At 29.2% G+C, this 66565-nt stretch overlaps 4 protein-coding genes and 2 long non-coding RNA genes across 13 annotated transcripts; 3 read left to right on the top strand and 3 right to left on the bottom strand.

Annotated features, from left to right (window-relative positions):
• Nucleotides 1-9800: 9800 nt before the first annotated feature.
• On the bottom strand, nt 9801-10760 carry LOC112769422 (uncharacterized). The gene is made up of 2 exons (XR_003186522.2): nt 10490-10760; nt 9801-10017 (listed from the first exon to the last, which is right to left on the bottom strand). It is a non-coding gene; the product is annotated as an uncharacterized lncRNA (long non-coding RNA).
• A 2557-nt stretch (nt 10761-13317) lies between these two features.
• Nucleotides 13318-15567, bottom strand: LOC140181622 (transportin MOS14-like). Of its 2 annotated transcripts, none has more exons than XM_072225715.1 (5): nt 15088-15567; nt 14336-14383; nt 14065-14211; nt 13663-13794; nt 13318-13539 (listed from the first exon to the last, which is right to left on the bottom strand). In XM_072225715.1, the coding sequence occupies exons 3-5, from the start codon at nt 14122-14124 to the stop codon at nt 13492-13494; spliced, it is 240 nt and encodes a 79-aa protein (XP_072081816.1). In that variant the 5' UTR covers nt 14125-14211; nt 14336-14383; nt 15088-15567; the 3' UTR covers nt 13318-13491. The 2 variants fall into 2 exon arrangements, with proteins under 2 accessions (XP_072081816.1, XP_072081817.1); XM_072225716.1 differs by having other exon boundaries at nt 15114-15546.
• An 8617-nt stretch (nt 15568-24184) lies between these two features.
• Nucleotides 24185-25606, top strand: LOC112772908 (uncharacterized). Its single transcript, XM_025817920.3, has one exon. The coding sequence runs from the start codon at nt 24266-24268 to the stop codon at nt 24809-24811; it is 546 nt and encodes a 181-aa protein (XP_025673705.1). The 5' UTR covers nt 24185-24265; the 3' UTR covers nt 24812-25606.
• A 7081-nt stretch (nt 25607-32687) lies between these two features.
• On the top strand, nt 32688-33986 carry LOC140181621 (uncharacterized). Its single transcript, XR_011876596.1, has 2 exons — nt 32688-32880; nt 33700-33986. It is a non-coding gene; the product is annotated as an uncharacterized lncRNA (long non-coding RNA).
• A 3642-nt stretch (nt 33987-37628) lies between these two features.
• On the top strand, nt 37629-44826 carry LOC112772516 (PX domain-containing protein EREL1). Of its 7 annotated transcripts, none has more exons than XM_025817480.3 (10): nt 37629-38319; nt 39204-39314; nt 40275-40373; nt 41280-41366; nt 42196-42304; nt 42409-43217; nt 43291-43455; nt 43541-43783; nt 44071-44289; nt 44415-44826. In XM_025817480.3, exons 1-10 carry the CDS (start codon nt 38227-38229, stop codon nt 44640-44642), a joined length of 2163 nt encoding a protein of 720 aa, XP_025673265.1. In that variant the 5' UTR covers nt 37629-38226; the 3' UTR covers nt 44643-44826. The 7 variants fall into 7 exon arrangements, with proteins under 7 accessions (XP_025673265.1, XP_072081815.1, XP_029151093.1 ...); XM_072225714.1 differs by having other exon boundaries at nt 37700-38319; nt 40283-40373; XM_029295260.2 differs by having other exon boundaries at nt 37716-38633.
• Nucleotides 44827-45326: 500 nt separating this feature from the next.
• Nucleotides 45327-49646, bottom strand: LOC112772517 (adenine phosphoribosyltransferase 5). The gene is made up of 7 exons (XM_025817486.3): nt 49296-49646; nt 48906-49016; nt 48023-48115; nt 47045-47194; nt 46845-46903; nt 46394-46464; nt 45327-45518 (listed from the first exon to the last, which is right to left on the bottom strand). The coding sequence occupies exons 1-7, from the start codon at nt 49384-49386 to the stop codon at nt 45491-45493; spliced, it is 603 nt and encodes a 200-aa protein (XP_025673271.1). The 5' UTR covers nt 49387-49646; the 3' UTR covers nt 45327-45490.
• Nucleotides 49647-66565: the final 16919 nt, after the last annotated feature.

Here is a 66565-nt window from a genome sequence, read left to right as displayed (position 1 = left end):
GAAAGTAAAACGAAGTAGAAAAAAAAATTTTGATTTATAAATACCTAGAGATGTATAAAATGAATACAATGCTCTCACTTTTTTAAAGGGTCAACTACTAATATATATACTAGCATAAGAGAGAGAGTAAATAACAAACCACTAATTAACCAAATTAATACTCTGTTTCTAATAAAGATTTACAATCTTTATCTTTGTTATCCTTCACCTCCCCCTCAAACTGGAGTATGGTCGAAAAGCTACTCGCTATTTGACCCGTAATCTCTCAAAGGCAGCAGTTGATAATCGCTTGGTGAGGATGTTTACAATTTGTTCAATCCATGGGATATGTACAGCATGCAGGGAGTTGTCCCTCAATTTGTCTCGAATCAGCTGGACTTCAAGCTGAAAATGCTTGGTCTTGTCATGCAAGATTGGGTTGTGCATAAGCAGAACTAGCTAAGGTTATCACAGTAAATAGTGGGAGGAGTTGGAAGGGAAACATCTAACTCTTGAAGAAAGTTTTTAAGCCAGACTAACTCAGCTTCACAGGATGCCAAACTTTTGAATTCTGTCTCAGTAGAGCTCCTACTAACAGTAGATTGCTTCCTACAAGACCAGGACACTAAATTAGTGCCAAAATACACACAAAATCCAGATACTGCGATCCTCAATATCAGTAGCCCAATCCGAATCTAAGAAAGCATAGAGCCTTATATCATTGCATCTGTGAAATGTCAATCCAAACTCCTTTGTCCCTTGCAAGTATCTTAATATCCTCTTTGCTGTTTTCCAATGAAGAAGAAGGGGTGCATGCATAAACTGACTTAATTTGTTGACCGCAAAAGAGAGATCTGGACAGATGATGGTCAGATATTATAAGGAATCCACCACTGTCCGGAATAACTTAGGATCTTCAAAAGATTCAGCTCCTGAAGACAACAGTCGCAGAGAAAAAATCATTAGTGTTGGCATTGGAGATGCCTCTCCCATGCCAACTTTGGACAACAAATCTATTATGTATTTAGTTTGTGACAGATGCAAGATACTATTTTTAGTGTTTTGAATTTCAATACCCAAAAATTAACTTAATGATCTCAAATCCTTCAATAAAAATATTTGATCAAGTTGTTGAATCATAAGAACTAAAACGGCCAACACAAATTCTAAGAACACCAAGCCCAGAAATCATCACAACACATCAAAACCCAAAAACAGCAATTAATCACACCCAACACCTAAAGCATCAAACTAGTCAGCATAGAGCTTTCTTTCCTCTATCATAATTATATATATAAGAACTATATATGTGTGCAAAATTATATATTATTATAATATTAAACTTATCAAAATTTAAATTTTGCTTATTTAATATATAAGCTAAAATTTAGATTTAAGTTTACTTTACAAGTTCATAAACTCAGTTTAGTTGTTAACAAATTGGCTCACTTTCATCTCTATCCAAGAGCCACATGTAGTAGTTGAAGAAGAGTTAAGAGAAAAGGGTATCAATGAAGGTATTCACCAAAGGATACTTTAATAATTAGTTTATCAAGTAAAACCATATATGATTATTTTGGATAGTGTATGTTCCCAATTAATCATTTTGTTGTGTACGATATCATTAGTAAATATTCTACATGTTATCTCTTAATGGAATGATGAAATCAACGACCCTTTTAAGGACAGACAAAACCTTATACTTAGAAATTACTACTTTTTAAAGCTGTTCATAAATTAATAAGTATAGGTGTCAATAAATATTAATCATGCATGCCATAATAATTAATTGACACTCGCATTACAATATATATCATAAACTTTATTGTCATACATTCAATTCAAAGCATAAGGCGCTCCCTCTTCATTTTCAGAATGGGCTTCATGATCAGTTATGTAAAGATTTGTTTACAAGATATATATATATATATATATATATATATATATTTTGAAAAAAAAATTACAAAGATATCTCAATATTTGGATGCTTTTGATTCCACATATAAGGGCATCATGTTTGCAGCGTGGAAGATAATATCAAGTTGTGTTTGTAGATTAATTATAATATTTCTAGATATATATTACATCTCTATTATTACAATTTATAATCTTAAAACAAAGATCTTGTACCTTTAAAAAAATAAAATCACTCTTTATTATATATTATTATATAATAAATCTAATTTTATATATACGTAACATAAAATTAATCTGCCTAATATATAGAATGGGACAGGTTGTATTCCCGTTTAATAGTCATTTTTTAAATTTATTTGTGTGAAACAAAAAAGAAATAAGATTGTTGAACCACTTTCATTTTCTAGTATATATATAGAGTGGGATGGATGGTATTTCGTTATGATTTTGCAGTCACTGCCTCTAAAATATCATATCTTTCTATCTATTTTGCAGGGCTTCGTCAAGGCAATGCTCTTCTCCATGATTTCGCAGTCTTGGAATGCAAAATAGCTCTATTTTGCTAGCAAAAATTTTTTTTTTTGGCAAAAAAATCTCCAAGCTTATTTCGCAAAGAAATTATTCAGATAAAGATGTTTAAAATGTTTTTTTAAGATATTTTTTAATAATTAAAATTTAATACATATAATCAATTAAACTGTATTACTTTTATCAAAATTAGATTAGATAAATTAATTTGGCCAAAAAAATCGGTAAATCAAATATTGAATCGGTCTAAATTAATATTTTTTTTATATAAAATGACTACAATAACTCTATTATAAAAAATAAATAAAATACTCCAATTATATATATATATATATAGATAGATATATTTATTTATTTATTTAGTTAAATTTGAGAACCCTAAATCCTAATCTTATAACGGCACAGAAAGATGAGAAAGGTTATGATTTAGGATTTTCAAAATAATAATAATAATAATAAAAATATTTTTGTCATTTTTTATAATAGAAATATTGTAATTATTTTTTATAAAAATTATTAATTTAGACTAATTTAAGATGTAATTTACTAATTTTTTTGCTAAATCAATTTATCTAATCTAATTTTGATAGAAATAAAATAACACGGTTTAATAATATGTGTAATTGAATTTTAATTAATAAAAAAATATTAAAAAATATTTTAAGGATCTTTATTTAAATGGCTCCTATTTCACAAGTGGTGTGTGTAAAATTATTTTCTCTCTCTTGTTTATAAGTTGTGACTATAAATTTATTATGAGAAATTTTAGGAGGTCATCGTTTTTAAGTAATTTTAGTTATTATGTAATCAATATTAATATTGTATTATTTTTAATAAATAAATTTTATTAATTTATATATGTAAATTTTAAAAAAATATAAGTGTAAATTCTTAGTAAACATAAGAATAAATTATATGTTTTTTATATACACATACCTATAAATATGAATAAAATTATTGTTAGTTAAATATTAACATAATAAATATTATATTTATTGGTTATATAATATTATTTTTGTCTAAAATAGTAAATATAATTTTTTATTTATTTTAAAAAAATTCAAATTGCGGATATATTATTTTTGCCGCCGGTAGAAATAAGTAAAACATGCAATAAAAAATAATTAAATAAGCTCATGTATATATAGAGACGTCTAGTGTTCATGACATTTTAATACATATTAACAAAAGCAAATGCATTAATCAATCATCAATTAGGATTGATGGGAAATAAAGAAACTTTGATTTTGAGTTGATTTTTGTTGTGTGAAAGTAATATCAATCAATTAAGTATCCTAAGATCGGGACTGAATAAGTTTCTGTCAAAGGATGTGACCTCTCTGTAGATGACTCTATCCACTATTCCACTGCCATATCCATCCATGCATTGTTGTTTCTTGCAACGACACATGCGCTTCAAAAAAGAGTATACCATCAAATTAAATTAGTTTCTCTCCCAGCATTATGGTGCCAACAGTAATTTAGCTTTAATTCCCCAAAGAAATATAATTAGAAATTTTTGGGGAATAACATTTATTCAACAAAATCACACAAACATCAAACGAGGCATTAACGATTTGGTAATGAATAAGACATTTTTGTAACCGCATAACTTTTTTTTTTTTAACCACTTTTGTAACTCCATAACTTTTTCTTATTAAGTAATTAAACCTGCGTTTGTTCTTAACAAGAGAAGACACAAAGAATAGGATAGGATAAGATAGTGATGAACAGAGATACAAAATTTTGTATTATTGTATTTTGTTTGATGATAAATTATAATAAATTATAAAAATTCAATTTATTCTCATTTTTTTCATTCAAAAAATTTGAGATGAAAAATATAACAATAAAAAATATAATTATAAAAAATTAACAAGAATAATGAAAGAAAAAATAAAAAATAAGTTGTGTCTTTGTTAGTGTCTCTGTGTTCTTCCTGTCAAGATGGACACAAAATACACTAATTCAGTGTCTCTGAACACACTATCTCTCTCTATATCTCCTCTGCCAAACACAATTTTGTGTATCAGTGTCCTTGTCTCAGTGTCCTGTCTCTATAAACAAACGCAGCCTAAGAATCTATTTAAAAAATAGCAAAAGTTTTTTTTTTATTATGAAAAGTTATATTAAGCGTATTTGGTACTATTTTTAAAAAACGTTTTTAATTTTTTCAAGAAGTTAATTGAGAGTTTTTTAAGAAGTAAAAAAAATGACTTTTTCTTTTTCAAAAATTATTTTATCACTTTCATTAAAAGGAAAATTTTTTACTTCAAAATAAAAAAAATCCATTGTGCTATTTTCATTCTTAGCTTTGTGAAAACTGTTTCTTATTTTTGTTTGAAATATTGGCCATTTATCATTATTTTTACGCAATATTCTATCTGCTAGAAGTACTAGTCTTTCACCATTTTCACTTTCATCTGTTAGAAGTGCTGATTTTTTACCATTTTTTTTCAATAGGATCATTCCTTTATTTTACAATATCTCTCCACTTTTTTATGTATCTCTTCATGTACGGAATATTTGTTTAATTTTTTTATGTTCTCCCTCAATAAATTCATGAAATTGGCAAGTCCGAAAAAAAAAATTAAAACTGATTGAAATAAATAAAATATTATTATATTCATAAAAATATGTAAAGAAGAAATGGTGGTTGAAAATAGATCTAGAACACATTTTAACAAAGTTGGTTGGATAAATTTAAAAACAAAGTTCTTGAAAGAGACTAGTTTGAATGATGAGTATAAACAATTTAAAAACAAATGAAATTAGAATGTAAAATCAACATTCAATATTAAAAAGTATTTGTTATCATTGTTATTTTAATATCTATTTTTTTATGTAAAAAAATTATATTTTTTGAGTTATTTATTCAATCACTATAATTTTAAAATAAATACTTTTATAACTAAAAATTTAAACACAGAATAATTTATTCATAAATTGTTATTAATAAAAATTCTTATATTTTAAGTTTTTTTTAAATTTATTTAAGAAATTTATTCAAATTAAGTCTAATTTTTTTTGTATGATATCAAATGTAAATTTTTTCTATTAATTATGGTTAAAATTATGTTTCACTCCACTTTTCTATATTTGTGCATTCATGAGATAACTACCATTAATGCGATCATTTTTATAAAATGTTTTCTTTTCTTCCTTTCTTTTATTTTTGTAATTTTTTTCAAAAAAAAAAAAGTTTCTTTAAACGAAATTTTTACTCTCTTTCTATATTTGATTCTAATCTTCAATCAATTATAAATTATCAATCAATATATACACCTAATTAAATAGTATAATGTTTTTAACTATTAATACATAATAGTTAATCTTAAAAAATTATAGAAAGACAACGAGAAAAGAAAGTGGATAATGATTAAAATAGAATAATTTACTATAAAAAATTTGTTAGATGTTGTTGAATTTATCGGTGGATTTATAAAACAAATTCATCGATAATATATTTACCATTATATTTAGTGTCGGAATAAATACGATAGTATAAATTTTGTCGACAATTATTTATCGATGGATTTTTTCGTCCGCCATCAATTATCATTGAAAAATTTCCGTTTGTAATTTTTATCGTTGAATTTATCTCTCGGTAAATCTGATGGCAATATATTATTAATTAATAATTAAATTAATAACTACCGATAAATTTATCCGACAGTAAACTTAAATTTTAAATTTTTTAAAAATTAGTATAAAAATTCAATGTCTAATTTTAAATATTTAAATTCAATAATTTTTAAACTAATAAATCAGAAAATACAACACTAATTAACTCAAAAAATAATTAACTTAGATAATAATAATAAACTCAAAAAATTAACAACAATAAATAATAAGTCAAAAAATAATTAACTCAAACAACAAAAAAACTCAGAAAATAAACAATAATCAATAATAAGACAATAATTAACTCGAAAATTAACAAGTTAAGATTAATTCAGAGAATTAAATTAAACCTAAAGCCGCTCCCACTACTCTAGTATACAAATTAGGCATCAACGAACATCAACTTCCACATTACCAAACCAACATGCACTACAAAAAATTTGGGTAAAAACGGCGGTTTTTTTGAATAATTACGGCGGTTTGAACCGCCATTTGTAAAACTCCGGATTTTTTTAAAAAATTAAATAATTGGTTATTTAAAAAAAAAATTATTATTTTAATAGACAAAGTTTAAATTGATCTTTTATTATTATTATTATTATTATTATTATTATTATTATTATTATTATTATTACTATTATTATTATTAAAGTTTAAAAAAAAAAAAAGGAAGTGGCCGAAGCCATTTGGGAAAAAGGAAAAGAAACTTACTTATATGCATTTCAGCATATGTATATATACATATAACCAAAAGAAAGAAAAGAAACCGTGAGCTTCCCAAAACTTTCCGGCTTTGATTTCTTGTGATTCGTAACTCCAATAAAAAATCTAATCCGATAAAAGTGTTCGTATCTTCCTCCTCTACGTGTTGGCGTTATATTTGTCTGGTGGAAGTCGACGGTGACGTAGCTCCTCTACCCCTTGAGTTTGGTCAACTGGAGTTCTAGGAGGTACGGAGGATTCCGGACGTTTTTCCCTTCAGCAGCTCGGTCAGAAGGCTTCCCCGAAGCTTCGCATATTTTGATTTCGTACGAAGGTAGGGTTTTGGTAAAATTTTATCGGTTAATTTGATATTTGATAAGTGAATTGATGTCGTGATTACTTGTCGGTTGAATTTATATCGATGTTTGTGATAAGTTTGAGGTTTGGAGGGTTTAAGTGCAGCCAGGAATTGAGTTATTCTGATGATTGTGATTTCTGGATTACGGTAAGGATAATTTGAAAATGTTAAAAGTTGCCGGTTTGTTTTATTGGAAATGATTTGAAAAGAGTGTGGAAAATGGTTTGGATGGAACCCGAGAAGGGTGGCAGAGTCCGGATTTTAGGGGAGGTGCCGCCGAAATTTTGCTATAAACCTTAAGAATTGATTTAAAATTTATTTAGAAGAAAAAGATTGAATTTGAGAAATGGTATTATTTGATTTTTGATTTATTTAAAAAAAAAGAATTATTCAATATTTTTAAAATTATTTAAGAAAAATACTATGTTTAAGTTTGATTTGAAAATGAAAAGGGGCTGAAGCTTTGAATTTGACTCAAGAATTTTATTTGGAGGAGTTTTAGTGAACTTTAAAAGTAATTGAGTTTTGTCGAAGGATTCCGTTTGGCGACATCTTGAAAAATGTTAAAGAATTTGTGTTAAAAATAAAAAGGGGAATTAGTTTTGTTTTTTAAAAGAAAGAGAGAAGACAAACCGGCACGTGTGATTATGAAATAATTAAAAGGTCACAAGAGAGTGACGGAGAGTAAATAGTTATAGTGTCGTTGTGAAAAGTTAGGCCGTGGGCTTGATGTGTGTGTAATTGTACGAGAATTCCATGTATATGGAATGACTTCCAGGAGAAAGTGGCACATGCTTCAGCTGGAGAATCAGCGCCTGCAAGTACTTGCAGAGGTCATGTTCGGCATACTTCAGCTGGAGAATCAGCGCCTGCAAGAAGTAGAAACTTGCAGAGGTTATGCCGCTGGAATGCCTTATCTGACTTGCGAGTCGGATTGCGTCGGGCGCGGGTCGAAACCGACAAATGAGCTCATTACCTGCGATAGGACCAGACATGCATCATCCTTGTTGTGCATTTGCATTTTATTTGATATGGTGAAATTATCTGTGATTGCCTTCCTGTGTTTATGCATTCCTCACTGTTACTCTGAATTGTGGTAATTAGATGCTTCTCTGTAATTCTTGTATAGTTCATTGTGAATTACTTGAATTGTGGTAATCCTGACTAAACTAACTACCCTCGACCCTACTAAGAACCCCCCAGTTCTTACCCCTTCTCTTCCTCCCCTTCAGATGGAGACCGGAGTTATATTTTACGAGATGGACCCTCCCTATATATACGAGGATATTGTACAGCATAGGTTTTATGTAGTAGCTGCGGAGATTAGGACTCGTATGTACATTCTGCGTGATCATCCTTTCCATCACCCGATTGACACTCCACAGTTTAACCCCGACATGCCCTATGAGTTCCCACTGCAGTGGCTCCACCCAGATGCTCCCTTTCACCCGTTTCATGATGGGCCGATGCCTCACCAGCATCCCGATCAGCCTGCGGATCAGGCGGACCCTGAGCCTGAGCCCATGGAGGAGCATTTTCCAGAGCCTGTACCGGAGGAGGACATCCCAGTGGAGCAGATCTCAGTATCTTCATCCGAGCCATCTTCTGAGGAGCCACTTATCGCCTCTATTAGTGGACCGGCGAGTGCTGGTTAAACCAGTAGCACGAGTGCCAGCGCCCCTCCTGAGATTATAGAGATTTCTGATGATGAGGACGAGGACCCTGAGGAGTGTTCTGATGTGGTTGTGATCTCCTCTGACGATGATAGCTGAGGCCTGGGAGCTGCGGTTGTGCCTTTTGATAGTTTTTTTGTATTAGCCTAGCTTTTGTGTTAATCTCTCACTTTTGGTTAGACTCACTGAGAGAGTAGGGTGTACATAGTTGACTAGGCTAGTCCGGGCGCCAGCTTAGGGGTTTTCTGTACGAACCAGGGCCCGGAGTGTCGATTTGTACATAGTAATGTTTCTAAGGGTGGTATGCTAACTTATGATATATATATATATATACGATAGTACCTGTATGCGTATGTATGGTCTATGCTATGTGTTGTGAGTATATATAATGCTAGCTTGTGTATGTTTAATTAGCTGTTCTCGCGAATCTTTTTATATAAAGTAAAAGTCTTTTCAAAACTCAATAGTACGCTAACCTGATTACAGGCTTAATAATAAATAGTAAAAGTTTCAGGTGAACAAGTTGGTGACACTTGATTTCTAGTATGATCATGACTTACTGGGGATTGGGTCGTTACACCATTATTACCAAGTACGGCGGTTTCAAAAAAGCTGTAATTCAGAGCGCCATTTTGGTTATTACGGTGATTTTCTGCTGGGTTAAAATGGCGGTTTAAGGGTTAGTTAAAATGGCAGTTTAAACCGCCATTATTACCCTCACAGAATGGCATTTTAGTCGGTTAAAATTACCTTTTTGAACCGCCGTTTTTACCCTAATAGTGGCATTTCAGTCGGTTAAAACAGCATTTTTTGAACCGCCATTTTTACCCTTACAGAATGGCTTTTGGTTGGTTAAAATGTCATTTTTAAACCGCTGTTTTAACCCTAATAGTGACACTTTTTTTTATCGTTTAAAAATACAATTTTTTACCCTCGTTTTTATCGTGTTAAACAAATAATATTTATTATTAGAAATCATAATCCATAAACAAAATATTATATAACTCATAAACAAAGTATTAAACATAATATATGATTTTTTAGTATTGAAAATCAAAAGTAATAACTCTTATACAAAGTATCAAACATAACATAATTTTTCAACTATAAATGTCATAACATGTAACTCTTAATACATAAAATCTCCATCATATTTCATGCTGCTCTATTGCTTGCTCCAGAAGACCTACTTCCTAACTCTTTTGGCGATGAAATCTCACTCTCTTGATTCAATTCCTACAACAAAATATAATTTGAAAACATAATAAAAAAGAATAAAGTGCAGCAGGAATAAGTGATATAGAAATTTTCATCTTTGGAGCAACAGCAGCAATGTCTATTCCTTCAAATACATGAAGTGTAGCTTCAAAATTACTCTTCTGATATTCAAGGCTTCCTAGTAAAGCTCTAGCTTCCTATGAGAAAAGGGTCATTTACTTATTTAATTTCATCTTATAATGAAGAGACATCTCAATCAATAAAATCATCAAGAATATATTAAGAAAGGAAGCAAATTTTCTCAGCCACTTATCAGCACATAAGGAAAATGATAATAACAACTTTTATACAAGGAAAGGTATTTTGAAATCTTTGAAACTTTGAAAATTCTGCTAACACAACATTTCGTAAATCATAACCATCACACTGAAAAGAAAAACAGGCCTTCAATAATGTCATTACAACAATCATGCCATCACCAGTTAACTACCAAGCCCGAAATTTTACCTGTAAGTAATATGCATGCTCCCAAACATCTATGCCAAGCAATGGAACCAATCTTGGTCCCTTCGTAACCAGTGGGTCCTGCAAAACATAGGGATATGCATGGATAACAGCAGCTCAAAATAATGAGAAAGTGAAAAAAATTAAAAAGAAAAACGTGTGGAACTGTGACAAACATCTTTTCTAATATACACTTTTCACCATAGCAATCAGTAAGCAATATCAACATTTGCAGAATATGTAGTAAAAACCCAAGATTAACTCACACACGGCATTGAAGTGAGGCAAGGCACAAACTTACCCAATGAGAAAATTTGCATGATGCGGGGAGTATAGAATATATTAATTGTTATTAGAATATCAGAGAGTGAGGAAACTAGTAAATACCACTTAGCAAGCTGCTAATTGAATTCATGCCTCTTCCACCAGCTAAGTAATAATAATAATAATAATAATAAAAGTGGAAAGCCCCAATCTCTTTTATAATACTTTCATTTATCATTTCTTTTATAATAATAAAAAAAAGTAATAATCACCTGTTTCAAATCAGAAGTTTCAAAAGTGGGAAGCCCCAATCTCTCAAGAGCAACAAGAAAGTTCCTCACATTTTCAAAGTATTGATACACAGATAGTGCTTTCCCATCGGAAAGAACATCAACATCACTGGGGGCTTCAACCACCTAATAAACCAGTTCAAGTCCAACAATTAGTCGTGATAATCAACAAGAACAACGTGAAACCAGATGAGCATAGAATATGACTGATTCCATGGAAAACAGAATAGAATAAACATACCTTGGGTATGGCACCAGGTTGGATTTTGTTAAGAGCACTGCAATATCCTCTTACCATGATCAAGATCCCCTTTAATTTTCTGTTTTGGCTACATGATTTAAGATATATTATAGGAAGAACATAATGAGAACAGATTAGAAAAGCTAAAGGGTAGTTTAATAATTAAGATTATAGACATAATTTACCATACAACTAACATGACTAATTTGATCCATACAAGTGATTTTCTCCCATACAAGTAATTTTGCTAGATGCTGCTTCTCGGCAGTCATGGTGTTCACACTTCCGGTGGTTGGACTATCGTCCATCTACAAAAAAGAAATCCGCCAATTGCCAAAAGCAAAAAAGTAAAACACCACACCATAGTAGACTATCAAATACAATGAATTGATTAGTAAATTACGTTGTGCAAAAAAGGAGTGTCAACAAACAAGAATGTTGAAAAGGAGCATTAAGCAAGACAGAATAAATGCTGTGATAAAAGGTATGAAGAGAAAACTATAATTTCATTACGATATGGAAAGTATAAAACACACTTACCACGAAGAGGAAACTATAATTTCATTACAGATGTTTTCTAAATATGCAAGTGAACAGCACTGGTTAATTTGCTACTCAGATATAGTGAACAACACTGGTTAATTTGCTACTCAGATATCTTCCTTCCTACATTTCATTGCTCAACCAACAAAAAGCATATGAATATTTACGAAAAATAGAAAATTATTAGTATTTTCCCATGCTATCATATATACCATTTACAGATGCCTCAGAAAGAAACTCAGAATTCAAGCTTGATAATGCCGTAAGAACTAATGGATGGGTATTGAGAACAGATCCGGGAATCCTGAAACGAACAAAAATTTAAAGAGAAATAGTAAAGGCAATGGAAAAAAAATACATAAACCAAGATAATAAAGTTGTAATATTCAAATTAAATACATATCTCCCCTATATTCTTCATTAACTTTATAAACCCTTCCTGAAATTATACAGCATTTGTGGAATGCATCTATGCTTTCCATCAGTTTCACTTGACAAGTCTATTTCCTATAAGTTGAGATACTCATTCCATTCAACATTCTTTTGTTTAAAAGCCAATTGTCAATCATAGTTGTAAAAATCGGACCGGACCGGCTGGTTCGACCGGAAAACTGGTGAACCAGACCTTGTACCGGTCCGATTTAGTATATTGACCGCTTAAGAAAATGAACCGGTCAAAACCGACACGGACCAGAACCGAACTGGTCCAGTCAACGGTCAACCTGCGTGCCGATGACGTTTCTTTATATATATTGCAGTGTGTAAGAGTCGAACTTGGGTCTCCTGAAATACAGACCAAGTTGACAACCACTGCACTAACTCGTTTCTTTAGTATTCCTAATGCTTTTTATAATATATATTTCAATTTTTTATAACTAATATATATATATATATATATATATACACATGGAAATACTTAACTCAATATTTTTTAAATTAATTATTTTTTAATTGAAGTACAAATTAATTAATTTTAAAATAAAAAATAATAATGAATATAAAAATAAAATAAAAATTATTTATTCTGAGAAAAAAATTAATTTATATAATTATTTAATTATATAAAAATATTTAGACCTTGAAATTATTCTTTGGATATAATTCATAGATTGTTATTCTTATTGTGTCTAATTAAGATACTATATAGTAGTATGAACTAAATATATGTCTATTTTTGTATTAGTTATTTATAGAATTCGACTTAATTGTTCTTAAAATGTTAGTAAAAATATGTATTTTTCAAAATTTAATTTTAGGTTTTTGACTATTTTTATTTTTTATTTGCATAGTACCGAGTCAACTGGTTCAACCAGTGACCCACCGGTTGACCCAGTGACCCAGTGACTTGATCGGTTCGATTATCGATTCGGTTCTGACAACTATGCTGTCAATTATATATTTGTGAGTTTTAAAAAATCCAAATATATACATATAGATGAGAACACTATAGATCGCCTAAAAAAATGAACTAAATGCTTGACAGTAAAGCACACTCATTTGACAAGCTTCCTCCAATATGCTACACAATTCAGATGATTCATTTATACAAAACAGTTCTTGAATAATTAATCTTGATCAGAATAATATATTAATACATTCAATAAAAACAACTTAGCCGAACACTCCAATATGCAAAGAGGTAGAAAAAAATTAGTATCCATGCTTTAGGCGAAGCCACGAAGCAAACGCTTCAAGAACCTGAATGATAACCAAGAAAAAAAAATCACTATTGGAGCATTTATCAATAAAACTGAGTTTAAAATACCTCAGTCATGCCAACCACTTAGGGACACACAAAGAATACAGGAACTCATTGCCCACCTGCTCTTTAAGCTCAGAAATAGCCAAACAAGCTGTCAAAATATTTAGAGCAACCTCCATTTGAGAAGTAAGCCCTTTTTCAAATTGACGATGCCTTTCAGGTCGAGTTGCTATCTTATAGTTCAATACTTCCTGTTTATAAAGACAAAATACATTAAAGGTATGCATGCAGAACAACCAAAGAAACTGTTAATCAACTTGCAATAATTAAAAGACTTTATCACAACCATTTATATAAGAATCTACGAGTTGCATGACATTACTTGTCGAATAAAATACTATCCGACAAGGCAGCAACTTTGAAAATTATAACAACTTGTCACTTAGTAACTCAAACTTTAGGCATTTGTCTCATTAATAAAATGAAGAGATGACACATAATCACACATATCATATTATGACCTCTGGCAAAACTGTTAGTAACTCCAAGAATCCTGGTATATATTCCGGATGAGAATCCATCTCGTCCCTAAGCCATTTCACTATACCACCATCTCCCCAATCTTCAGCAGGCACATGCACAGCCAATGCAGTCACAGCAATGTTAATCTACACATTAAAAAGATATGAAGAATACATTTGGTTACCCTAAACTTCCATTTAAATATATTCAAATGATAATAAAAATAACTGTAAGAAAAGATAGAATGGTGCAAAGGACTTATAGATTAACCTGAGTTTTGACTTTTGGATGACCCTTGTGGAACTTTTTTAGCAAGTTCTGTGTTCAAAACAACAATGAAAATAAAGCCTTAGCAAATTCATTATTTATTGTACATACTAACGCATCTGAATGGTCATAGCTGGCAGACATCAAAAGATCAAATTATAATAGTGTCCTTATGTACTAATTTTGTATAATGTATTATATTATCTTTTATGTACTTTATTAGCTATGTAGAATTGATTTTCCATAAGATCCAATTACATTCTTGCAATTATATTAGTACATGCATATAGAAAGCAAATCAGGCAAATGTTTCAACTTTCAATTATTAAATCAAAGATCAAAACATAACATAAGATCTCCTACTTCAGCAAACAAAAATGCTCAGAAGCAATTATCCGCCTAATTTTATATTGAACAGATCTTCTATAATCACAAAATTTAATATTTTCAAAATATTTTTAAGCTAATAAGGCATTCTGGTTAGATTTTTGAGTAAAAAAATCTAAGAGCAATTATAGAAGATCTAACTGGAATTGTGATGATCCTATGCCTTCAGTAATAGTGATATTATATATCTAAGAGCAATTATACAGAGAGCTTAATCTAACATTAGAAAATTTTATCAAAAGCCTAGAAATCAAGGAAATTAGATTCTTAATTTGACAGTAAGCAAAAGCAAATAACAATTGATATTAAATTAGGAATTTAAAAACCCTAAATTTCAGAAAAAAAAAGTGAACAGAAGAAAGGAAGACCTAATGTGGCGTTGGAGGATCAGGACCTGGCGTGGTGGATTGACTTGGCCATGCTGGGATTGAAGACGGGAGTCTGGAGGTGGCGCTCGAGGAAGTTCTCGACGGTGAGAGCAAGGACGTAATCACAAAAGTGAAGAGATTTGTTGAAGCTCGCTAAAGCAGCAACGATGTTGCTTGCGGCGGCGAGGTGATAAACGAAGCAGCAAGGGAGATGAGCGGCGATGGCTAACCTTTAGATCGAAGCCAGAACAAGATCGTAGAAGCTCATTGAAGGCAGCGGCGAGGAGATGAACGATGGCGATGAACGGCGAGGAGATTATAGTCGAAGGAGAACGCTGCTGAGGAGATCCTTGGTGGAGAAAGTTGTCGTTGGAGCAGATCGCGCCGGAGTAGATCCCAGTGGTAGGTGTCGTTACCTTACAGAAACAGTGTATGTGGCAGCGCGTTAGTTCTTCAATTAGGGTTGGAATCAGATAGTGTGTGTGTATTTTTAAATCATGGCCCCAGATAAGGGCGGTTTTAAACCGCCATAATCATTGAAAACCGCCATAATCATTGAACTCATTACGACAATAACAGATTATGCCATTATATCCGAATATTATGGCAGATTTATAAAACTGCCATTTTATTAATGCCATTTTAAACTTTTTTTTTGTAGTGATGAATGTTAATTCTAAACAGAGGTAGATTAAAACTAAATAAATAATTATATAAGTCTCGTCAACATCTTATCAAAATACAATTCTTTTTACTCATGTTTTCACACTCAAACTATAGAAATATTACAAAAAAACTAAAATAAAATTACAATAGAGAACTCTAACTGTGATAAAACATAACTAAAATTAAGAACCAAGAACATCAAACAATAATTGGAAAACAATGGAGAACTGCCAAAAAATTTCAGCCAAGAATAAAAAACAAACTAAAGATCATAACAAAAATCAGGAACAAAAAAAATTAAGAACAAATCAGAACAAAAAATAATGAATTCAAAAATTAGAATTTTCAAAATTAAAATAAAATAATGAACCCAAAATAAATCATAAAATCGAAATCAGAATAAACAAAAAAAAAAGAGCAAAATCAGAACAAACCCTAAAGTTCAATAAAAATAGAATAAAATCAAAATAAAACAGGAACAGAGGCATACACCATAAATTAGGGTTTAGAAGTTAACTACTCTAAACTAACTAGTGAGTGAGTTACTCAAAAATAGTGGTAGCGCAGAGGTCTTTCTGGCGTAATGGCAGCACGGATAGCACAGTGGCGACAGTAGTGACCAACCGGCAAGTTCCATTAGGGTTTTTTTTAATAAATTGCAAAAAAAGAATAGGGAGAAGGAGGAGGACAACTTATTTTGAGGGAGGAAGGAGAGAGCTCCGGTGAGATAAGGAGAAACGACAGTAGCGACGGCGGGAATAGTGATAGGAGTGATGAAAACGACAGCGACAAAGCGGCTAACGCGACGCAAGGAATTCATGCGATCTTTGGAGGCTGTTGATAGCGTCGACGCTAACAAAGGGAGCTACAGAGAGAGAGAGAGAGAGAGAGAGAGAGAGAGAGAGAGAGAGAGAGAGAGAGAGAGAGAGAGAGAGAGAGAGAGAGAGAGAGAGAGAGAGAGAGAGAGAGAGAGAGAGAGAGGGGGGGGAAGGAGGTTTAGAAAGAGAGTGAGTCTTTCAAAATGAGGGTAGCGCGCGCATTTTAATTTAGGCAAATTTACCGTTAGTTTTATTGGCGGATAAATGCATTGCGCGTGCCAAAACACAGCGTTTCATTAATTGAGTTTTACCGTCGAATTTACTAGCGGATAAATTCGACGGTAATACATTGCGTGTGACCAAAATGCAATGTTCCATTAATTGAGCTTTACCATCGGATAAATCCGACAATAATGATCGCGCAAATTTTTCTTTTTTCCCTCCAAATATTACCAGCGAATTTAACGTCAGAAAATTGAATCTGGCGGTAACTTTTTTACCCGACAAATTTATTTCCAAATTTGCCGATAAATCCGCTGGTAAACCAACTGCCGCTAATGTCTAACGATAAATCCGACAATATTCAATGTTTTTCTTGTAGTGGCTAGTAGAGTTTAGACTCCATCCTAACCTCACTCACGAATTTATATTTCTTTTAAAATTCAACTCTATTTTACCTGAATTGAAATTTTTTTCACACTAACCCTACATGCGTTATAAAAATTCTCATCCGATCCCACCTGATCTTCCTCGCAACAAATTAATTTTTTCCAATCAAATGCATTAGTTAGTCATTCTATATTTCATAAATATACTAATAAAACAGAATCTACAAAATTAAATTTATATTAAAATTAAAAGCAATAAAATAATAATAAAATTTATATTAAAATTACAAAAAAATATATGTAAATTCAATCTCTATCAACTTTATTATATATATATATATATAAAATAATTTTTAACTACATGTTATAATATATCAGAAATGAGAATAAGTCAGTGAATTAAATTTAAACTCGTATATGACCTTACCCGTAACTCAATCCGCCATACTCTTAATCCGCTCCCTTAGGTTGTCAATCTTACTTGAATATATTAGATTAGATTAAATTAAATTAGATATTCACAAATAAGGTTATTATCGCCAGCCTTACATGACCGTATCTAAACTGCTAGTTTATATAGATATTTATTTATATTTTACCTAATAATAAAAGAGAAACTAAATTGATATTTTGAAAGAAAAAAAAAAAAAAGAACTATGCCTTGATATTATTTCCATCAATAATTAATTGCAAACCCGCTAATGGTCATGAAACAAGACAAAGCATAAGAAAACGAACAATTTTATCATTTGATTCCATTTACAATCTGGAACCCACTAAACACTGAACACTTGTCCTTTTATTCTTCTTGTTCTTCTTATCTATTTGGTTGCTTCATTCACAAGCTGTTAGTTTAATTTTGTTAATATATAGGTATTGAAATTAACTTAAGGATTTTACTTATAACTTTCAATCAATATCTTTCTTAAGGAACAACGAGAGACAAATTTGCATTTGAAAATCTTCTCTTGTGTTGATATTTTTGCCTCAAAGAAAGCAACTGCTTCAATTGACAAGAGGAAATGCTATAACCAATGACGAAAAAATGAAAAAGTGAAATAAAAATAACAAGAAAATCTATTTTTTATTACGTCCGAAATAATTTTGCATGAACGGTGTGTTAGGCTGTTAGTGTTAATTATGCTTTAATTAGTTAGTTGAAGAAGTTATCAGTTGGTTAGTTAGTTAGAGAAGGGATGAGCTAACTAAATTTCACTAAGAAATTTGTAACTTTTATGTTTAAAAAGGTAAGGGAGTTAGTGCGCATGAATTGAGTTTGTTAATGATTTTCCTAGAGGAGGCTTCTCTTCTTCAGTTCCTCTTCATTATTTCATATTAACTTTTTACTATAAAAGTTAATATTGTTATAAATAGAAAAAAAAATTTCAGAATATTTAGATTGAGTAGGATATCAAACCTAATTAATCAGTTAAATGTAACCTGTTTTACTAAATGTTTGAGATATAATTAAAGCAACAAATTCCTAGTGACACATTACAAAAATTTTTTTTGGTTAAAACAGCAATTTATTTTGGATAATTATGGCAGTTTGAACCACCATTATACTTAAGAATCACTTTTCTAAAAAAAGCCAAATTTTTAAGTGTCTTTTTGGATATTACGTTAGATTTTTAAAAATATGTATAATTCAAATCATTAAAATAACGACTTTCTTCAAATTTAAAATAGTAGTGAAAACCGTCGCTTTAACAAGATAAAATAGTAATTTTTGTATTATTATGAGAACTAGATCAAATCGGCCGATTTGACCAAACTAACTAAGAACCAGTGACTAAAGTGGTCCAATTTAGGATAAATATCGATTGGCATTAAATGTGTAAAAAAATCGAAAATTCGGTCAAACAATCGATTAATCGGTCAAGTGCATTCAATTTTTAGCGGTTAACTAATTTAAAATAATAAAATACAAAAAGATAATTTTTTAAAAAAAATTATATATTTTATATATAAATAAATTATTTTATTATATCTGATTTAACTTCGGTTGAACCTTTAAACTTTTAAATTTCTATTTCTATCGATTCAATCGTCGGTTTAGTTTTCAGAACTTTGGTTTATCGTTGTTTAAGAATCACCGTTTTTACATTGTTAATAAATGTTGTTTTCTTGTTGGTCATCCCTTGAACGCATTAGCAGTGAATTAGAACTAAAAATAAAAATCTAACTAAAATTGAACAAATTTCCACAAATTTATTGAGAAAATAAATTCAACTCAAAACCTAAAAATCACAAATCAAGTGACACAAAACTCTAAGTAGCACACAAAAAAAAGGTACGGAAAGAATTAACAAAAATTACGGAAGAAGAAGATAAAAAGAGCGTATCAGGAGGCATCACAGTAAATCTTGTATGAGAGTTCTGGAGAGAAGAGCAGAAGGAGAAGAAGTCTCTACATTCTGGATCATATAAAATACGAAAAGGATAGAGTATATTTTTTGTCTCTAACATTTGTAATTTTTTTTAAAAATATCCTTAATGTTTAATTGTATTCAATTTTGTTCCTAATATTTTTAATTTGCACCAAAATTATCCCTAAACGCTAACTCCATCTAAAATGTTAAGAATAAAATTAAAAGTATTATGAGATAATTCTAAAATAAATCAAAAACGTTAAGGACAAAATTGAATTAATAGAAAATATTAGGGAAAAAAATTAAATAAAATTAAATGTTAGGAGTATTTTTGAAAAAAAACATCAACGTTAAGGACAAAAAACTTATTTTATCCATACAAAAAAGAGAATTAATGCACAAAATAGGAAACTGAAAGAATATTAAGATATAGTAAAAAATTAACAAATCATGAATCAAAAGAAGATGAAGATAGAAGAAGAGGATCAGAATTTTGTATATAAATATACAAGTGAAAACGTAGTAGATGGAAAAAACATGTACATTAAGATAAGAAACTCACGCAACATAAAATGTAAAAAGCTCGATAAAAGAGAAGCTCACATCAATAATAGAGGAGAAGCTCGACAAAAGCTATTGGAGAAAAAGCTCACAACTCACGTACTCTGCTCTTATACTCTCGATTAGGGTTGGAAATGATGAGTCGAGCTGAGCTAAACTAGACCAAACTCAAGTTCGACTCACGAAAATTGAGCTTGGCTCACGGCTCAACTCATTAACAATCGAGCCTATTTCCTAATAAGCTCAAGTTTGGCTCACCGAAAGTTGAGTTGACTCGAGCTCACGAATTGACTTAAAAAACAGGAAGATAATCTATAATTTTATATCAATAAATTATAAACTATATATATTAAAAAATATTAATTTTATATATTGTGTATCTATTAATTATGAATTTTTTATTTATATTCTACATCAAAATCATATAAAAAATAATTATAAAATTTTAAATAAGAACATTAATATATGTAAAATTATACATTACTATTTTATATGTATATATATACGATTAAAAGCATAGTTGTAAGAACCGGACCAGATCGGCCGATTTGACCGAAAAATCGGTGAATCGGACTCCCAAACGATCCAGTCCAGTCTTTGAACTGCTTAAGGAATAGAACCGGTCAAAGTCGGTAAAAATCGTCCAAAACCAATAAAAACTGGTTCAACCGAACCATTCGAGAGAAAATTCTAAAACTAATAAAGATGTAGTTTGAATTGGGTCTTCTTTGTGCCTGCATGCTCTCCTTGCCACTGAATTATATTGTTCCTTATTATTTTAAATGCTAATTATTAATTATATAGTAAAAATATATAATAATTTTTTTAGATATTATTTTAATTTTATACTCACTTATATTTAAATTAATTATATTTTTTATTATTCATAATTATTAATATAAATATAAGTAGATATGTATAAATAAAAATATCAAATATTTTTATTAATTACAATATAATTTTTTTATGATTATATGATATTTATTAATATTATTTTTCAATAAATATATTTAGTATATAACAATATAATAAATATAAACTAATTAATTAGTTATTAAAATAAAAAAAATTATTTTAATATAAAAATAAAATTAAAAAATTTTTATTATGAAAAAATATTAAAATTTTATATACTTATTTAATAATAACTAAATTATAACTTGTTGATTATAATTTCTTCAAACTTGATTGTTTTTAAAATATATATATATTAAATTTTAATTTTAGATTTTAGATTTTAGATTATTTTATATTTTTTATTTACGTAGGACCGATTTTACCGGTTCAACCAGTAAATCATAGGTTGAATTAATGAATCAATAAACAAGTACTCTGATCGGTTTGATTATCGGTTCGGTTTTGACAACTATAATTAAAAGTATAAACTATAAACTAAATGTATATAAGATATGTGTATTAATATATATATATATATATATATAATCGAGCCAGCTGATGAGTTATCTTAACTCACTTCCAGACCTACTCTTAATTATTAAGTTTAAATTATTAGGTTATTTTCTTAATTAATTAAATTAGATGATGGCGGTTAAAACTGCCAAAATGGCTAAAATTACTATGACTACAAATATATTATGGCTACAACATATTAATCCACAAATATGAGATTAATTTTAATGATTGATAATATAAAATATTATTTAATTATATTTATTTTTAGATAATTATTTATATATAATTAATATAAAAATAATTATTTTATTAATTTAATATTTTATATATATAATTATTTTATATTTACAGTACATCAAAATTAAATTTTTCACAAATATTACGATAGTTCTATAAAATTGCCTTAATATTAATATTAATAATACCATTTTATGCAAATCTTTTTGGAGTGTGATATAGGATTACATTGTCTTACAAACGTTCAAGAGAACAGCGGGATATTTTTCTTGAGTTGTGATCGAGCGAAGAGTAGTGTGAGGGAATAATATCCAAGTGTGAAACCATTTGATAGTAAACTCTCAATCTTTTCGCATTCCCACGTATCGGTTGATTAGGGTAAAAAATGGAGCGTAACTTTTTATAGATAAATTATTTAATGTATATAAAATAATTAAGAATAAAATTGTTTGTGAAAATAACTATATATATCAATAAATTATACTTTAAATAGCATAATTTTTTTATATTTAACTAGATATCGTAGATTCGAATCTCATTTCTAACTTTAAAAAAAAAAACTATATATACCCTCCTTAATAATAATAATGATAATAATAATAATTGAAAAAACAAATTGATTCATTTCTATTTCATTTTTACTGTTTTTTTCGGCTACCATTATTTACCCCACAATTATTATTATTATTATTATATACGTGTAATAACTAATAAGCCAAAGCTGCCCTTTTCATGGGTAGAACAAACTACGTGAAATTGTGATTCTTTAGCATTCTCATGATGAACCTTGTAAATGTTATCGCTTCCCGAGGAATCAGAGCCTGTAGTGTTCTTCCAAGTAAACATAGTCCACAATTATTTACTCAAATAATAATAATAATAATAATAATAATAATAATAATAATAATATAAATTTAATTTTAATATACTATTATTATAAAACAGTTATATATAATTATATAATATTATATCAACAAAAATAATTATTTTTTTATATTATTTATATAAATAATTATTTAAAATAATAAATATAATTAAATAATTATATAAAATATTTTATACTATCCATATATTAAAATTAAATTTTAATAATATATTATTTTAAAGAAATTGAAATGCACCTTATTACTAGCATGGAAATGCACCGTACCAACCTAATTCAATAAATATCATGGCTTTACGGGTATGAATAAGGTAAGAGGGATAATATATAAATGCAATGCATTATGTTATTTTATATATTCATATCCATTATATATATTAATTAATAAAATAAAAGTGTCAATATCCATTCTATAAAAATTATACTCTAACTATTGGCAGAGCTTTGTTGGGACAATGGGATCACAGTCCTCCAAAATTTTTATAAGAAATTCTATTAAAAAAAAAAAAAAGTTAATTTAATTGATTAAAATGATATACTTTTAACTTATATATTTGAGTTCAATATTCATCTTTACTATTTTTTAAAACTTTTTTTTTGTATGTATATATTTAAATCAATATTACACTGAATTATATTTAGTTTCTCATATATTTTAATGCGTTATTTTATTTTTAGAATAATAAAAATGATAGTATAACTAGTAGTAATATCAGTTATTAATAAAAAAATTAATATTTTATTTTAAATCAATATTACAAATTAAATGTTATTATTGTATTATATTATTTGATTGTAATGAAAATAATAATAAAAATAATTAATTTTGAGATTTTTAAGAGATAAATATTATCAAAAATAAAATTAATCTTTTAAAATGTTACGAAATAATTTATAAGGCGTAATCGTTTTTGTATAATTTAAATAAAAAATCAGCTTTTTAAAAAGAAAAATCTATTTTTAATTTTATGGACAAAAATAATTTTTTTTCATGTAAAAAGTAATTATTTTTTTAAAATTGACTTTTTATTTAAAATCAAATTAGTTTATTAATCTAAACAATTTTTTTTAACGAAAATCAGATTTACTTTTTTAGTTAATCTTAACCATATCTAATCTTACATTTTAATTAATAAATTTAAAAATAAAATAATTATATTTTTAGTTTTTATTTTAATATAAATATTATTAAATAATTTTTTTATTAAAATTTTTTATTCCTCCGAAAATTTCTTTCAAGCTCCTGACTCTACCAACCATTCAAAAAAATACATGTCAAGTTCAATATATATAATAAAATAAAAATAAGGATTTATATAACCAAAAAAAGTACATTTCTCAATAACCAATTATGTAACTTTATATATGATGACTCATCTATAACAACCAAAAGAGTACACATTAAACCATTATTATTTCTTTGAGAAACATACAAAAAAGATCAAACTGGAAATTAAACGTTATCACACCCTTTCACTCTCTCTTCCACCCAATCAGATTTCCAACAAGAACCTCACAATTTGTCTTTAAAAATGGTCCAATGCAAACCCATCTATCTCACTCAACAATTTCTTATTCAAAACAAAAAACAATAACACTATTATTATTATTATTATTGCTATGGCTTCAAACAAAGTCATTGCCACCATTTTGGTGCTCTCTCTCTTAGCCTACTCAACACTCACTCATGCCAATTGCCCACCAAAAAAAGCAACTCCACCACCTTCACCGCCGGTGACGCCGCCACCGTCACCAAAACCAACACCACCAACTCCGACTCCGTCTCCGAAAGTAACACCTCCAACTCCTACTCCGACACCACCAACTCCGACTCCGTCGCCGAAAGTAACACCTCCAACTCCTTCTACTCCATGTCCACCAACTCCAACTCCATCTCCACCATCCCAAGAAAAATGCCCTAAAGATACCCTAAAGTTAGGGGCTTGTGCTGACCTTTTAGGGCTTGTTAACATCATTATTGGGACTCCACCATCAAGCCAGTGTTGTGCATTGATTAAGGGTTTGGCTGATTTGGAAGCAGCACTTTGCCTTTGCACTGCAATTAAGGCCAATGTGCTTGGAATCAACTTGAATGTGCCTATCACACTTGAATTGATCCTTAGTGCATGCCAAAAAACTGTCCCTCCTGGCTTCCAATGTCCTTAAATCATTATTAGTAGGTTTCGATTTTTTAGAAACGGCAAAAATTCACGTACAGTTGTCTTCACGTAGAGTTAATAATTGAGAATCCTTAGTTGAAAAGCTATATTTAACGATTCTCAATTATTAACTTTAGGTGAAGACAACTGTACGTGAGTTTCTATCTTTAAAAATACTTGCATGTTTCTAGAAAACATTTAATTCAAATTTTAGAAACTTTCACAATCATGTCTTTTTTAAATATAATTTTTAAGTCATTTTCAAACATTACACTCACTCATCTTAAAATATATGTGTTTTTGGATGTATTGAAAAATCGACATATCTTGACATAATATACATATATTGTGTTTTTGATATATCAATTGTTTAGTGTATCCAAAGAAATAAAAAATGAAACTTATTTTAAGATGAGTGAAATAAATAAAAATAGATGATTGTGAATGTTTCTGAAGTATATATTAAACGTTCTCTAGAAACATACAAAAATTTAATTTCTTCGGATATATATATATTGTATGAGAAATTTTTTGTTAGATGCTAAATCTTATTTATGATGAAGTATCTAGCTAAGAATTTCTTCTAGAGTGTGGTTTAATTTGGTCTACTATTATGATTGTTAATATTGTTGCATTGCATGTGTTGTTCTTGTCATCATGTAATTGTTTTAAGTCGTTGTTTTGTATGTTGGAAAGTGTTGGTCAGTTGCCTTTGTTATTATTGGCGAGTCTCATCTGAACACTACTACTGTGTACCATAAATATATGTTCAGTGTATACTTTTAGTTTCCATCGTCATCAATCATCGTTTGATACTATAGCATATAGTTTCAGTTTGGATATCAACTTAATTAAGTTTTTTTTTTAAAAAATAATTTAAATAATAAATATTTATATTAAAAATAATTTATAAATAAACTATTTTTTATTTAATTTTTTAATTCTAAAAATACTTATTTTAAAAGAAATGTGATGATAAAAAAATTTTATTATAAAAAAGGTCCTTTTTTTTCTATAAATACTTAAATAACTTTTTTTTAACAGAAGAAAACAATTTTTAAGCATAGAAAAACCAAACGCCACTTAACAAGAAGATAAATATACTATGGATTGAACTATAATCTGATAGCAAGCCTAATATTCGATTATTAAGAATCTTAAAAAGTAGAAACAAAAATTAAATATGATCTTTTTTGTTTCTAAATCCACACACATGTGTTGCAAGCCAATAAGATATATCTTCTTCTCTGTAGAGATCTGAATATTTTCCGATTCTAAAAATTTTTCTATGAATAAAACTATTTCTTCATAGAATTTTCTTTTAAGATCTGAAAAGATCAATAACATTAGAGAACCACTCGTAACTATAAAGTGAACCAAAATACCACCATAAAAAGGAAAAAAATCACATATAGGTTATAAGATCAGGAACTCAGAACTAAATTCAAGTCCAAAAAAAAGTTATTTTAAATCTAGATCTGGATCTCAAATCTAAATCTTTAAAAGTAAAATAGAAAAAAACCAAAAAACAAAAAACAAGAAGAAAGAAGATAAGAGAGAAGGAAATAAAAAGGTGGCAAAACGGTGTGGACGGAAGCGGAGAAAAAGAGAGACAGAAAAAACAGAGAAAGGAAGAGAAAGAATGGAAGACAAAAAAAAAACGAAAAAGAAGGAGAGGTTAAAGGAGACAGGAGCATAGGAGGGCCACCGCAGCCTAGACTGAGGTAGCGACAGTGGTCCTCAAGAGAGTTTTGCGGTTTATCTTAACGGGAGAGAGAGAGAAAGGAGCTGCGCTAGAGTTTAACAACTAAGGATTCCTTCACTTAAATAACTTTTTAAAAAGCTACAAGTTGATTTTAAAAATTGCACCAAACATTAATACTATTACTTTTCATAAGTCAAAAACTAAAAAAAGTAACTTTTAAAACTTTCCAAACGGACTCATAAAATTACAATAGAATAAAATATCATGACAAATAATAGTTATTGTATAATGGTTTTTTATACTAATTTATCATCACTTTAATTTTACAATTTTATTGATTGTCAATATTTTAATAATGACTTACATTAATAAAAATCAATCATACTATACGTATATACGGAAAAAAAAATTTAACATTTATATAAAATATATATTAAAATATAAAATATATATTAAAAATAAATTAAATAATATATAAATTTATACATACACGAATATATAATAACAGATTTAGTACTATCTTAACTTTTGGCCTGTATATGGTATTTTTTAATAAAAACAGTATCAAAGGAAAGGATGATAATTGAACACCAAATCATTAGATCGTCCTACTTAAATAAAATGTATAAGTGATAATCGTACGTTAATTAAATTTTGAATTCAATTGCATATGATGCACATATTTAGACTAAATAAAATTGGAGTAATTTTTTTAGATTTTGCTAATTTGTGCTTTAAGAATATATCTTAAGAATATCATAAAAAATATTTTATTAAAAATTATTAAAAGATCATTTTTAAAATTTTCATTATTATACTCTTATAATGAGTTTTTAAGATACAAGATAGCTATTATTTTTAACTAAGAAAATAGATAAGTGTTAGGATATAATACATAAAAAGTGGAACTTTCTAATTCTATTAACACTTTACAGATGAAAAAAAGAGAGTTAAATCAACTCTTTTTTAGGCTGTAGAAAATATTTCACCAACACTTTGGGCTTCTTAAATTCTTTTTATATTAATATTCAAAAAAATGTTTACATCAAATTAGTTAAACTTTTTTTATCTTTGTAAGATCATATGCATGCTTAATTGCTTATGTATATTGAAAATTAAACATTAATTACATTATTATTGATGCTTAAAATGAGGAAAAATGAGTATAGTACGCCACTTCTAATCTACTAAATGACTCCCAAATTTTTATTATCCAAACACTTGCTCAAAGGATAAAGGTTACAAAAATATTAGAAAAATAAAAAAAAAAGTCAAAATTTTTTAATATTTATTAATTATTATAATAATTAATAAATACTAAAAATAAATTTTGAATGTTTTTGTTTAATTTATTTTGACTATCAAATATTTTCATAAACTTTAACTTCATACGTTAGTTAACAACAACAAAGTCTTGTCCCTTTAGGTAGGGTCGGCTACATGAATCAAACAATGTTATTGAGCTCTGTCATGTATCATGTCTACAGAGAGATCGTTTACATGTAGATCTCGTTCGACCACTTCATGGATGGTCTTCTTAGGTTTTCCTCTGCTTTTCACTCCTTGTCCATCTTCTATCTCATCCACCCTCCTAACTGGGTGTTTTGTCGGTCTTTTTCTCACATGTCCAAACTACCTGAGATGCGATTCTACCATCTTTTCCACAATGGGTGCTACTTCAACTCTCTCCCTTATATCTTCGTTTCTTATCTTATCTAATCGCGTATGACCACTCATCCATCTCAATATCTTCATCTCTGCCACACTCAACTTATGTTCGTGCTCCCCTTTGGCCGCCCAACACTCCGTACCATAAAGCATAGTCGATCTTATAGCAGTGCCATAGAATTTACCTTTAAGTTTTAAAGGCATTTTTTTGTCGTATATAAAACCATATGCACTCCATCATTTTGACCAACTTGCTTGGATCCTATGATTTACATCCTATTCAATCTCTTCATTATCCTGTATGATGCACCAAGATACTTAAAACTTTTAACTTTTCGTAGGATATTTTCTCCAATCTTCACCTCTATATTAGGGTTTTCCCTTCTTAGACGGAACTTACATTCCATATATTCTGTCTTGCTACGGCTTATGCGCAGACCATACACTTCTAGAGCTTCTCTCCATAAGTCCAACTTCTTATTTAGGTCTTCCCTTGACTCTCCCATAAGGACGATATCATCGGCAAAAATGCATGCACCATGGAACAGGCTCTTGGATGTGCTCTATGAGTACTTCCAAGACTAATGTGAAAAGGTATAGACTTAAGGATGATCACTGGTGTAATCTTATAACAATATAAAATTCCTCTGTCATACTACCTTGATTCTTCACACTAGTTATGCCTCCATCATACATGTCTTTAATTGCACGAATATATGCGATCCTTACTCTCTTCCTTTCTAAAATCTTCCACAAGACCTCCCTTGGTACCCTATCGTACGCTTTTTCCAAATCAATAAAACCATATGTAAATCCCTTTTATTACTACGATACCTCTCCATCATCCTTCTTAACAGGTATATCGCTTTGGTGGTGGATATGCCTGGCATAAATCCAAATTGGTTCTCTGTTACTTGTGTCTCTTTTCTTAACCTCTGTTCTATCACCCTTTCCCATAACTTCATGATATGGCTCATGAGCTTGATCCCTCTATAGTTTCCACAACTTTGTATATCTCCCTTATTCTTGTAGATAGGTACCAAGGTGCTCTTTCTCCACTCATCAAGCATCTTCTTTGACCTTAAAATCTCATTAAAAAGTTTGGTTAACCAGTTGATGCCTTTTCCTCCAAGACCCTTCCAAACCTCAATCGGGATATTATCAGGTCCTACTGCCCTGCCATTTTTCATCTGCTTTAGAGGCTCCTTTACCTCGAAATCTTGAATCCTTCGATAGTAGTCAAAGTTTTGATCTTCTTCCCTTGTGCATAACCAACCAATGCTCGAAAGAGTCTTATTCCCTTCATTAAATAACTCGTAGAAGTAGCTCTTCCACCTTTCATTAATCTTCTCCTCTTGAGCTAGCAGCTCTCCATCCTTATCCTTTATGCACTTAACCTGATCCAAATCTCTCGTTCTTCTTTCACGGCTCTTTGCGATTCTATATATACATTTTTTTTCTTCTTTCGTACCCAAAGACTGGTAGAGACCCTCATATGCTCTTGTTCTTGCTTCACTTATAGCCATTTTTGTCTTTCTCTTAGCCGTCTTATATTTTTTCCAATTATCTGCATTGTGGCATAAAGACCACTCTTTAAAGCACTCCCATTTTATCTTTATCTTTTCTTGTACACTCGCATTCCACTACCAGGACTCCTTGTGTCTTGGTCTTATTCCTTTAGATTCACCAAAACTTTCTTTTGTTGTTTTTCTAATAACTTCTGCCATCTCCCTCCACATCTCTTTCGCGCTTCTATTCCCATCCCACTTTGCCTCTTCTCCTACCCGTCTTAGGAAGCTTCTTTGTTTCACACCTTTCATCTGCCACCACCTCGTCCTTGGGTTCTTCGTATGATGTCTTTTTCTCAACTTTTGCTCAACGCGAAAATTCATGACGAGCATCCTATGTTGTGCTGTCAAACTCTCTCACGGGATAATTTTACAATTAATGCAAAATTTTCGGTCGACTCTCCTCAACAAGAAGAAGTCGATTTGAGAGCTTGTCATGCCACTCTTATAGGTTATAAGATGTTGTCTCTCTTTTTAAAACATGTATTTGCGATGAGAAGGTCAAAGGTTGAGGAAAAGTCCAAAATAGTTTTACCCTCGGCGTTGATCACCCCGAAACCATGGCCTTTGTGAATACTTTCATACCTAGTCACTTCTCTTCCAACATGGCCATTTAAATCTCCTCCTAAGAAAATCTTATTTCCTGAAGGTATGTCTTGAACCAAACTCTCTAAATCTTCCCAAAACCTTATCTTGTATTGTTCGTCCGAACCCGCTTGCGGTGCATAGGCGCTAATCACATGAAAAGCACCTCCCTCCACCACAAGTTTGATAGAGATGATCCGATCTCCCACCCTCTTGACATCCACTACGTCCTTCTTCCACTGCTAATCCACAATAATACCAACCTCATTCCCATTCTTCACCATTTCTGTATACCAAAGTTTGAAACCGGAAGTATCCAACTCCCTAACCTTCGCACCAACACATTTTATTTCTTGTAGGCACGTAATGTTAATTTTCCTCCTTGTCATGGTGTCCACCACCTCCATAAATTTTCCTGTTAGAGTGTCTATGTTTCAAGTCCCAAATCTCAACCTTCTGTCGCTCCGACCTTTACCTTTTACTTTGTGAACTAGCTTATTTACCATCGTCCGTTCACGAAAACGCGGGAACCTTTGCTCATGTAACACTACATTCGGGTACCGATGCAGCGGCTCTTACTCATTTAACACTGTATTCGAGCCATACAGCGCGTTGCTTCCGGACAATGACCTAGTTTTAGCGTAATAATGTCTTTGATTCATGTCATGGGATTCGACTATGTTTTTATGTTAGTTATCGAAAATCTAACACAATCCTCTTCCTTTATTCAAACTTAGGACCAATTATATATATCACAAGTGTAACATAGGCGGAGTTTCATAAGTTAGTTAAATGTTGACGAAAATTTGATTTGCTTATCAAGTAATATTTCTAAAGATATAATTACTAGCATGGATATTTTGGTTTAAAAAACGTGTTTAAATATCATTCTTAATTAAAAGCATATTGGATTTTATTTATTGCAGGAGCACAAAAAGTAGATATCACAATGCAAGCACACTGAACACACATGATGTGGCCCCACCATGCAAGTATATATAATGTTCGGAGATAACATATATTTTTTTTTGGTGACTTTAAAATCACATATTCAAAACATTGACACTCAACTAATAAAATACGTACAATATAAAATTTTAAGGCACAACACAGATAACATATATAAATAAACGTTTTTTTAAACGAGTCTAATTAAATTGGCACAAATAATTTAAAAAATGTGCGTATGTGTTATTATTTTTTTTTATCATATAACTTTTTTTTGTTAAAAAGTATAAAAATTTATTAATATAATATATAAATTTTTAAATATAATACAAAAATTATAAATTTATTGATATAATATAAAAAATTTTGTATAAAATACAAAAATATTTTCATACAATATAAAAAATTTTATGCACGGCATATTTTTGGTATAAATATATTTTATTAATTGGACGAGTTAATATTATGACTATGTGACTTTTAAAAAATTTTGTGTTGTGCCTTAAAATTTTTATATTGTACGTATTTTATTAGTTGAGTGTCAATGTTTTGAATATGTGATTTTTAAAAATTTTTTTTACTATATATTAAAATATTTGTGCAATGTACCAAAATGTTTGTGTTATGCATCAAAATTTTTGTACTTTAATTTTTTAAACAATATAAGAGAAGAAGATGAAAATGACAAGAACGACGATAATAATAAAGGAGAATGAGAAGGAAAAAGAAAAAAGAGAAGAAATTATAAAAAAGAAAAGACAATGCTAAAAAAAAGAAGTGCATAAAAAAGAAGAAAAAAAAAACAACAACAATAACAAAAGAGGAGGAGAAAGAAAAAAAATACACATGTACTTACGAAAAAAATGAGGTAGACAAATGATTTGATTGAAGATTATTTGGTTTAAAAAATAGTTAGACGCCTAATTTTATTGTATAATATTATCATAAACACCCACATTTTAAGTTAGATAAATATTAATAGAAGAATAATGTTACATAATCAGTAAATATTATTATTTTTTATCCGTACTTGATTAACAATAATTTACATATATATTTACGGACGTTTTACACCCAAAAAACATATAATTAATACTTATATTTACCAAAATTTTACGTATAATTTACACTCATGTTTTTTAATACACATAAATTAATAAAATTTATTTATTAAAAATAATTTAATATTTTTATTACTGATAAAATAATAAAAAAAATTCAAAAATTTTCTGATCCCTAATAATTTTTCTTAATAGAAAGTAATCAAAATTAAAGTACTGTTATATGATGATGAGGGTTGGTTAAATTAATTATAACGTTACACCATAGAGTTGTATAGTACATTAGTACCCTCATCACTTCACTTTCAGCGTGTATATATATCTTCGCTTCCTTCTCTCTGTTTCTCTCTCTCTCTCTCTTCCGAAACCAAAATTTCTCATCATCAATTCTTTGAAAGATCTTGTTCATGATCTTCCACAGCTTTCTTGAACTGTATGTATGTATTTATGTGTATAGTTCAAGAAAACTGTGAAAAATCAAGGGCATGATCTCTTCCTTCGTCCTTGTGTTCATAGCTAGCTATATCAGATTGGTTTTCAGGTTCCACCTTGTGATTATTAATTCATGCTTTTAATTTTTTATCTTCTGCACAATTATACCCATTTGCTTTCTTCTTCGTTTTTCCTTATTATTATTATTATGATGATGATGATGAATTAAAAATGAGATATACATACATATAATATGTGTTTATTAGATATATAAACCCTTATAAATATTTCATTCACAAGATACTAATAATTTTATAGGTGACTAAGAGCTTGATGGATTTATTATGTTAATGGTTTAGATTATATAAAATTATGTAGATGAGACTTTTAAATGTGTTAATTACAAGTTCACATATATAAGTATAAATATATGATGTATGTGCATGTTAATTTTTGGGATGAATTATATATATATATATATTATCTGGTTCAATATAATTAGGTCATTCCCATATATTTTTTCCTACAAATTTTAAGTTTTTAGAAAAAAATATATTATAAATTTACATCTAAAAATATATAATTTTTATAATCTTTTTTATAAATATGGGATAACCTCTAGCTAGATTTTTAATCGGATTTTAGAATTGAATTACTTATTACTCACAATATTCTAATAATTAAAATAAAATTTGTAATCTTCTAAAATAGTTTATTTGATCTAGGTATATATAGGATCCATTTTTTATACATAAAATCAGTCACACTCAATATTCTAATAATTAAAATAAAATTGAAAGCTTATAAAATAGTTTATTCTTAATTATTATTAGATCATTTTTTGTATAAATAAATAAAATCACTGATCATCAATTCATGAAACTATAAATACACATTTGTTGATGGAGTCTCTTTTTGTCTTTTTCAGCATTGTTGGAAGCAAAAAAAGAAAACCAGAGGAGGCATGATGACACACACAAGTGAAAATTTATGAGCATGATGAATTGAAAGCCAAAGTGGAAGCATTGTTTTCAGTTTTCACCCCACATAGCTAAATAATAAGTAAATGGAATTGTACGTTTTCTTTTTCACTCATTACCAAACACATAAAAGCAACGTTAGAGTCAGAACTCATTAAAATCCTCTCTCTTTCACAATCAATGCAACAAGAACTGAAGTATATGGTTCATAAATAAAAGAGAATCGCTGTCTATATATGTTTTTCCCACTTTGTTTAAACAACCACCTATGGCTATAGGCCTTTCTAATTTGTAAAAAAAAAAAAATTAATTATTTTATTGGTCTCTATAATTTCATCAAATATATAATTAGGTATTTATATTTTTTTTAATTAAATTTTTATATTGTTTTTAATTTTATAATTAAGTCATTTTTAATATAAAAAATATTAGAATTAATTGAATATTTGTTCCGCAAATTAAATATAGCTACAATTAAGAATCTAATTAGATCTTTCACCATATATTTTTTGAAAAAAAATATTTTATTAATTTTAATATTTTTTATATAAAAAAAACTTAATTATAAAATAAAAAATATAAAGATTCAATTAAAAAAATATAAAAATCTAATTATAAATTTAATAAAATTATAAAGACCACAAGAGTAATTAAACAAAAGAATTAAAGAATTTGATACGTTACATATAAAAGTATCAATATTTTTTATTTTATCTAATTTTTATATTTTTAGTGAAAAAATATTCAATAATAACAATTATTTGGGACACACTAGTGTTAAATTTATTTTGCATAAATTTTATTTTTGTGGTTGAGGACAATTACACGATGTAAACAATATCACTAATATTGTGAGATAATAACTTCTATGGTTTAAAAATATTTTTTATATTCTTTGCATGCATAAATTTATATCCTTACATTATAATTGACTTGAATGAGTTAAATTTGATTGATGCATGATAATGTAAGTTAAATTGTTGTACAATATCGATGAATCAATTTTCCCTTTTCGGTTTAAATGAGCATTTCAAGAAAAAGTGGTAAAGAAACTTGTGTATTTGTGTCTGGTCTTTTCTAAAAGGTTCTTGGAGATTATGTCCCTATAGTAAACAAAGTAAGTCAAGTTTTGCAACTCTTGGCTATATATATGTTGAACTAAGAATAAATTTCATGCCACTTTTGGAAACATTAGGAAAAGGGCATTCCATACTATGTTATTCCTTAAATTAGTTAATGGAGTTTTGGTTGCTAATTCAGTCCCAAAATTAAAGAATATTGATCGATTTTAGTAACTAACTTTATTCTAGTCATAAAAAAGACTTATCGGCCGTCAAATCAATTGCTATTAGCTATGAAGTATTGATACTTTCTTGATTTATCATGTATTCGTATCGAACATATTTCAGACACGACACACGTCGATATTCGTCTGACACGTGTGTCTTCTGTATTCAACCGTATCTTAATAAAAAGTAAAAAAAATTTCTCCGGTCATGCTTGGACACACCTAATATCATTATGTGTCAGCGTGTCTAGTCTTATTCTTAACATGTATTATTGAAATAAGTTTAGAAATAGTATATATTGTTAATTATTAAAATAAAATATATTTTAAATACTTTATATAATTAAAAAAGATATTAAAAATAATTAAAAAATTAATTTATATTTTAATATCAATAAAATACTAAAATATCATTACAATTTATCTAAAAAGTATTTTATATTTTATATATATACCGTGTTTCCGTGTCTTATAAGAATTTTAAATTCCAGTGTCTGCGTGTTCCGTGTTGTGTCGTGTCTCCTATCCGTATCCGTATCAGTATTCATGCATCATAGGCTATCAGTGACCAATTTTATTAATTGGTAAAATTGGTCGCTGAATGAAATTAGCGACCAACTATCTTTGATCCTATAAATCTTATATCAATCACTAAAACAGTTGTTATTAATAACTAATTTTGTTGATCGCTAAAATTAGTCGCTATTCTAATAATTTCTTGTATTGAATACTTTTTGTCACGAGAAAAGTAATTAAGATTTATATTCTCAACTATTTTTTTTAAGTCACACCCAATTTTTTTTTTATCTTAGGTGAGGTTATAGCAGCTTCTTAATTATATTAGAATTTGAATTTAGAACTATTAATTAAGGGGAAAAAGTAAGTATATGCAACTACTCTAACTTATCATGAATTCTTTTTACTCAACTGATGATTAAAGAAAACTTTAGAATATCTGCTCAAACTAAAGTGAAATAAATTTGTGTGTGGTTTGAGCCAAATAGTTTAAAAAGTAATACCGGTTCTCATCTTTTTCTTTTTGTATTTATTTTACATTTGAGTTAATACTATCAAATTCTTCATTTTTTTAATTAAAAATATATTCGTCCCTAAATTTTTTCTACCAAATTTACAAATGACTAATATCACATAATTTATCCTAACAAAAATGTATTGATTACTTAAATGTATATTACATAGGAAGATTTGTGCAACCAAAACTGTTGGATTTGATTGGTTATTAATTTGTTACAAGGACATTCCATAGAGCAAAAGCTGATGAGATGATTCTTGTTTGTTGCTTTTAAAAGCTGATGGATGATGAATCTTTAGGGGGAGAATGAGAATCACTTAATTCTCCTTTTCGGCCACTAAATTATTCTTCCCAAAAAAGTGATCCATATTGAATTGCTGATAGTAGAAGGTGAACACCGACTATGGCAAAAGAGAAGCTTTATTAGAGAGAGTGTAGTCAAACTCTTGAGTGGATGGTGAATGTGAAATAAAGGGGATGTGACTCCATCTCCATGGCTTCAAGTTTTCATTTTGGATCCCATTGATCCCAATCAAAACCCTTCTGTGTTTGTGTTGGTCCACAAAACATCATAAACAGAATTCAATCATATCTGATGTGTATTAAAAAATAGATGTTCAATTAATTATTGGTATAAAATATACGTTAAAATATGACATATACGTTAAAAATAAATTAAATAATACATAAATTTATATAAATAAATTTTGGTTAATTGATGACTAATTTTTTGTGTACACATAGTATTTTTGAATAGCGTTATTGTAAATTATTGCTTCATTGTCGGTTTTGTTTAGGTTTAATTATTCTATTAGTTTTTATAATTTTACCAAATTTAAATTTAGATTTTTATATTTTTTTAATTAAGTTTTTATATTACTTTTAATATTATAATTAGGTCATTTATGTATAAAAAATATTAAAATTAATAAAATATTTCTCTTGAAAAATATGAAATCAAAGATATAATTAAATTTTTAATTAAGGACATACACCTTTAATTTACAAAAAAATATTCCGTTAACTCTATTTTTTTTACACTGACAATAATTAAATTACAAAATTAAAAGTAGTATAAAAATTTAATTAACAAAATCTAAAGATTTAATTATAAATTTAGTGAAATTTTAGAGATTAATAGAATAATAATTTTTTTTTTATTTATTATGGCCAGCCACCAATATGCATTGATATTCAATTTCACACAATGTTATAATGTTATATACATATATATGATATTTAAATTGGAATTCTAGAAAGATGACGTTCATATTCAAATTCTCATAATTAGATTACTAAATAAAGTCTTAGGATTTTACTTTATTTATACACTCTCATACTTTTAGCTGAATTCTCAAGTTATTAATTAAGTTCATTATATGAGAGTGCATGATCGAGGGGGAGCCTCTAACTCTAACACCTTACTGAATCAGTATGCATATTCAGAATGGACCCACCAGATTCCCGGTTTGGTTATTAGGTTTGTACAAAATTGGGCCTACTGCTTTGTTTTAAATTTTTGTACTACTTGGGCTTAGGTCCACCCCAGGCCCATTACCCCGATCACGGAGTGGGGACAAAAAAGAAGAAATAATAAAAAAGAAAGAGGTAAAAAAGCGAAAAAGACAGAAGGTGTGAGCTTCGTAGCTTCGGTAATCGCCATCGTCCCTGAGAAAGATTGAGTGCAATTACTGAAGAAGACAGTTAGGTGTGTGGCTCTCTCCATTGTTTTTTCCACTTTCATTCATTCTCATCTTCTCATACCTCCAAAACCAAAAACCCACTATTGACATTTCAGAGACACATTTTCCATCTGAGTTGTTCCTTTCTCATTGGACCCGCCACGTGTCCACTCCCAACATATAACACACCGTACCCCTCACTGCGCTCGCGGCGTCTCTTAGCCGCGCTGCCGCTTCTCCTCTTAACGTGCGCCACTATTGTCACCGCTTCCCGATCCGATCATCCAAACCCTAGTTTCAATCCCGATTTCGCGTTGTTGTTCTGATTGCGAGATTCGATTCTGATTCTGATGCCGATTTCAGCTGGGAATAGCCGTTGAATACTGAATTCTGAATTCTGATTGTTATGGTGATATGATCTTGGAATTTTTGAGAGAGAGAGCGAATTTTAGGTGAGGAAACGAAGAGGAAGATGATGCAGAGACGGAGTCCTCCGAAACATAGGCACGATGGGACTTCGCCGCTGCCTCTCGGCATGGATTGGAGTCCCGCACCTCGAAAATGGGTTGGCTTTTTAGTTTCCCTGCTTAATAATTCTAACCTTTTTATTCACGCAATTGTGCAAGTTTTATCCCTTTTCTTATCTTTTATGTTGGCGAGTTCGATCAACTTCATCAGTTAAAATAGCGAGTTCAATTTCGAGGTTCAGTGGTTTTGGATTGATTGATGCGGAAAGCTTGCGCGTGATCGTGGTGAAACTGTATCTATTCTTTTAGCATCGATGAGTGTGACTTTGTGAGTGCTTTTAGGGTGTGGAATTGTAGAAATCACTTCATTGATCAATTGGAATGCCATCTGATTTGAGCAAAGAATCTTCATGTATAGTCTATCTTTATATTTTGCTTCATTTTTAATCACATTCAGTGTCAATTGATACCGTTACTGGAGTCAATTAGTACCTTACCACAACACTGGACTCAGTTCAGTTATCATGGAAGTGTTTTGTTGAAAAGAGTGTGTTGACCCTTCCTTTTATAGTTAGCATGTGGGCTTGCAGCGAATGGCAAAACAAAGCTATTGATTTGTGCTTTTTTCTTCTCTCTGAGGAAGATACATATTCAATTTATCTAATATTTTGAAAATCTAAAGTAGTCATATAAACAGGATCAGTGGTGGCTCTCTCATTTTCATTTTTCTCCCATTAATTTTTAGTTTCATTTTTGCAAGGAATTCTCTTCAATTTTATTTGTCATTTCAGATATGTTTGTTCTGTGTTGTATATTCTGCCATTATTGGCTAATTTATCTCCGTTTACCATTTTCCAATTTTTGTTATATGCTTCCTATCTTCTTGGCTTTTATTACATGAAGAAATTGGAAACTTTGTAAAGTTTCTTCTTTATTATTTTTGGTGTGGACTACTTTCTAATTCAGAAACCCTATTGCACAGAATGGGCGAGATACAGTATGGCCACACAATCATCGTACTGGTTGGAGTTACTGTGTCACAATACCTTCTTGGGTTTTCCTTCCGAAATCAAAGAATTCAGATCCTATAGTGGTAAAGTTGATAAATAACTTGTTTTTAATTCATGGTCAGATTTATGTATTATTTGTACGACCTTTCAGCTTTGTATTAGTAAGGACTAGAAGTATATGAGCTTTTTTGAATTTTGATGCAATTGGAAATCATCATTTACTCCTATCTTATTCCTTATATGGTCGGTCTTAAATATTTCTAGGTGTACTGAGACTATATTATTGAATGGGTGAGAGATGTAATGGGGAACAAATCCTACTTTTTGCACATGTAATCAGAGAAGTATAATATTACATGAGTTAGTTCACACTAATACTAAATGTCAAACTAAACTATAATGTTTGACCAACATGGGAGTCGGGAACTTCTTGTATAATGGTATAGATATTACAGGATACTCTCAATTTCAAATACGTAACCAGTGTGAAATTTTTTATTGTTCTTTTTTCTAATTATTGTGCATAGGGTTACCACCTTAAGCATGCAGTGGGAGTCTTCTTATAATGTTGCCATAATTATTTTAAGAATAATACATTCATGCCAATATGGCAGCATTTGTCTTTATAGTCATATATTAATGGGATCTTAAGAGTACCCTTGTGTTTTACTTGTTAATCCCTACCAAATAAACCTGCTACCTGATGGTTCCTTCTGCCGTTATTATAACAAATAGTACCTAGTATGTCAAAACTAATGGGATGAGTAGTAGCAAACTAGCAGTACTATGCTTATGCTGTCAATGGCAGATGGGTTGGATTAATTGAGAAATAATAAAGTGGATTCCTCCTTCATAGGCATTTTATTCAGCTCGTTCAAATGTTTAAATTGGAATAACATTATTCTAAACAGAGCAGAACAAATGAATGTAAAGGAGGGATATTTAAAACACTAACTGAGGTGTCTAAGCTTTAATTTATAGCTTGTCCATATTCCAATGTAGTATTTTTGTCAGTGTTAATTTTTAACATTATTAAGGGACAGTTCTACAGGGTGCAAGTTGGCATTCAGTCACCAGACGGGATTACAACACTGCATGTAGTACTTAGAAGGTTCAATGATTTTCTAAAGTTGTTTGCCGATGTAAGTTTATGCTTTACAATTGAATCTTAATTTTCTTGTCATGTAATTACTTCACCTGGAGTATGGCAATCAATTGGTAATATGATTTTGTGTGTATATGTACACCTGTGTTAGTGGTAAACTCTATTGCCAAGCCATTGATTTATTTTTTCATAAACCCACTTGAAAATTTATTCTAGTGCCTCTGAAATTTAATAGTGAAGACGCATACGAAAGAATGAGACAAATTTTTTTTTTTTTTTGGGGGGGGGGGGGGGGTCCACTCTATTGCCATCTAAACTGTTTGTTAAAATGCAAAAGGCATTAGTAATGAACTATGATGCACCGGAGAAGCATTTTTTATTTCTTTTTATTAAAACACAGTTGGACACGAAAGACACCCGTTGGACGAGTGTCGAATGAGTGGCGTGTCCGAAATGCGTCCAACATGTAGACACGGCAACTCAGCAAAGTGTCCATGCTTCATAACTAATGAATGAACATCCCTTGATGAATAGACAAGTGGCTGGGCTATTGAGGGATGCCAATTGAAAGAGTAGTTAGCACATGGTATTTAGATTCAACCTTGTATATCTATCCAAATTAAAATGCTATTAGAGAATTGATTTCCATAATTCCAAAGTTGGAGCCAAACCAAATCTGAAGGAATATTGATGCCTACTTTTTGACGGGCAAAAGAGATATTGCTGGGAAATTTTGAAAAAAAAGTGTGTGCTTGCAATGTCACATCAGAACATGAGGGAAGCCATCTTTTTTGTACCGATGGTAGATATGAGGAAGAAACCTAGAGACCTAGAAATTTTGCATGTGTGTGCATGCTGTATGATAGATAGAAAGCTAGATCAAGATTGTGCATCTTTTTTGTTACTGATGTGTACAATATTTTTCCACATGCTGTCTTTTTAGGTTAAAAAGGAGTTTCCCAGGAAAAATATCCCTCCAGCACCACCCAAGGGACTCATGCGATTGAAAAGCCGGGCTTTGTTGGAAGAGGTTGGAAATGCCTTAAACTTACTGTAGTAACAGTTCTTTGTCACCATGGATCTGCATAGAGCATGTTGCTTGAATTTTCTTTCAATTTAGTCTATTTGATATAATAAGATGTCGTGAGAATATATGCCTGGATGTGTGGCAACTGAAGCTTAGTAGTGTGTCCTTTATATCTGCATGCCTTGTCTCTAAAAATGGACTCCATTAATTTTTTTTACCAAAAAGATTGAAATATGCTTAATAATTATTAATTAAAGAGCATTTATTCTTATCTGGACTTTTGTTAAAGTCCTGGATAGTGGATGATTCTGAGTTGGTGGACTTTTCTCTTAAAGATAACAGCAGGAAGTGTCCTATTTTTTTGTGTATGACTGCAGCCACAATAATTTTCCTCATGCGTTTCCATCTAAATTTTGTTTTACCCCTGACATTCAACAAATACTTGAATTGGATAAAGTATACTTTGGGGGATTATGGAGCATACAATACATAGGTGAAAGTTACTCCATTCCATTTACTCCTTATTTAGATTGAAGTGTATAAGTTGCAAATCATTTCAGAAGAATTTCTCTAAATACTCATTAAATGCATTTCTTTTTTTTTTTCTTTTTTTGTATATGTAATGTTGAATAATTAAATCTTAAACTTGGGGTTTTCTATTTTCTTGAGTTATCTACAATGCTATGAACAATAGGCAGGTAGCTCCATCTAAAATTAGATGGATTCTAATTTAAATTGGGTTGAGCGAGCTACCTTGCAGTTGTAGACAGTTATATGTGAATGAAAGAGTCGAATCAGCACAATATATTTTTACATACTACTTTTCCTACAGAGAAAGTCCTCATTGGAGGAGTGGATCACCAAACTTTTGTCTGACATTGATATATCAAGGTGCGCTGCGGTGGCATCATTTCTTGAACTAGAAGCTGCTGCTAGATCCTGTATGTGATTGTCTTCTACATTTATTGTGCCTTGTACACGTATTGGTTTTATCTCAAGTGTTTTTTTTTTTTTTTTTTTTACTTGTACCTGAATTTCCCCTCAGCTTTCCAAGATGCAAGCCAGCAGAGCTCTGAATCAGATCCTGATTCCAATAACAGAGCTTATTCAGTTCAATCACCTCTCCATTCAAGCCTATCATTGGCTGCTGGAAGTTCATCTATTGCCTCTGATTATGGTAGTGATACAGCATATGAGCCATCTGATCTAGGAACTCCAAGAATTGGACGTGATGACAATTCTGAAGGCGGCACAGATGATCTAACAGTAGATGAAGAGATCACAAATCCAATGGAAAAGCTTATGAAATACGGTATATCAAATATTGATGAGGGTTTGTTCATGGGTCAGACTATTCTAGAGCAATTGGAAGGCCTTCCTAGGCATAAAGTAAATGCCAGACATGTCAATTATGTTACAGAGAAGGAAAAGAATAATGGTAATTCTTATAATGCTTCACATTTAGCTAATAATTCTATGGAGCTTTTCTCTGAGACTGAGCATGCTCCTGTTATCAATCACACTCGCAAGCTTTCATCTGAGAGTATTGGGAGTGATGGTAGCTCAATACGAGGTAGTGATATGTCTAATTCTGGATTTCGAAATTCATCTGGTGATGGTTCTCATGACGTTCCTGGAGGTGCTATGGTTTCAAGACCAACAGATATTATGGGCCGTGCACAATCACAGTCTTCTGGTGATGGTCAAATAGTCCTTCCACTAGATCAACGCAATAAATTGAACAGGATTCTTTTAACCATGCAGCGAAGGCTAGTCAGTGCAAAAACTGATATGGAGGACCTTATAGTCAGATTAAATCAAGAGATAGCTGCAAAGGATTTCCTCACAACGAAGGTAAATTTCGTTAAAATCTGTGTATTGATTCAACTCTTGCATTCACATGCAATTACTGATTGGATCTGTTCAGGTCAAGGATTTGGAAGTAGAACTTGAAACTACCAAACAGAAAAGTAAGGAGAACTTGCAGCAGGCTATTCTGATTGAGAGGGAAAGGTTTACGCAAATGCAGTGGGATATGGAGGAACTCCGGCGGAAGTCACTCGAAATGGAGATGAAACTGAAGTCTGAATCGGTATGATATTTGGGTTTGCTCCACATTTATCGAACATTTTCTTTCTAGGAAACTGATCTTGATAATGACTCATGGTGAGATACAGGGTGGAAATTCAAGTGAGAATTTATCAAAGGATGCAGTTGTTCAGCAGAAAGATGTACTGTTGCAGAATTTAAATGCTGCTAAAGAGCAGCTGGAAATTTTGTCAAAACAGTATGGGGAGCTAGAAGTAAAGTCAAAAGCAGATGTTAAGATTCTGGTTAAAGAGGTCAAATCTCTTCGTAATACCCAAAAGGAGTTGAAGAAGGAGCTTAGTGAGTCAGTAAAGGAAAAGTGTGAAACTGAGGTAGGTTATCAACCTGTAAATGGTTACATCTATCTGGATGTTCTTCCGTGCTTCAAATCTCTTCGTTTGTGTTTGCTTACAACTAAACTAAAAGAAATCTTATTTTCAAAAACATATTATCTATATTTCTTCCTACACAACAAAATTCTTTGTCTGCTCTAGAATTTCCTTTCCTTGTATTTTGAATTTATTATCATGCATTTATTAAGTTTCCTTCCTTTCCAAGCTTTTACATAAATATCTACTCGAAATATAATGCTTTGCTTGTGTTGCATTTGTGTATTTAGAAACTTATTCAACTAGAAAGAGAGAGGAGGGAGCAGACAGAAACTGCTTGGCGAGAGCTGCTGCAAAAATCCCGGCTTCTTTTCAACCAGCTTCAAGAGTGCGATGTCAATCTTCCTAGCGAAGATGAAGATAGGGCAACAATCAAGAGTTCATCATCAAGTGAGACTTTTAATCAGTTAGCAGCATCTGATGGACAAATTGACTTCCTAATACGAGAGGTACAAGATATGTTTTTATCTGTGGTTTACTGTTTCTACCAATTAAGTAGTTTTACAGTTCATTGTAACCATTTTTATGTTCCATGCTACTCAACATGGTTACATAATCTCCATTCAAATTTCAGGTAGAAAACTTAGGGAAGGACTACGGAAGTGGTGCTTCTAGTGTAGATAAAACCAATAAAATTAAAGATGGTATACTCTGTGATGATGAAGTGAGAAAGATCATTGCAGATTTGTTCATGGACAATGTTAGATTGAGAAAACAGACAAACCGCATTACAAGGCAAGCTTTCAAATTGGACATGAAAGAAAATGATGCTTCTCCTACGGAAAATGTAACAAGTATTTAGGAATATTTATGGAGCGGCAGTATATATTTTTTCTTCCTTTTTCCACTTATCCCTGTGGATGATCACTTGCTATTCCTATTAGGTGACTTGACCCAATACTGAATGAAGTAGCCCCCTCGTGTATTTTCCACTTGTACCAGTTCTTACCTTGCACAGATAATACGAGCTTTTTTACTTTGCACCACTTTATTTATTTACTAGAAAGGAACTTTAAATAATCAAAATCTGGAACTCATCAAAGGTAAAAACTGTCTGCTCTTGGCTGAGAGGAATGCTCTCCGTGTCTTACAAAGCAATATTTTGTGACCCATAAGAGATTCTAATTCCATAGTTCTATACCCATTATAAATAAGTTTTATATAACTTATTTGCTCTCTTCACAATATTAAAATAGTAACTCTTGGCCATAATTTATTTCTATACTCATTTAAATGTGGTTGTATTTAATTTGTTTGCTTTTTTCACAATATTAAACCAGTGACTTGTTACTAAAATTCACTCCTACACAGTACACTCGGTAAAAAAAAATTTTAAATCATTTTTTCAATAATATACAAATAAAATATTTACTATGATCTCTCTTGAACCGTTTAAGATTTTTAATTCTTTACTTTTTTGAATTTATTTTTGGCGTTTGATTGATAAACTAGGGGAGGAAGATGAGGCTTTCAATTGACAACTTGATGCCAGAAAATTACATTGCTTCATTAATGCTTGATCCAAACTGTTAGCCATACATAATTGCCTAACATGTACAATGAGAGAGAGAGAGAGAGAGAGATTTCCAGGATGATCATTTGAGGGGGAAGAGCATAATGATCAGTGATCACATTATGGCCTCTGATTACTCAGCCAAAGGAAGAATCAACTTCACATCTGCATGAAATGAAAGTAAACTTATCAGTTATCAAGAAGATAAATAATAAAATATAGTGATATTGATTTTTTTTTTTTTTACTTTTTATCGTGGATATTGAATTTTCGATAGTAATAGTAACATAAAGTTGGAAAACGAATTTATGTTATCCAAGTCATTACTTGATCCGACATTGACATGTCACATACTCACATTAGCCATTGTTTTCATGACTACTTTTACCTTCTTATCCACCCCAACCTTGATGTGACACGCAATCGAATGACTTGGTATTTACACATGTACTACCTCTGTTTCAAAAATCAATGTCGCGCTCAACTAATTTAAGAAAAATCATTATGTTCGGACACAAATTGTGTCTGTCCAAATAATTGAAACAGAGGAAGTAAATAGTAAATAGTAAATACTGTCTCATGAACCAAGAGTTGACACATAGGAAAAGATTTAAAGTTTCAAAACTGTTGAAGATCATGGTTTATCATTTTTTTAATTAAATTTGTCGATATTTGATTGGAATGAGGGAAAGATTCTCATCCAAGAATACTAATAAGAAACAAAACAGTTATTTTTCATAGTTGTTTTTGTTTTAATGAGTAAAAACAACTATATTGTGGCCCCAACAATGGCCCTTGGTAGAAATTAGTAGTAAACAGAAACAAACCAAGTAATGTGTCTTTTTCTTGATTTCTATGTTGCCAAGGAAAAAGGGCACTAGTAATTCTGGAAGCAATTGCCATAAAAAGGTGCCAATAAGACTCCAAAGGCTTTAGAAAAACATAAAAGTTGTTTGAAATCTTTCAGACACAAAGCATGGAGCAGAATGAATGGAATCATTCCAAAGCCAACCATTCTTGGTGGAAAAAGTTGCGAGTACCTGGAACATTTATCTACTTCACGTGGCTCAACGAGGACGTAGAGTGGTTTTCCGATAAGCCTACAGTGTCCCTGAAACACAAAGCCATAATTTACTTTTCAGCTCTATGATTTCAAGAAATATCAAATTAGAATGAAAAAGAGTTACAAATATTACATAATTTATTGTTATGTTGATGGGGTGTTTAATGTTATATTTTACAAAACATGAGAATACCAAGTGTATTTTCACCTAAATATCATGATCTTTAGATGCCTAGAATCTAGTTGGTTTAAAACTCATGATTCATTTTAGTACTCCCTCCATCCAAGAATAATTGTAACATTTATGAGTTTCATTTTTGTTTGATAAATTCTGAGTCTTTTGGATTACCAGTAACAAGATAGAATTTTCTGCTACTTTATCAAGCCATATACATAAACATAACTTAGAAAAGCTTAGCAATTATTACCTTAACATCCGGCACACCGATCACACAAGCACATTCCACTACTTCAGCACCAGAACGTTCTACAAAATAAAAAGTTTCATGAACCATGTCCTTGAGACAACATAAATCGGAGTAATTATCTATATGTTGTCGAAGTGGCCGGAAAAATAAGCCAAAGCAGTGAAACCCTGAAAGCAAAAGAAAAAGGCTGCAAAAATCACCTAGAAGTCTTATTGCTGCCGAGAGAGTTCCACCTGTGGCCACCAAGTCATCGATAACTATGGCTCGTTCACCCGGCTGGACAGCACCAACATGTAACTCCAAACAATCAGTTCCGTATTCTAGAGAATACTTTTCTGATATTACTTCGCCTAAACGTGAAGAATGTTAAAGTCTAGTCATAATGTGAAGGCAAAATACATACATAACTCGAAAGGCTGAAGAGTAAGGTTATCAAATTCGCAAGTTCGCCTAAATTCGTGGCAGTTAGGTGAATTTGAACTACAAAACTCAACTCGTAAGCTCATAAAAAAGAGTTTACTCTAAACTAGTAAGCTCGATTTGGGGACTTGAACTAAATTAACTCGTAAGAGAACAAGCTAACTCGAGACTTCAATAAAGTTTGAAGAGTAAATTGATCTTAAGTGATGTAACACACACAAGTAAAGGTAAACATTAAGTAATAAACAACACAATTAGAGACAGATTTTCACTGAGAGAGACCCCAATTCAATTCCAAAAAGAAAGTGACATATAGATTGTGTTGTCACGTTGTTTTGGTCATAGTTAGGTACAATGTCACGTTCCAACAAACAGAGACTTGGTAGCAAAAAAATTTCCAAGCCATAATTAAAACATGGCAGAAAATTTTGCAATTTTGCGGCTCTTTAAGGGAATTCAATGAATGCTCCACAAGCAATAACCACCACTCAATTTCAATTATATTAGTTAAAAGTTGATAAAAAAAATCAGAAATATTTGGTAATCAGAGAAAATCAGCCAAAAACAGTCATAACTTGTCTTATTTAAGATTCATTAATTGTTGCGACAATTAATGAATGCTAAATAAGACATGTTCGGGCTCTTTTTTTTGTTTCTCTAGCATTTCCGAAAAAAATAAAAAAATGAGCCTAGAACACGGATTAAATGTGCTCAACAAACATCCAAAATCTTTCTCAACATAGAAACAGAGTTAATACCTGGCAGCTTCCTTGGTTTGCGTAAAGGAACAAATTTTGCACCAATCCCCAATGCAATTGAGGGACCAAACAAGAATCCCCTAGCTTCCACTCCTACACAAGCAATATCATTTAAAGTAGAAAAAAATATATATATTAAGCAAAATGGGAATATAATATTGGTGATTTATGACATACAAACAAACCACCACCCATCTAAGTGGTTAAGTATGAATTCATTTTAGAGCAGAAGAAGGATCCAATTCAGCTGAGTCATCAATGCTTAGAATGACAATAACAACAAAAGATTCTGAGTCTGAACTTGTTTTCTGTAAGAGATTATTACAAACAAGAACTATACGTGGCTCCAATGTCACCATATTTATTATATTTTATAAATCATAAATCAAAAATGAAAATCACACAGGTGAAATTTTGTAAGATAGATTGTTCTACTACAAAAATGATTTGTGCATACCAAAAATCAGCCACTATTATAAATTTGTTGAAATACAAAATTCACATTAAAAATAAGTTAAACAAATTCATGGTGACATTCTCATTCTCATTCTCTCACCAAAAATAGTTTCAGCTTCACCCTACTGCACCCACGTGACACTGCCAACTTGTTTCGCAAAAAAATTAAAAAAAAAAGAAAAAAAAAAGAAAAAAAAGAAGAAGCATTTACCCCTGTTTTCATTCCTTACCCAAAATTAAAATAAATAAATAGATATTAAGCTCTACCATGACAATGGAAACAAAACAAAAGGTAACAACGACGATCAATTGGTGATGAAGAAGGTGGATGTGGAAAAAACATGTTTTTATCATTTTTTTCGTTTTTTTTTTTTTTTGTTTTAAGAAAAAAAAAGGTAGTAGTTGAGTGAGAAGAAGCAGAGGTTACCGGCAACAACGGAAATGTGCATGTCTCTGTAACGATCGACAAAAATGTCGACCGTGTCCTTAAACGCCTTGTGATCCAACAACAATGTCGTTATGTCCTGAAACATTATTCCTGCAAATTGCAAAATAATATTAATAATAATAAATAATAATAATCTCATTCACTTTATTCTTCTTCTTCTTCTTACTATTACTTAAAAATGAAACAGCGCAATATATAATAAGCATAGAATATTATGAAACCAGACAGCCACAGCTGCAGATCTGTTCGATGAAGAAAGTTCAAAAATTAAAGAAACCGCAACCAAAAAAAAATATTTTTTTCTTTTTTAGTTATTCTAAAAAATGAAAATAAAAACGTTGTAAGAAAAAAAAAAAAAAAAAAGGAGACCTTGTTTGGGGAAGTGAGGAACGACTCTGATGGCTTGAGAAATGGCTTGAAGCCTTGGGTCACCCTTGAGGCCATTCTCTTCAGCGAACATTTTGTTTTGAGTTTGTGTGTGAAGTGTGAAGAGTGTGTGTGAGTATATGTGTGGCAGCTTCGATGAGTACTGTGTTGACTGTTGACTCTTGTTGTGTTGTTCGGTAAAAACCAAGCTGCTTTTTTTTAGTGTTTCCCTCCGAAAGTGTTGCAGAGAAAGAGAAAGAAAGAGAAGGGGTTTGGTTGGTTTGAGTTTAAAGTGTGGATACTTTGTTTCAGGCTTATTTATTATGCTTTCTCATCTCTCACTCCAACTCACTCGCAGGCTATGAAGCACACACTTTGCTGAGTTGTCGTGTCTGCAGACACATTTCGAACACGACACTCGTTCAATATGTGTGTCTGTTATGTTCAAATCGTGTCTCAATAAAAAATAAAAGAAATTTTCGGATACACTTAGACACACTTAAGTACCATCACGTATTAGCGTGTCCGGTCTTATTCTAAATATAAATTCTTAAAATAAATTTAAATATAGTATATATTATTATTTATTAAAATAAAAAATATTTTAAATACTTGATATAATTAAAATAAGACATTAAAAATAATTTAAAAAATTAATTTATATGTTAATATCAATAAAATATTAAAATATCATTACGGTTTATCTAAAAAATACTTTATATTTTATATGTATACATGTCCCCATATCATGTAAGATTTTAAAATTCGCATGTCGATGTATTTCGTGTCGTATCGTGTCTCATATCCGTGTCAGTGTCCGTGCATCATAGCTCACAAGTCATCATAGACTACACAATTTTTCTTCTTTTTAAGAACTTAAATTGGACCATTTACCAAAAAAAAAGTGGAATTTTAGGGAGAATGATATTTGAAAATTTTTTTTTTACCTAATCTATTATTGTTAATTTAACAAAAATACTATATGTATGATAAATATTATTAGATGTTTTATATGTTAATATATATTTTATATTGATAATTGATTTTTTGTATACACCTAGCATAATTGTTAGTTCAATTATGATTTTTTAACATGTTTTTTATTTTTATTTTATCTTTTGATACATTTGAATTTAATAATTTTTTGCTGGACATTTCTTTGAGTATAAAAATATCATTATCCTTTTGATAAATTAATTATTATATAGTTGTGTATATTTATATTTATTATTTTATATGTTTTTTAACAAATAATCAATTGCTAAAATAATTACTCTTTTATAACGGTATAAATAAACTGTTTTATTCATACAAAAATGTTAAGGAGTTGTTGATTATAAAAGTTTGGTTATTTTCTTTCTATGCACATGCTATTTAATATAGTAGGTAAATGATTAAATTTATCTCTAAAAGATCATTCGTTCACTAAATTAATTTTTTTTAAAGATTTTTTAATTAAATTTGTCATTCAAAAATTTTAAATTAATCGCATTAGTCTTTCTATTATTTTTTTTGTTGACGCTACCAAATCAATGTGTTGAACAGTATTTTTTATAAATTAACTTTTAAATTTAACATTAACTTACATATTATCTAATCTATTTCTAAAATATATAACATTTTAAAATCTATGCTATATAGACATATAGTATAATTAATTGGATCTTATTCTAGTATACCATTAGAAGAATTTTGTTATGATATTTATATTTTTATAAGGGTATCATTCCATCGTTAATTTATTTGAATTTTTTCACTTATGTACACTAACTAAAACAATTATTATTTTGATTAAAAATATAAATTATAAACATATAAAGACAAAAATATTTTTCATATCTTTTTTATATCAACTATGATTAGTATATACAATAAAAAATCAGCCATCAAATCAACTACTCATATAAAATATATATTAAAAATAAAATATATATTTATATATAAATATATAATAATATATTTAGTAATTAATTTTTATGTATACATACTATTTTTATTTTCTTTTAACTCTATTTTTTTCAACTTCTATCAATATCCTCTCTTCAATTAATATCTCTCTAACAATAGCAAGAGTATTCTAGAGAATTTCTTATGTATTTTGGGAGTAAAAGTGAATGTTTTTGTTTTATATCATTCATTTTTTCTATCTCAATAATGTGAGCTAATTTGAAGTTAATTTTCTCTTATTACCTTTTAAAAATTTAAATTAAAAATAATAATAAATTTATAATACTAATATAAAAGATAATTAATAAATTAGAACAAAAATTTGACTTGTTCACCCGAACTTATAAAAATTTCTCGTGTGTAATCTATCACCTTCACTCCAACAACTAACATTTCTCTCCCCAAAAGTTGGAGGCAGAAAGAGCCAAGCCAAGCCAATGGAAGAGAAGGGTAGGAAAATAGGAGTGGCAGAGCACATTAGGTTTTAGGTTTGAAAATTTTGAAAAAAATATATTGTAATATTGTGATAATAATATAATATTGAAATTTTAAAAAATATATAGGAGCAAAACCTAAAAAAAAAAAAACAATAGTAACTCGTAGATGATCTTATCTCAATGTCTCGACTCTAAAATTGTACAAAGAGTTTATCTCAATTTCTCATAGATTATCTCAAAGTCTCAGACACAGAATTTGTGTATTGCTATCTAAATTGTGGATGTATGTATTTTTTTTTTCTTTTTAAAATTAGGAACAAAACTTGAATTCAAAATCTATAAATAAAAATGAAAAAATTATACCATTTAAATTATAGTTCCATAAAATTGTAGATGTATGTTAACTGTTACTGTTTTCATGTCTTCTAAGTTCTATAAAGTGATAAACACGCTTATTAACCAAATATCACGCGCTGTTTTTTACTTCTTCCTTTCTTCTTTTGACTTTTTTTTTCTCTTTATCGTTGACACTGACTAACTGTTAATTCAATTTGGTTAGTCTTGCAAAGAGAATGGCAAGAAAAAAGCACTTATTAGTTATTAGCAAAGTTTTACGTCACGACAAAAGACTTTTTTCCTTTTAAGTATTAATTTTACGGTTGTCACAACTCACAAAACTAGTATATTGAAGAGGCTGGCTTTTTTTAAGACGGAAGAATAATGTGTATAATATTTTAGAATTTTTTATTTAAATAAATAAATTAATTATAATAATTACCGAAATAAATAATTTAAAAAATATTTATTAAAATAAATATTTTTTTTATTTCGTTTATACTATAAACGAGATAATTTTGCATGTATTTCGTTTACCGTGTAAACGAGATAAGACAGGTGGACGCGAAATGTGTATATCTCACGTGGATAATGGGAGATAACGTGAGAGATAACGGTTTCCATTCTCTTATCAATATACCATCAAACATATTTATTTTAATCTCTTCTATCAATCTTTTTATGTACTAATTATATGTAAAAGTTTGGATTATTGATAATATTAATATTTTTTAATATTTTCAATTTTTTTTAAAAAAATACATACTGTAAACAAGATACATGCAAAATTATCTCGTTTACAGTGTAAATGAGATAAAAGAGATATTTATTTCGGTAATTATTATAATTAATTTATTTATTTAAATAAAAACTTCTATGTGATGATAATTTAGTATTTCTTAAATATAGATGTTATTTTTTAATTTAATTAATAAATTTAAGGGTTGGATTTAAAAAATAATAAATTTATTAAAAAAAGTTGACCATCAGATTTTATAAAAATAAAAATTTTAAAATTTAATAAAACAGAAATCGAAAAGCGATATACTACTCCGAGAGTTAGATTTACATATTTTAAAAAAAAAATCTAAAAATATAAATCTAAAGTTAAATTTGTATATCTCAAAATCTGATTATTTAATTGTTAATGTCCAACTCTATATCATAGTAAAACACACCAAATTTTAATAATATTAAAAATCACTTTTTTTTTTACCAAAAATAAGAAGACTCGAACTCGCAACTTTTTAGATGAATATAAAAAAAATTATATCATTTGAGCTATAACTTGACAAAAACACTATTGTTTATTTAATATTAAAATTAAAAATTGTATTAAATGCAGATTATTATTTTATTTTTCTGTTGATATATTATCGCATACTTTTGTGCATATAGATTATTGAAGATATATTAATTTATCTTCTATCCTATTTTAGAGTCCGAAAATAAAAACAATCAATATAAACCTATTCAAATCCGATAGAATAGGCAACAAATTTAATATTTTTGGCCTAAAACTGTTTATTTTGTGTTTTTTTATGAAAAAATTTAAAAATATAACAGGCATACCTATTTAATCCGAGAAACTTTTATTAAACGAGTCGAATTTTTATTTGGTAGACTCATAAATAGTTAATATATAATTAATATAACCTATTTAATTTGTAGACTTAAATATATCAAAATCTTAAACAGACCAATCTGATCTATTTAGTATTGGTTTGAATTGTTTTTTTTTTAATGGTCAAAAGGATTTTTTTTAAATAAAATACTTTTATTTAATTTAAAATGTATTTAGATAAGTTTTTTGAAAAAAAAATTTTTTATTAAAAGAATCAAATTATTTACTTTTTTTAAAAATTAATATTATCTTACTTAAAAAAAAAAAGAAAAAATATTTTTAATGTTTGAAAATTATTTTAAAAAAAATTATCTAAATAAAAAATTATTTTTATCTATTAATTTTTTTTAAATAAAAAAATAGATACTTTTTCAAAAGCCAATCCAAACCAACCCTTAACCGAATTAGTAAAATTCATTTATTCATTTTAGTGGGATATGTATTTGAATTATTTTTCTCCACATTTTCGTACAATGTTCATTTGGGAGTAATTTTTTTATTCATAAAAAAAATGGATAAAAATTAATAATAGAGTAATTTTTATTTAATTTTAATCTATTTTTATTTTATTTATTCTATTTTAATATCATCATCTCTCAATTTTAATTTTGTTGTTATCCATGATATTTTTTAATTTAATAAGTCAATGATTAATCTATCATAAATCAAAACTTTATTTAAAAATTTAATAATAAATTAATAAATTAATGAAAATATTTAATAATAAAAAAATTAACAAAAAATAATCAAAATTTTTTTATTTAATTATTATGATAATTAATAAATATTAAATAAAATAAATTTTAACCCTTTTTTTTAATTTCCCTAGCATCACTCTATAACCACAAAACCAATCTACTCCATTTCAATTTCAATTTCAATTTTTAAACTAAAATAGAGTTACTCATTAAAATGGAGTTAGAGCCTTAGAGGAGGATGGGAAGGACGCAGACGCGCTAGGAGAGGAGAGTGGTGCAGCCATTTTTATTGGATTGGTGTGTGTGGGAGGAGTGAGGACCCATGAGACGTAAGTGTTAGAGAGAAGCACTGTTCACGCGCACGCCAATGTGTAACATGATAACCTTATAATTAATACCTTTAGACCATCTATCACATCCCTTAGATTACAATATCCTCTCCTTCCCTTTCCCTTTTTCTCCTCCTCCAAATCATTACACAAATTTTTTGTTACCCACATCGCCTCTTAACCTAACAAGTCAAAAACTATAGTCTCTCAATTTGATAAGTCAAAAACTATTCATTTATGATTATGAAACATAGACATTTTATTTAGTTACTATATTTACGTATCGGATATATTTTAGACACGAGACTTATCCATATTCGTTTGATACGTGTGTCTGTTGTGTTCAATCGTATCTTAATAAAAAGTAAAAAATTCGTCTTCAACCACGCTTGGACACACCTAAATACCATTACGTGTTAGCGTGTTCAGTCTTATTCTTAACATATATTCTTAAAATAAATTTAAATATAGTATATATTATTATTTATTAAAATAAAAAATATTTTAAATACTTGATATAATTAAAATAAGATATTAAAAATAATTAAAAAATTAATTTATATTTTAATATCAATAAAATATCAAAATATCATTACGATTTATCTAAAAAATACTTTATATTTTATATGTATGTGTGTCCCTGTATTTTATAAAATTTTAAAATATCCGTGTCGTATCGTGTCCGTATCCGTGCATCATAGGCTTACGAATATAAATTTTATTTAAGAATTTATTATTAATTAATAAATTATTATATACACAATATAGAATTTAAATCCACAATATTTAAGCAGACAAATAAATTGATTATTCAACTATCTAGAATTAATTATCATTCATTACATATTTATAAAAATTCCAATAATCTTTTTAATAAAAATATTAGAACTTTAGTAATTAATAAAAATTCAATTTTTTATAATAAATCATTATTTTATCTATTCAAAAGATTTATTTTAGATAAAATTATACTAAAAAATAAAATTGATATTATATCCCCAAAAAATATTATATTTAATACATTTTGTCTAATAGATTTAATTTTCCAAAATAATTAATAATATGATTTTATCAAAACAAAAACTTTTTGGAAAAAACAAAAAGTAGTGACTTACTCAATTCTTCTATCCCTTTTTCCCATCTCCCATAGCCTATCATTCTCATTTCCCCCTCTCTTTTTCCCATCCAATAAATCCAAACACAACCTCACAACCATATCATAGCTGTCATTAGTTTTTTTCTTTTTCTTTTCTAAAGAAAAAAAAATATTAATTTAATACATCAAAAAGTAGAATTTATGAAAAAATTATTATAATAATATATTCAATTCGCTAACTAAATACAAAATCTAGCTTGGATCATTATTTTAACTGCAAGTGGATTATTGCTTTGAGTACTTAATTGTGACATTCTATGTGCTGGTGCTCTAATCTAGATAGATAGAAACTAGAGAAAGTGGAATGAAAAATGAAGTAAAAAGAAAATTAAATATGGAATCAGAATATTTTGTGAAGAGAGAAGTTGTGAAGTAAAAGAGTAAAGAGTTCTTTACTTTTAAATTATTTGATAAAACCTACAACTAAAGATTTTGATTTAAACTGTTTGAATAATGTATGTAAAGTATATGCACTCGTAATAAATCAAATGAAGCGATGAGTAAGAGAGTTATACAATGATTAAAATTAATAAAAATAGGAGAAAATGACACTTTTCTCTGTAAATTGTCAAATGATATTTCTCTTCCTCCGTTTATAAATGTAATTTTTTATTGCAAAATTAAAATACCATATATTTTAGCTTATTTGGATAAAATATCCTTGAATAATCATTACAATTGTATATATAAATTATTAATAATTGTTTAATTGATTCAAATAATAATAATAACAATATAAAATGTATATTTATTATTAATGTACTAGCTTTATTTATTTTTAATATTTTATAACACAATAGAAAATATTTATTTTAAAATTTTTATATATTTATTGATTAATAATAAAATATTAAAAATAAATAAAATTTATTATATTAATAATAAATATGTATTTTATCTATTATTATTTAAATAACTAAATAATTATTGAAGGATATTTTAGTTAAATAGACTAAAAATATATTATTTTAATTTTATAAAAAAAAGTGTATATTTTATAAATAAATGAGAGAAAAGTATTATGTTTAGACGTTTGACATTTTTTTAAAAAAAGGAGTGTCATTTTTTAGTAAAATAATCACTTATAGGTCATTTAGTAAAATTCAATCACATTAAAAGATTTAAAAGACATCAAACATAACCAAAACAAATTATTATGGTATGTTGATTTTCAACATTGTATGGCAGAACCTCCCTAATAAATAGGTTACCATCTTAGAGTTTTGATTTTGATCGAAGATTGAAATTTTTTCAAATAAAGAAATAAAAAAGGTGTGTTAGACTAAAGTCCAAACAACTTATCCATTTAAATAAATCAACGGCTAAGATAATGACAAATCAGCAGAGACAAAATCCAGCAAGAAAAACAACCACAACGATTCATGGGACCCTTCTTCAGTTTCTATCTTGATCTTCTGCCAACACCATCAAAGAATCTAACATCAACATTGGAGCTCAAAATATTATCCATGAGAGATGGTACTCTGAAAGCAATCGTGACAAGAAATTCCAATCGATGTTTGGAACAAGTGTCTCCTATTAAAAATAATTAATTTTCTTCAGGGTATTGGACTCATTCTACAAGGAATGGTTCTTGCAAGTTGCAACAATAGTTGCTTCGTTTAGATGATTTGGACTTGAGGATTACTCTAGATAAAGGAAAAAAAAGGAAGTGTATATATTATTTCAATTGAATATTTATTTTTGTTTTGAAAAAGATTTATAGATATATCGAGGCCTGCTACACATACAAGTCTTTTTGACTTACAAGTTTTACAAGTTGCTACACATACGGGCCTTTCAATGCGTTATTCAACCGTTTCCTGTTTTCAAAGCGCTACACTCACGACTCTTCTTCTTCTTCTTCTTCTTCCTCTTCCTCTTTCTCTTCCTCTTTCTCTTCCTCTTCTTCTTCTTCGTTTTTTTTTTTCGATTTTCATGGTTTCTGAAATCAAGCTTTTGAAATCGTTTTGAAGATAATGGAACTTCAGAAATACACTCAAAGGATTATAGAAATACACCCAAATGATTACAGAAATACACCCAAACGGTTACAGGAATTCACCAAAACGATTATAGAAATACACCAAAAGGATTACAGAAATACACCTAAAGAATTACAAAAACTACACTCAAAGGATTTAAGAAATACACCTAAAATTCGTTGAAATACACTTTATGCATAATTCAGAACTCTTTCTCTTTCTCCTCCTCATCTTCTGCTGCTTCTTCTTCTTCAAAAATGATTTCAGAGCTTGATGTCAAAAAATAATGGAAATTGAGAATAACGAAGAAAGAAAACAGAGAGAAAAGCACGTAAATGAAGAAGGAGAAAGAGAAGACAAGCAACGAAAGAAAAGAAGAAGAAGAAGAGGAAGAAGAATGTGTAGCAAGAAGAAGAAGAAGGTGCAGTGAAACCGTGCAGTAACGGTTGAAGAAGGAGAAAGAGAAGGCAAGAAACGAAAGAAAAGAAGAAGAGGAAGAGGAAGAATAACGTGCAGCAAAAAGAAGAAGGAGCTGCAGTGAAAACAGTTCGAAGCATGTTAATATAGATGACTTGTAAAGACTTGTATAAAAAAATGCTTGTATGTGGAGAATTTCTCATTCTCTTATTGAAAATAAGTGAATGATAAATTATTTTTGTGAAAAATTACGATATTAAAACTACTCATGAAACAATATAATATAAATTGATTTAAAAAAATAACAAAAAAGTTATTACTTTTTTTTAGATAAATCAATCAAATCAGTCTTTTAAATATATTATTAGAATAAAGTATTATTTTTATTCTAAAATAAATTTTATTTGTGTCCTTAACATTTGTAGAACTGATTTAATATTATCCTACCATTAATTACACATCATGAGCTTTAGTTGAAGTTTTAAAAATTTATTCTTAAAGTTAGAATATAAAAGCCTGGGACAGAACTAATGATCTACTTCAGATAATAGCTTATTAAAAGTTAAAACTAATCAATGCAATATTTACATAATTCATTTTTTTAAAGATATATATATTTGAACCTGAACACAAATAGTAGGTACAATACTAAAATCGAACACCTTTAAATGAGATCTAATTGAGAATAGATACATTTAAGTGAAAATAATTAAAAAATATAATTTGAGATGTTAGTATAATTGATTGTAGAATAACATTAAGCTACTTTTATAAATATTAGTATAATTTAAACGTTAAGATAATTAAAATATTAAAAATACAAACATGACTTACCCTAAATATTAGAGATAAAAATAATAATTTATTTTATATTATTTGCAGCATAATCATTTATAAATATTAAATTCTAGTTTATTAATTAAAAAATCATTTGAACATTATATTACTTTTAAAAAATCTAGTATTAACTAATAAATTATTATATAAATAAATAATATTCAAATTTTTAACATTTATTTAAACGGACCAAAACTAGATACTTGACTCGTTCAAGTTGTTTGTGAACATTGTATTATTGGTTTGGAATAAGAATGCTAATTGGCCACAAGAATGCAAGTGATAGTAATCCATAGATTGGTACAAAGTAATTATATACTAGTGTTGATGATGGATGTGATTGACTTAGATCTTCTTAGGATCGGTGACCCCACTTTAATTTGAGTGCATGATTTTGTATATCAATTATGATGAATTGCTATTAAATTTTCTATATCTTAGGTGTGGACCGTACTATAAACATATACCTATATGATGAGCTTTTCTCCCTTATGCGGAAAGAGGCACCTTCCTATTCCACCTAACCCCAACCAAATCTTTTAAACTTTCACAATTTTTTTACACTTTATGGCTAATCATAACCTGACATATACTACCCCCACTCTTTGTTTAATTAAAAGTATTCAATCAAAATACCTTAACAGCCTAACAATGAAGATCCTTTCGAAATCTAAAATATTAACCATTTTCTTTACTAGTACCTTTTTTGGACTTTAGCAGTCGCAAGTTGATTTTAAAAATACCTAGTACAGATAATGATCTAAATGGAGATCTTGGACACTTGCATTTTGCCATATCAAGATGAGATTTTTCATATTTTCTTTTTCATGGTGCAATTATCAAGTTTTGCCACTAATATATGATTAGTTAGAGTGGAAGATATATTTTCTTCTTTAGTTAGTTATTTTATATTTGAGTTTTGGAGATTGGAAAAAAAAAATCATCACTTTATTTATATTAGATTAGTTTTTTTTAACAAAAAATTTCAACAAAGTAAAGTGAAACAAAAAAAATAAACAAAAAATAAACAAACAAACAATATAAGTAACAAAATAATTTATTCCATTGTTATTTTTAGGTTTAATTACTCTGTTGGTCCCTATAGTTTTGCAAAATTTTTAATTAGGTCCCTATACTTTTTTTTTCTTTTAATTGGTCCCTGCACCAAATTTTTTTTTCAATTAAGTCCCTATACTTTTTTTTCCTTTTATTTGAGTCTCTGCACCAATTTTTTTTTAGTTGGGTCTCTATACAATTAAGCCAATTACTATTAAGAGGGACCTAATTAAAAAAAAATTGGTACAAGGACCCGATTAAAAAGAAAAAAAGTATATGGATCCAATTAAAAATTTCGCAAAACTATAGGAACTAATAAAGTAATTAAACCTTATTTTTAACATTGTGATCAACTACAAAAAAAAATTCACACCATTTTACTTTTTGTAGCTTTGGAATGAGTTATTGATAATTTTCTCCACATCTGCTTCCTTAGCTTGTTCTTGAATATCTTCTTATAGTTTTATTCCCTTTTTTTTAGACATTTTAGATAATTATAAAAAAATTCATCAACTATTTTTTTACACCTTTTTATTTTGAATTTTTGTTTAACTCTCAAAATATTTTTTTAATGTGCCTAAAAAGGACCATTATTTGCCAAAACCAGATAACTATGTGCAGTGCGGAACCATAAATTTTATATGAGGAGATCAAAATTAAATGTAAAGTAAATTAAAATATATAAAAAATTAACAAATTATAATTTATAATATATATGTCAAGTCAATAATTATATTATATAAAAATTACATTGAACAACATACTTTAAAATTTTAGTATTTGTAGATTTTTTTGATAATATTTTATATAACTAAAATAATCAATTATCATATTTGAAGTGAATTTTAAAATATTTTTTTAATATATACAATGATATAATTTTATTCGTATTTCATCTTTGTTTAAAATATCTTATTTTTATAATTTTCATATTTACAAAAAAATATTCAGTAGTTGTTGTGATATGAAAAAAAATTAATTTTTTTTATGAAAAATACATAAAAAAACATGAAAACATAAAAATTTATTAACAATTAAAAAATAACTTTAATTTATTTAGATCATCTTAATTTTTAGGGCAATTTACATAAATAAATTATTTGTCTCTCAAATTTACGCAATTGCATTGTTTCAAATATAAAGACGCAAATACATTGTTTTATATATCTATAGAAACCGCTACTGCCAGTAGCGGTTTACCGAAACACATAATCCGCTATAATCAGCAGCGGATTACATGTGAATGGGGGAACCCAGAAACCGCTAGAGGCTGTTGCGGTTTCTGTTTGTTGATGCTTGGCCATAAACCGCTACTGCCAGTAGCGGTTTATGTGTATTGGGACACGTGCCTAAACCGCTGGAGGCAGCAGCGATTTACGTTGAGTATATATTTTTTGCAATCATATGATTTATATGGATAAAAAATAAAGTAATTTTTAAAGAAAAAATGTATACTTTAGTGAATTTTTTACCAAAAATAAATTATTTTATCATTCATGAGTTTTAGATGGAATGAAGATAAAAAAAATAGTCTTAGTTTATATATTTTAGTACTTTGTGAGTACTCACTCTTTGATTTGCTATTTAGTTTCATCTTAATAATAAATACAAATAAAAAATTATTACATACATATTTATATTTTCTATTTTATTCATCAAAATTATGATACTATCACTATTATTTATCCAATCAATCAACTATAAAATACAAATAGTTTTTTTTTTTTAAATCTTAGAAATATAAATGCAATGATCTTTTGAGTTATATGGCTAAAGTTTGAAGATGATTTTTTAAATACATATTAATTGATAAAATTTTATATTATTATGAATTATTTTTATAAATTAAAAAAAAATAAAATTACTAATATCTATCAAAATAATTATACCTCTCTATCAACATAGATTTAATAAATATATAAAAATTTATATTTTAAAATTTAAAATTAATTTTATTTTAATTTTTTAAATATTTAAATAGAATATAATTTTAACAAAAGGCTTCTACAATTACAGAAAATATATATTATTTGGTCTTGGTTTATAAATTTTAAAAGAGATGAGAATAAAAAAAATTAGTCTTAGTTTATATAATTTAATATTTTGAGTATTGTATTTTTTTATTTGTAATTTGGTCTCACTTTTAATAATAAATATAAATAAAAAATTTATTACATGCATATTTATATTTTTTAAATTATACTGTGAAATGATAAATTAAATTTTTTTATTTATGATATTATTTAAATAGTATATACCATTAATTTTTTTGTAATTATTTTTTTAGATAAATATTAATTTTACTATTTGTTTTCATACTCAACGTAAATCGCTGCTGCCTCCAGCGGTTTACGCACGTATCCTAATACATATAAATCGTTACTGCCAGTAGCGGTTTATGGCCAAGCATCAATAAACAGAAACTGCGACAGTCTCTAGCGGTTTCTGTGTTTCCCCATTGACATGTAATCCGCTGCTGGCTATAGCGGATTATGTGTTTTCGTAAACCGCTACTGGCAGTAGCGATTTCTATAAATATATGAAACAATGTATTTGCGTCTTCATATTTAAAACAATGTAATTGCGTAAATTTGAGGGACAAACAATTTATTTGTGTAAATTGTCCTAATTTTTAAATAGATTAATTTATTATTTTTATTTAGTCTATATTTATTATAAAATTATATATTCAAACATAATACATTTTACTCTATATTATTATTATTATTATTATTATTTTAAACACTATTTATTATTAATACACATGATACATAATGAGTTATTTAAACATGTTTTTTTATGTATAATATATTAATATATACTAAATAACTAACTAACTAATATATATATATATATATATATATATATATATATATATATATATTTAAAAAATTGGAGAGATCATGGCTACTGTAGGCTCTCTATATAGATTCGTCCCTAACTATCACTACAACAAAAATGCCATTTAGCGGTGATTTCTGGAGCCGTTTAGCGGCGGTTTTGAACCGCCGCAAAATATTTCACAGCGGTTTTATAAAACACCAGAAGATAGGGCGCGGCAAAACAGATAGCGACGGTTTTTGTTAATCGCTGGAATAATCGCCGCAGTATGTCAAGAAAAATTGTAATTGCCCAATTTGTGGCGGTTACAAACCGTCGCTAAATGTCAGACAGGAAGAAAACATATTATAACCCAAATTCAAATTTCCCATTAAAATTTTAGATTTTCTATTATTTTGCCTATTTTGACAAAAATAGTTTATTAAACTTTAATTTTTTACGTTTTAACTAATTAAAACAAATTACAACCAAGTAAAACAGCTCAATTAACATAACAAACCAAATTAAACGAATGCAAACATAACATATATAACGAAATTGTCATAACATCATCCAAAATAAACTAAGAATGCTCAAGTCGAATAAAATAAACATAACGTACTAAACCTATTTAAATGTAAAAGTATCCAAGACCATTAATTGAAATTCAAAATTTTTGTTGCGGGTCGTGATTACCAGATGAAGATGGCCCTGCGCATGACGAGTCCGGTGTACCGCCCACAAAAGCCAGCTCTTTAGCAATCTCAAATGGCAAATTGCCTCCTAACTGTTGGACTACATATCCCAAGACCTTATGTATTGACTGTCTCTTCGCCTGCTCTTCTTCTAGCTTAGCTGTCAATTCTGCAATCATCCTCTTATCCTCCGCATTGGACTCTGCAGAACCCAACGGTTGTCCAGCAGCGTTACCAAAGACTTGGGTGAAACATGGTCCAGCACTTAGGGCACGAACTCGTCCTGGGTGCTCCTTTCCGAAAACTTGTGCTAGCGAGTCATTTTGTGAAAGGTGCTTAGAGGATCCATCCTGCCTCTCAACATTCGCAATTGCTTCCTACAAATATACAACATTGGAAAGGAAGAAGTTAACAGTAGCACGATATATATAGTAAGCTATATATTGCTTCAAATTTTCAAACATGACTTACACTAACAACACGCGCATGGGGATGGATATACGAGCCATCTTTTTTCTTATGAGTCATGATAAACAACTTTCCTCTACCAACGGGCCTTCCTTGCTCTCTCTCCTATATCGTTGATATTGCCACAATTTAGTAAATAACAACATTTTTCAGGAAGCTTAATCAAAATCTAATGCAAATAATGACTTATTACCACTTCGTCTTTTTTTCTTGCCAATGTTTTGGAGTCCCTAGTATGTGTGTAAAGTTGCTTGCTCCGATTTAAAGTGTTCTGTTTACACTTTTTTTATGAACAAATAACAAAATAAATGTAAATGAGAAAGAAAAAGTTGAATATAAAATGTAAGGGAATTAATATGTATACACATGTTTTTTTTGTGGAAATAATAAAATATACCAAGGCTTACCTGTGTTTCTTCATTCAGGCGATAGTCAACGAACTTTTTCCAATAATTTTTGTCTATTCCTTTCGGGTGATGCTGAAGATTTTCCTCATAAGTCCTTATTTGTTTGTAACACCTATGAAACAAGTGGTGCCTTGTATCCTTCTAGTTCTTTTCTATTCTCTTCAAAATATCGCGCTTTATTTTTCTTCCAGTATCGTTCTCATTGTAAAAGACCCGCTGCAATTAGTATACATTGTCATTAACGAAGACCAACAAACAAGTATAAGACTAATAATTTGAAGAAATGTATTACAAGCTAATTTAAATTGTTAAAGTATGACCCTCAAATCCAGTACAAGCAGTCGCAATTACGTATAAATGAGAAGTGCTTAAATGATGATGTGAAAAGCACAATATGAAAATTTTACTACCCATATAATTTACCCATGCAAAAGACCTTAAAAAAATACCGAATACTAAAATTGCTTAAATTGTAGAAGCTTAAAGCTGTACCTTAAGCATGTCGTACGCATATTCCCTCTTTGCTTTGCTCACCAGCTTCCAACTGTGTAAGTGTATGAGGAACTGGGAATAATCCGCACCCAAACTCCCTATGAAACCACTCAATAATCCTGCCGCCTGACCAATCGGTTGCAGCTCACTGTTAAATGGGAGTACTATCTTTGTATTGGAAGGGAGGGTTATAGCCTCATTCATGCTCAGCTTAGAAACTTTTCTCACGCCATCCTCTAAGAAGTGTATGGAAAACAAAATTACTATATAATCATTGCACAAAAGAAAAATAGAAGTAAAGGATTATGAAGATAACTGTTTACGAAAATGGGAGGAAAAAAATGTTTACCGATAACAGTAACTTCCCAGAAATCTGTATCTTTAGCTTTCTTGTTGTTATGCTGACCTTCTACTTCTTGGGCAGCAAACAAGTCGTCGATGTGGTCATCAAACGACGGAACTTCATCCGCCTTTGGGTCGTAATTCTCATCCCCTAATTTATGATCAGCCACTTCCGTGCGATGCCGAGTCTTTATGTTGTCTGTTGGAGTTTGAGGGTCATCAGCAGTACTCGACTGTGCATTCCTATGATCGATGCGCGGTGCACAAAACGGTTCATTCATACGGGTTGCCGGAGCTCTATTAGCTGAGGATGAAATCGGAGGAGCCCTATCACGTGGTTGCTCCCGTGATGTCTGAGCTCCTCTAGTCATGGACCCAACCTTAAAGCGATGTGAAACCATTTAAAATTATATCTTAGAGAACGAGTTAATATTGAGAATTATTTTATTTCATAAATTAATAATTTTGCCGGGAGAAAAATTAATGCGGTTCAATGATACAATTGAAGGACATATAATTTTCACATAAGGTTACGTTAAGAAATATTAACCACAAACATTAACCGTTGTCTCTTCAATACCGGCATTAGTTCCGGCATCTTTCGGGGGTTCCCGTATAATGTTGTACCTTGGTTTCCTAGGCATCCTTACAAACCTGTATAGAAAACAATATTAGTAGACAAATGACAAGCACAACATAAAAAAACGCTTAAAGCAAATAGAGAATACAAATTATACCCCAAAAATAGGGAATAAAAAATTATGAAATTTATATGGAACACTATAAGGCACATTACATGATACATCATAAACTGATAGAATATTAGAATTTATTTTTTTAAATAAATTAACAACATAATCAACTAAGTCTAATTAAATTAGTTTAAAATAAAAAACATTAATTAGTTTTAATGTTAGTTGAAGTCTTACTATTTAATAGGATTAATAACTGGTTTTTCAATAAATTTGAGTGTGTCATAATTAAAAATGTGTATATCAATTTAATTCTTGATCCGGTAAGTAAAACAACTTGTATAAGTGTAAAATTATTTATTATCAAAAGCCAGTAATCAAGCTTGACAAACTGCAACGGTTATGCTAACACTACAACAAATCCGGCAGATAGCGGCGGAAAGTTTGCGGCGGTTTTACAAAACCGCCGCCAAATGACATATTGCGGCGCATATCGCGGCGGTTAGAGACGAGGCTGCAATCAGGATTGTATTTA

The sequence above is a fragment of the Arachis hypogaea genome, chromosome 18, assembly GCF_003086295.3.
Source record: "Arachis hypogaea cultivar Tifrunner chromosome 18, arahy.Tifrunner.gnm2.J5K5, whole genome shotgun sequence".
Classification (NCBI taxonomy): Eukaryota; Viridiplantae; Streptophyta; class Magnoliopsida; order Fabales; family Fabaceae; genus Arachis; species Arachis hypogaea.
Note: the sequence above shows the minus strand (reverse complement) of the source record. Positions and strands in the feature narration are given on the sequence as shown.

Excerpts from the sequence above, each read along its gene's own strand:
- LOC112772908 (XM_025817920.3), top strand. The coding sequence starts at position 24,266 with ATGGCTTCAAACAAAGTCATTGCCACCATTTTGGTGCTCTCTCTCTTA.
- LOC112772517 (XM_025817486.3), bottom strand. The coding sequence starts at position 49,386 with ATGTTCGCTGAAGAGAATGGCCTCAAGGGTGACCCAAGGCTTCAAGCC. Across the intron at positions 48,116-48,905 it reads GCACATTTCCGTTGTTGCCG|GAGTGGAAGCTAGGGGATTC; the intron begins GTAACCTCTGCT and ends TTGCTTGTGTAG. Across the intron at positions 47,195-48,022 it reads CAAACCAAGGAAGCTGCCAG|GCGAAGTAATATCAGAAAAG; the intron begins GTATTAACTCTG and ends CTTCACGTTTAG.
- LOC140181622 (XM_072225715.1), bottom strand. The coding sequence starts at position 14,124 with ATGGATTCTCATCCGGAATATATACCAGGATTCTTGGAGTTACTAACA. Across the intron at positions 13,795-14,064 it reads TACTAACAGTTTTGCCAGAG|GAAGTATTGAACTATAAGAT; the intron begins GTCATAATATGA and ends CTTTATAAACAG. Across the intron at positions 13,540-13,662 it reads TTTCTGAGCTTAAAGAGCAG|GTTCTTGAAGCGTTTGCTTC; the intron begins GTGGGCAATGAG and ends GTTATCATTCAG.
- LOC112772516 (XM_025817480.3), top strand. The coding sequence starts at position 38,227 with ATGATGCAGAGACGGAGTCCTCCGAAACATAGGCACGATGGGACTTCG. Across the intron at positions 41,367-42,195 it reads GCCGGGCTTTGTTGGAAGAG|AGAAAGTCCTCATTGGAGGA; the intron begins GTTGGAAATGCC and ends CTTTTCCTACAG. Across the intron at positions 42,305-42,408 it reads AGAAGCTGCTGCTAGATCCT|CTTTCCAAGATGCAAGCCAG; the intron begins GTATGTGATTGT and ends ATTTCCCCTCAG.